Here is a 60,986-nt window from a genome sequence, read left to right as displayed (position 1 = left end):
ATAGTCATATCATTTCGAAAACATGTCACATTCCTATCGTTTCATAAACACACCCTTGTCATGTCCTTTCATAAACATATTATAGTCTTATCGTTTCATACACGTATCATAATCATACTATTCCATAAACATATCATAGTCATATCATTTCATAAATGTATCATAGTCCTATCATTACATTAACAAATCATAGGTATATCATTACATAAACATATATTAGTCATAACATTTCATAAGTGTATCATAGTCCTATCACTACATAAACACATCACAGTCATATCATTACATAAACACATCACAGTCATATCATTTTATTAACGTTTCACACATATCAGACATATAACACATGCAGATCCACAGGACATGTGTCATCATACAAACATCAACTTTTAATTGTACCGATAGTAAGACCTCTTACTTGGTTGGTTTTAGTCGGCGTTCTCCCTAAACTCAAGTACGTTTAAATTTCGTCTCTCAAAGTTGCTCCAAGTATCATCAGGGGTTGTTTCCTATTCGAAAGTCCATATAGTTTTCATTAATAACTCACATTTCTACCCTAAATCAACTTAAACTTGGAAATATGACACTATACTGACCTTAATTGCCTTGATTAAAGTCAAATTCAGCTTCGACAAGGTAAAAAAATGTAGGAATTGATATCAAAATGTCTATATCAAGCCGAATAACTCATTTTTGAGCCGTTAGAGCCGTCGAGACACCACTAGAGTCGATGACAGTCTTGAAACCTTAACCATGTTAATACCTTTTGAAACAACTTGACATTGGTAGAAAAAGTTCATCAATAATTTTCTACAAAAATTTGTTTATATTGAGCTTTTGCAATGTATTTGTGTAGGGGTATAGGGAAGATTACCACTCATGTGGAATCACTACAAAGAGAGTAAGATTTAGATTACCTTGTTGATCGAATATCTCAAAGCAAGAACACTTGTTGGAGATTCGAATCACTTCACAAGCAAGATCGATCATGTCTAGCTCGAATGATTCTACATACAACCTAAACTACATAGAATTGCAAAGAAACTTAGCCGTTGGCTAAAGAAAAGCACAAATGCTCATTTTACTACAATCTTGGAGTGTTACATCATCAATGGAATAATGTGTCAACATGATATTCCATAACATGAAATATCTTGTAATTACAACATATTTGACATGATATTCCATAACATGACATATCTTGTAATTACAACATATCATAACATATTAAGCAAACATTAAACAATCCCAAGATACGATATGTACAAGGGAAACAGGCACGTGTCTTTCATACTTCAAGCAATTTATTCGACCAAATAAGCAGTGATCATTTTGGACTATTGTAACCTTGGGTATACCTTATTCAAAGTGAACGTGTTGAAGAAGGCAACAAAGGTGTTGAAGCAATCAATGGGTCCTCGGCATACATTTTAGGGATCATGAACTTTCTAATGTGAGCAAATCTATCGAAAATTCGATCAAAGGGTGTAGCCCCTAGTGCTTCTAATCAATCTAGACTCAGCGAGTTAAAACTAATAAACTTGGATACATCAATCCATGTCAAGACCGCCAAACTACCCTAGAAACCTAAAAAACTACCCCAATAATCTTAGAAGACAAAGGTACCTCATAGGACAATGGCAGTTGATACCATCTACAAAGTTTCCACTTCCCTTTCTACTCCAATATAGTACCGTTTAGATATGCGTTCTAAAGCCTTTAAGGGAAGCTCGAAATAAAAGCCAAAAAGGACAATATCTACTAGCGGTGGGCTTGGGTTGTTACAAATGGTATTAGAGCCAGACACTAGACGATGTATCAGCCTTCTCTTTGTTCCCCGAAGGGAGTATAGACACAAGGCGGTGTGCTAGTAAGGACATTGGGCCCCAAATGGGGGTGGATTTAGTGGCGGTCCCACATCGACTGGTGAAAAGAACGAGAGCCAGCGAGGATGCTAGGCCCCGAAGGAGGGTGGATTGTGATGTTCCACATTGTTGGGGAGGAGAATAAAACACCATTTATAAAGATGTGGAAACTTTTTTCTAGTAGACCGCGTTTTAAGGTCCAAAAAAGACAATATCTGATCACGGTAGAATATATATATATATATATAAAAAGGCGATTAGAATATTAAACAAAAATAATAATATTCACAAACCATAGGAAGAATTAAAATAAAATCATTGTCACATGCAAACCAAATATTTGAAAATTTCAAGTTACATTTTTTAAATCAAATTTTCATTAAAAAATTTCATTAATGATTGGAAGGTCATGTGATAATACACCAATTTTAAAAATATCATGTCACTTCATTTGTGATTTTCACAAATGTAACTATCCAAACTCACCGCTAGCAGATATTATCTGCTTTTGTCCGTTACGTATTACCATCACCCTCACGGTTTTAAAACGGGTATGCTAGGGAAAGGTTTCTGCGCCCTTTTAAACAATGTCCATTCTCCTCCCCAACCGATGTGGAATCTCACAATCCAACCCTCCTTCGAAGCACAGCGTCCTCGTTAGCACTCGTTCTCTTCTCTAATCGACGTGGGACCCCCCAAATCTACTCTCCTTTGAGGCCATCGTCCTTAATGGCACACTGCCTCATGTCCACCCTTTTGGAGCTCATCCTCCTCACTAGCACATCGTCCAATGTCAAACTCTAATACCATTTGTAATGAATCCACTCTCTCCCCCAAGTTCAAAAAAGTATTAAAGCATTGCCCAGTTCATAAAAGAAAGTTGCCACATTTTCCCAATCTTAACAAGGTCATCGGTGTGGTGGGTCATTATGGGTAAAGTTGGCGTTCGTGTCCTCTTTCTTTTCCTCCCCTGTTCGTTAATATTGCAACAGTGTTCGTCAAGATTGACCAAGTGAGGACATATATTAATACAAGTTCTTGTAAGAACACACAAAACAGCTTAATGGCCAACAACCCCACTCTCTCCCCCAACACATCCCAATGCGCCCCTAGAATTAAACCCATCAACTTTGAATAATAATCTTCCTCACCCTCCCAATCCCTCATCAACTATAAACCTCTTTCCCTTCTCCCCTCCTCACCCTTCAAACTTCACCAAAAACGACTACAGATTTTCCAAATCTAGAACTCAAAACTTCAGAGGGTCAGCTCACATTCAAATCAAACTTTTCTCTTAATTCTCTTAGTTTTTCTTCCAAAACTCCTCTTGAATTCTTTGTTTTGTAATCATTAGTGTTCTTTTGGGTTATCTTATTTTCCTTCTTCCTGCTCACAGTCTCTTCGTGTGTAGTTTTTCACGAGACAGCTATTAGGATAACACCCATTTTCCAGCACTGAATCATCCAGAACTCAAAACTCAGAAGGTCAGCTCACATTCAAATCAAACTTTTCTCTTAATTCTCTTAGTTTTTCTTCCAAAGCCCCTCTTTGATTTCTTTGCTTTGTAATCATTTGTGTTCTTTTGGGTTACTTCCTAAGATTATTGATTCTCCTCTTCCTGCTCATAGTCTCTTCTCTAGGCATGGATTTGTGTATTTTTTTCACGAGCTAGCTATTAGGATAACACCCATTTTCCAGTACTGAAACATCCAGAACTACAAACTCAGAGGGTCAGCTCACATTCAAATCAAACTTTTCTCTTAATTCTCTTAGTTTTTCTGCCAAAACTTCTCTTGCATTCTTTGTTTTTGTAATCATTAGTGTTCTTTTGGGTCATTTTCTAAGATTGTTGATTTTCCTTCTTCCTACTCGTAGTCTCTTCTCTAGGCCTGGATTTGTATGTAGTTTATCACGAGCTAGCTATTAGGATAACACCCATTTTCCAGAACTAAATCATGTGATTGTTTGTTTTACTTTATCCTACGATTTTCTTTTGTTCAATGGGCAGAGACATGAATGGAGAGTGGTGGAATTATTGTAACTTATAATAAGATTTGAAAAGCCCAAACTATCCTTAGGGAGTCAACATTTTTGGCGTTTTAATAATTGGGTTGATGGCTCTAACTTTTTCTAACTTTTCTGTCTCTCAGGCATTACAACAAACACCTGGTGTGCGTGTTACAGTGCATACAAGAAACAGAGAGATCAGATTCAGATCCAACAATGGAGGGCGAAGAAAACAAACCTGTAGATTCATGGTCAGACACAGAGAGCACAGGGAGCTCCAAACGAGTTGCCTTCAGCGGTCCGTTACCAGGACCTTCAGTCGCCTACAAAAGAACCAACAGCTACAGCAGCAGCACAAGAAGCACTATGAGAATCAAAGACGACGATCAGTACGTCGAGATTACCTTAGACGTTCGCGACGACTCAGTCTCGGTTCAGAACATCAAAGGAGGAGATTCAGAGACGGCAATGCTAGCGAGCCGATTGGAGACAAAACGCCCTACGCTAGGCTCTCAATTGTCGTTCAAATTGAAGCAAGTATCACAGGAACTGAAACGGATGACATCCTCCAAAAGCTTCAACAGAATCGACAGAACAAAATCTGGCGCAAGTCGTGCCCTAAATGGCCTCCGATTCATGACCAAAAGCGTCAGAAGTGAAGCCTGGTCAGAGATTGAGAATCGATTCAATGAACTCGCCATTAACGGAGAGCTTCCGAAGTCGTTGTTCGCAAGATGCATAGGTATATATATAAAACAACTAGATCACAATTATTTTCTCAAATTTGAACAATGCTTGTGAAATCTGACCAACCGAAGTTGTTGATTCGATGATGGATCAGGCATGAACGAGTCGAGCGAGTTCGCCGGCGAGTTATTCGAGGCGTTGGCTCGAAGAAGAGGCATAACTTCGACCTCCATAATCAAGGGGGAACTTCGTGAATTTTGGGAGCAAATTAGCGATGAAAGCTTCGATTCAAGGCTTCAAATCTTCTTCGATATGTAAGAATCAGTTTCTCTCTCTCTCTCTCTCTCTCTCTCTCTCTCTCTCTTCTCTGAATCTTCTCTCTCTAGAATGGCCATGGATTTGGCGATTCTTTAAAGCAGAACCTTCTCTTACAAAATGGTACGATCGTGCAGGGTGGACAAGAATGCCGATGGCCGCATTACCGGAAAAGAAGTCAAAGAGGTAATTGGAGGGAAGATAATTCATAATAATAATAATAACTGTAGAAATATTTTTTTTTTTTTATATAAGTTCAAAATATTTTTATTAATTTAAATTTTTTAATATTTTATTTCATTTATAATAAATATGTTGGATTATAAGATTTTTTTTCTAAAAAAAAATATTTAAAAAAATTTTACTTTACCTACCTAAAATTTCTTAACTTTCAAATATCAAACATTCATGAGTCATGATACTAACACCCGTCACAAATATTAAATATTTTTAATATTTTTTTAATAATCTTTAGAGTTACGTTGAATTGAACTCTAATTTATAATTAGTCGAGTTGAAATTTTATATATATATATATATATATATATATTTAACCGAACCCAAACCTTATGTTTGGGTGATCTTAATGGTTGGATTCACGGATTATACGATGTAAAAAAAAAAAATTCTCCAAATTCTTAAATTATTATAAAAATTATAATATTATAAAAATTATATATATATATATATATATATATATATATTATTAAGCCCAAAACGAGCTTGGTTCTTATCCAATAAAAACTCAATAATTATAATTTAATTCATTTTCAATTTCTAAAATAGGTCAGATATGTCGATCAATTTTAATTTATTTTTAATTTAATTATCCATGTGAGGTATGTTTTAAAATCCTACATAAGTTAATTATAATCATTTATTTATTTATTTATGTATTCTTCAGATTATTGCATTAAGTGCTTCGGCTAACAAGTTATCAAAAATCCAAGACGACGCGGAAGAATATGCTACTCTGATTATGGAAGAGTTGGACCCCGACAACCTCGGATATATCGAGGTATGTAAATAGTGATTTCAATGAACACGTCAATGATATTAAATAATATTTTAAAAAATACCTTTAATATTTTAAAAACTTCAAAAATACCTTATTTATTTTTAAGAAAAAGTTAAATAAATATTTTTATTGAGATAAAACCGTTAGTATCATGTTTCAAAAATACTCATAAACTTTTAAAAGTAACATTAAATAATTTGGAAATAATCTATGAAATATATACCGACGTTTTCGTCTATATACTCTAAAAAAATTTAAAACCTTTTTTATAAAACTTAACAATGTTATTTTTAAAATTTTATAGGTATTTTTAAATTTAAGGATATTTTTAAGATATTTTAAATATATATATATATATATATATATTAATAAATAAAAAAAATTAATTTAAAAGTTATGTATTGAAACTTTTTAAAATTTAAGAATTTTTTTTAAATACATCAAAATTAATATATATATATATATATATATATATATATATATATATATATATATATATTAAATAAATTTAAAAGTCGAGTATTATTAAAACTTTTTAAATTTAAAGATATTTTTGAAATCTTAATGTTTTTTTTAATTAATATATATATATATATATATATATATATATATATATATATTAATATAAAAAATTTAAAAGTTATAGTATTATTAAAACCTTTTTATGTTTAATGTTTAAGGGTATTTTTTAAATATTTTTTAATTAAAATTAATATATATATATATATTAATATATTAATAAAAACATGCAAATAAATTAAAAAGCTGAGTATTATTAAAACTTTTTAAAATCTAAGAATATTTTTGAAACGTTTTTTAATTAAAATTAATAAATAATATATATATATATATATATATATATATTAATAAAAAAATTAAAATAAATGTAAAAGTAGAGTATTATTAAAACTTTTTAAAATTTAAACAAATTTTTGAAACACTAGTGTATTTTTTTAAAATTAAAATTAATATATATATTTATAAAATAAATTTAAAAATGGAGTATTATTAAAAAAAATTAAAATTTAGGGATGTTTTTTTTAATTAAACTTAATAAGGACATTTTTTGTTATTATTTTTTAAATAAGGGTATTATTAAAAAAAAAATTGAAAGTATATTTTTATTAATGTAGCATTTGGGAAAATTTTGATTCAGCTATACAATTTGGAAATGCTACTCCTGCAAGCGCCAAACCAAGCATTGGCAAGGAATCGCGTAACAGACAGCCGAGTGCTGAGCCAACTACTGAGCCAAAAGCTCGTGCCCACAAAGGAATACAACCCCATCAAGCGCACCTACCGCTCACTCCGCTACTTCGTTGAGGACAATCGGAAGCGCATCTGGGTCTTCTCTCTATGGCTCGCCATTTGCGCCGCTCTTTTCGCCTGGAAGTTCGTCCAGTACCGCCATCGGGCCGTCTTCCATGTCATGGGCTACTGCGTCACCACCGCCAAGGGCGCCGCTGAGACCCTCAAGTTCAATATGGCCATTGTTCTTCTCCCTGTTTGTAGGAATACCATTACTTGGCTCCGGAGTAAGACCAAGCTTGGCGCTGTTATCCCTTTTGATGACAATGTTAACTTCCACAAGGTACTGTTTATGTGTCCCACCAAGTGTTTGATGATTTGTCTCTGTGAAAAGTTGCTTGAGTTTTAGGTGGAGGATGATTGATTTAGATCTTGTTTTGATCACTGAGTTTTATTGGGTCTTAGTTCTTGAATTTGTAAGATCTAACCATTTTGATTCTTGGCTTCATTTTGCATATAACAAATTGATAACATAGCTTTGAATCTGAGTATGTGATGGTGTGTGTAACGGCCAAAGCCCACCGCTAATAGGTATTATTCTCTTTAGGTTTTTCTTTTTGAGCTTTCCCTCAAGGTTTTTAAAACGATTTTGTTAGGGAGATGTTTCCACACCCATGTAAAGAATGCTTTGTTTGGGCCGAGCGTTCTAGCTAGTACTCGTTCCCTTCTCCAATCGATGTGGGAACCCTCCAATCCATCCTCTTCAGGCCCAGCGTCCTTGCTGGCACACCCTTTGTTTCCACCTCCTTTGGGGCTCAGCCTCCTTGCTTCCACTTTGTCTAGTGTCTGGCTTTGATACCATTGGTAATGGTCCAAGTCCACCGTTAGCAAATATTGTCCTCTTTGAGCTTTCCCTTACGGGTTTCCCCTCAAGGTTTTTAAAACGTGTCTGCTAGGGAGAGGTTTCCGCACCTTATAAAGAATGTTTTGTTCTCCTCCTCCTCCGGTTGGGGATCTCACAATTCACTCCCTTTCGGACCTAGCTTAAAGAATGTTTTGTTCTCCTCCCCAACTGATGTGGGATCTCACAATCTACCCCCCTTCGGGCCCAGCATCCTCGTTGACACTTGTTCCCTTTTCCAATTGATGTGAAACCCCAATCCACCCCCTTCGGGGCCCAACGTCCTTGCTTGCACACCCCTTGTGTTCACCCCCCTTCAGAGCTCAACCTCCTCGCTCGCACATCGCCCAGTGTCTGACTCTGGTATCATTTGTAACGGCCCAAGCCCACCGCTTGCATATATTGTCCTCTTTGGTCCTTTTCTTTCGGGCTTCCCTTCAAGGTTTTTAAAACGCGTCTGCTAGAGAGAGGTTTTCACACCCTTATAAAAAATGTTGTCTCTTTTCCCACCGATATGGGATCTCCCAGACTCGGTGAGTAAGATTAACATCCGTGAATAATATCATATGGCAAAATAATAACAAGGGTGAATGTAGAAGATTTGATTATTAGTTGCTAAACTCAAAGCGGAAGTGGTTAGGTTGGGAAGAATTTAGTTCACTAGCTAACTTAAAAGCTTACTTGTATATGCATTTGCTTGGTTTAGGTAATTGCAGTTGGCATAGCCATTGGGGTTCTTTTACATGCTGGAGCACATCTTACCTGCGACTTTCCAAAGCTACTCCATGCGACCGACGCTCAATATAAACCAATGAAGCCGTTTTTCGGTGAAGTACGACCGAATAACTATTGGTGGTTCGTGAAGGGGACGGAAGGGTGGACAGGGGTGGTGATGGTGGTGCTGATGATCATAGCATTCACCTTGGCTCAGCCATGGTTCCGCCGCAACCGCCTGAACCTCCCCAAAATCATCAAGAGACTCACAGGCTTCAATGCCTTCTGGTACTCTCACCATCTCTTTATCTTTGTCTATGTCCTCTTCATCATCCATGGCTACTACCTCTATCTTTCCAAGAAATGGTACAAAAAAACGGTGAGCGTTCTCGTTCAAATCGAACTTTATAGGAAACAAAAACACGTAGTGAACAACATCCCAATGACATTTTGTTTCGTTGTCGACGACAGACATGGATGTATCTAGCTGTCCCGGTTTTGATATACGCATGTGAAAGATTGATTCGTGCGTTTCGGTCGGGCGACAAAACAGTGAGGATCTCAAAGGTCTACACCCTTACTCTTTGCTTTTTGTTTGAAGTGCCTTGAACTATATGCTGATAGCAAGAAAACTCTCAGGTTGCTGTGTATCCTGGAAATGTTTTGGCATTGCAAATGTCAAAGCCTCATGGTTTTAAATACACAAGTGGGCAGTACATATTTGTAAACTGTTCTGCTATTTCTCCCTTTCAATGGTAAATCCTACATTCATTGTCTGATCCGTGATCATCGTGATCGACCATGACGATTGGTTTGATCAGAATGAACGGACCTAATCAAGTTTTGTTGCAGGCATCCGTTTTCGATCACGTCTGCTCCAAGGGATGACTACTTGAGCATTCACATCCGCACCGTGGGAGATTGGACTTCACAGCTCAAGACCATTTTCTCTAAGGTGATTCTTTTTGTAGAATTATGTCGTTTTCGAAAGTAGATTATAAAACAAAGAAATTTGTCAGTAAACTAGCATGGTGAGATCTCATATCAGTTGGAGAAGGGAATGAGTGTCAGCGAGGATGCTAGGCCCTGAAGAGGAGCAGATTGTGAAATCCCACATCGGTTGGCGAGGGGAACGAGTGCCAACAAGGATGCTAGGCCCCGAAAGGGGGTGGATTGTGAGATTCCATATCGGTTGGAGAAGAGAATGAGTGTCAGCGAAGATGCTAAGCCTCGAAGGAGAGTGGATTGTGAGATCCCACATCGGTTGGAGAGGGGAATGAGTGTCAACGAGGATGTTGGGCCCCAAAAGGGGGTGGATTGTGAGATCCCACATCGGTTGGTGAGGGGAACGAGTGTCAGTGAGGATGTTGGTCCCCTAAAGGGAATGAATTGTGGGACCCCACATCGGTTGGAGAGGGGAACGAGTGTCAGTGAGAATGCTGGGCCTTGAAAGGGGTAGATTGTGAGATCCCACATCAGTTGGAGAGGGGAACGAGTGTCAATGAGGACGTTGGGCCTTGAAGGGGAATAGATTGTGAGATCCCACATTGGTTGGAGAGGGGAACGAGTGTCAATGAGGACGTTGGGCCTTGAAGGGGAATAGATTGTGAGATCCCACATCAGTTGGAGAGTGGAACAAATCATTCTTTATAAGAGTATGGAAATCTCTCTCTAGCAGACACGTTTTAAAAATCTTGAGGGGGAGCCAGAAAGGGAAAGCCCTTGCGGTGGGTTTGGGTTGTTACGAGCATGATTCATGAATATTTTGAAAAATAGGTTGCCTAATTCTTTCATCAGGTATGTCAGCCACCATCTGTTAATCAAAGTGGTCTTTTGAGGGATGATATTGGCCAAAGCAGCAACAAAATCAGGTACTTCAACAGCGTTTCTCAAACTTTCCCTTAAAACATCAATTTTTCTCACTTTAAAAATGGTACTCTAGGTTGCCAAGACTGTTGATAGACGGACCATACGGAGCTCCGGCGCAAGACTACAAACAATACGACGTTCTTCTTCTTGTGGGGCTGGGGATCGGCGCCACGCCACTGATCAGCATCGTCAAGGATGTACTCAACAACATCAAGGAACAAAAAGACATCGAAAATGGCATCACCGATAAGCACGCCAAGCCTTTCATGACAAAGCGAGCTTACTTCTACTGGGTGACAAGAGAGCAAGGCTCATTCGAATGGTTTAGAGGTGTCATGGATGAAGTCGCCGAGAACGATCGAGACAGAGTGATTGAGTTGCACAACTATTGCACTAGCGTTTACGAAGAGGGTGATGCTCGGTCCGCCCTCATTACCATGCTCCAAGATCTAAACCATGCCAAGAATGGCGTTGATATTGTGTCCGGGACAAGGGTGAAGACTCATTTTGCTAGACCGAACTGGCGTAATGTCCTAAAGCGTGTTGCTATAAATCACCCTGATCAAAGAGTTGGTAAGTCATTACGGGAGATATTTCAAATAACATCGATGAACTTTGGATTATATTTCTACTTTGTTTCGGTCATCAACAGTCACGTCACGTAAACTCGACTAGAATTTATCTAATATCGGGTCGTAACGTGAATGCAGGGGTGTTTTACTGTGGAGCACAAGGGCTGGTAGGAGAGCTAAGGAGATTGTCACAAGACTTCTCTAGGAAAACAACCACCAAATTTGATTTCCACAAGGAGAATTTTTAGAGATTTTTTTTTTAAAATATATATATATATATATATATATTATAGAAATTGTAATATAATGCAATTCTCTTATTATTGGACACAAAAAAAAAAGTATGTAACATAGGGAATAAAATAAAACCTGTGAATCGAACCGAAATTTTCAGTTTTAACCCGACTCAACGTTTATGGTTTGGGTTGGCTAGTCTAGGTTAGTCGGGTTCTCGAGTCGTATAAATACTCTTACTTTAAACGAAAATTTGTCGGGTTCGCAATTGTTTTGCTTTTGGTTTTTATAAAAGGTCTCGTGTCAGTGTCCTTACGTCCATGGTCATCATTCCTCTTCTGCAAGTATATCATTGAGCCACACTTGACGATTCATATTAGTCTCCTCTTAAATAGTCATCTATTTGTTTAGCACTATTTTAAACGACTCCTCTTCTTTGAAACATGTTACTAGTCCAATAGAGCTCTACCACGGACCTTTACTTGACTACGACTTAAATGCAACTATTCTATGCATGTGTTATGATCTTTACTTGCGATGTCGTTATTAGTTGTACAGGGTGCCTTGCTTTTAGGGTGCCTTGCTTTTACTTGAAACCAAGAAATAATACATGACTTGAGTATTTTAAGAAATAATCGGTAAATGACTCTATTATTGGGGTCAGGGAATGCAAACATATACAACTTATGATTAGGGAAACCATCGTAGATGAGGTCTCTAGTTAGGACAAATTGGATTTGTAGTACTTCCCTACACACAACCTACACGTGCGAGCGTGAACCCACTAGGTGGTTTGCACATACCATGGGCCCATCATAGTCGGGCTAGTTGGCTATAGTCGGATGACCGGAGGTACAACAAACCCTCGAATATCATGCAAGGCATGATAATGATGATCATCATCTTCATAGCATACGCGTTCGTACTCATCATCATCAAAGGAAAAGTAACTCGATGAAAATAAACATACAATATGCATGACGTCTCTATTTAACAATTTTACTCAAAATTATTTAATTCTAAGCACGAAAAAAAAATTATTATTTGAAAAAAAAATAGTTATTTATTTTAATGGACTTTTAGCATTATTATTTTATGATTTATATAAAAATAAACTAATAAATTATTGAAGTGTTATTTTAATAATTAAGAAATTAGAGAAATAAGTAAATTGTTTAGAACTCATTCATGGCAGACACCTCAGCATACACCTCAGCAGCAACGTGGAAGCACATAAAATCACATACTGTGTGGATGCTGACAAGAATCTACCATAATTTGACCAGTGTTTGGTCCCTAGCCACGTGTGCAATGTGTTTCTTACATCTAGTCTTCTTTATTATTAATAGCTTAAATAATTATTTTAATTTTGTAATTAATTCTTGAAATTTACTTAAATAGGAAATCTATATAAAATTTAATTAAAAATATTTTTTCTTGATTTCTTAATAATTTTTGTGCTAACTTAGCGTAATTATTTTTATGCGAAAATTAGCATTTAAACTTCTTCGTAAAATATAACTTTATCTTAAATGTTGTCATGTACTTACGTGTTCGAGAACATTTTTTAAATGACACATCATTGATTGGGGAGGAGAACAAAATACTGTTTATAAGGGTGTAAAACCCCCCCTATCAAACGTGTGTTAAAAACTTTGAGGGAAACTCGAAAGGAAAAACTCAAAAATGACAATGTCGGCTAGTAGTGAGTTTTGGCTGTTACAAATGGTATCAAAGTCAGACACCGGGCGATGTGCCAACGAGAAGGCTAAGCCCCAAAGGGAGGTTGACACGAGGCGGTATGCCAGTAAGGGTGTTGGGTCCCAAAGAGGGGTGGATTGTAAGACCCTACATCGATTGAGGAGGAGAACAAAACATTCTTTATAAGGGAGTGGAAACGCGTTTTAAAAATCTTGAGGGGAAATTCGAAAGGGAAAACCCAAAGAGGATAATGCCCACTTTGGGTTGTTACAAATACCGAGCGATGTACCAATGAGGAGGCTAAGCCTTGAAGGGAGGTGGACACGAGGCAGTGTGCTAGTAAGGACGCTGGGTCCAAAAGGGGGGTGGATTGTAAGATCCTACATTGGTTGAGGAGAACGAAACATTCTTTATAAGGGTGTGAAAACCTTTCCAAGATGTGTTTTAAAAATGACGGGAAGCACGAAATGGAAAGCCCAAAAATGATAATATATGTTATGGTATGAATTGAATTTTTGGAGTAGAACAAATATATAAAAATTTATAATTATTTATGACGTCATATTGATAGATGGACCTTATAAATCCCCACTCTCCTTCTTCCCTTCTTCCCCTCCATCATTCTTTCCCTTGGTTTTGGCTTTGGAAATGGTAAGCCCTCTTATAACTCTTCTCATTACTTGAACTTTTTGCGATTCGATCCGGTTCGGGTTTTGTTGTATTTTGTATAGGCGACTCGAGCTGAGGAGGGGGAGTTGAAGTATTTGGAGTTCGTTCTAAAAGCGGCATTTCGAGCAGCAATGTGTTCACTCAAGTTTTATAGCTATGCGAAAGACTGGTCCGGTCCGCTGAAGTTCGGCGTCGAAGCCATGGAAGGCACTGTGAAGTCCGTTGTTGGTCCTTTGTACATTAAGTTACACGACCCTTCAAAAGAGGTTCTTAAGTTCGTCGATCGCAAGGTTCGTTTTCTTTCTTCTTTCAATCCCGTAATCATTTGAATTTGTTGTGTTTTATGTGTGATCATCGAACAAATTGCTCTTGTTGGTTTAAATTCCATATGATGTATCGAGTCGGTGGTTGAGTTGGATTGGATTGAGAGAATTTTTTGAACCAACTTACGTGTTTATAATCCAACTCCCAGTTTTCAAGTTGGATTGTCGGTTGTTAAAAAAATTAATATTTTAAGAACTTTTATTTATCCACACTTCATAATCATTCAATACAATCTTAGATAAAATATATTAAAAGTCATGCGTAGTTATGCTCTCAGGGTTGAGGGAACTAACTTATCACAAAAATAACATAATAGGATAATAAATAAGATGGAACTTAAAATTATTCGTCCAGAAAAATGATGAATTAAAAGTAAAAATAATTCTAAAAAAATTCACAGTTGATTGGTCTGAGATTATCGATAAAAAAGATTTGTCTCAAATGTTCGTTGTTCAATATCTCGGCTGCTCAAGAAGTTGGACTAGTAGCTCCGTCGACCTGACTCGAGGTAGATTTTAGGAGAAGGGAAGGATGGGTAGAGACTTGCGCACTTCTGATACTTGTTCCACTTTTGGAAGGCCGTGCGGACTTTAAACTCGGAATAGTTTATTCCTATCATAAATAATGTATTTTAAAATAATTTAAACTAAAAATAATATAGTAGATAATAAATAAGTTTAATCTCGGACTATTACAAAAATTTATGAAAACTAATTTTATATCAATTATGTGAAATCTATCTTAAAACTTAAAATATTTTATAAGTTTTTGTTCGTTAAGGGTCAACCCGGAGTTCCCTCTAATGAATTCGAAACTGGGTACAGATAAATTAATCCAATCCAACTCGAAATACTAATCCATTCCAACCCAACCCATATAATTAGGATTGGGTTGGTTGAGTTATCAAATTGTCGGGTTTAATGTACACCTCTAGATTCAACTAGCATTAGAAACTTAATTTGTTTGATCATAAATGTGCAGGTGGACGAGTCAGTGACAACTATCGACCGCCTTCTTCCTCTAATGGTCAAGCAAGTCTCATCTCAAGCCATCTCTACTGCACTGCAGACGCCTGAAGTGGCTCGAAATTTAGCCTCTGAGATCCAACGTACTGGCCTTAAAGGCACCGTCTCTGGAATTGTGAAATCCGTGTATACCAAGTACGAACCCAAGGTCGAACAGTCCGCAGCATCAGCAATGCACACACTGAACCAGTTGCCTGTCTTCCCCACTGTTGCGCAGGCCATCGTGCCAACAGCAGCACTCTACACTGAGAAATACAACTAGACCATGCGAGCCTCTGCCGACATGGGTCACAAGGTCGCTTCATCCCTTCCCTTGGTCCCTATTCACAGGGTCGCCAAGGTGTTCACCAACAACAAAATTTAGATGCGTTAAGAGCCTTGGGTTTGTTCTTGGTTTCTGTATGTGGTCACAACATTCACGATGTAGTAAGGAGTAATAAAAAAATATTTCTTGTCTATACTGGTTTTTATGACAATGTTGAACTAGGTTAATATGTTATCATTTTCATTTGTGGTTTTTTTATTGAATTTTTTTTTTTTTGAATAAATAAATCTTTTAAAAAAAATTTGACAATCCAACCCTAACCCAACTTAGAGGGTTAGGTGGTTGGGTTGTGAAAAGTTTCGAGTTGGGTTGGTTACCAATCCAACCAACCTGAATTTTTGGGTTGGGTCAAAAAAATCTTTCAACCCAACCCAACCGAGACAATGTACACCCCTGCTCTTTACTTTATTGAGCGCTCTTCTCTTTTTTCTTCTCCCAACAATTTCTTCCGCAATTTTGCTTCGTCAAGATTTCCTCACCAGCCGAATCGCTCAGTCAAAGATAGCATACTATTTGTAACGACCTATGCCAAGGATTTGGATAAGGATTCGGTACCTGATGGCCCACATCCCCCTACGACATGGTCATGTTGGTCACTGACTTTCACCTTGGTTCGTCATTGAACTCCATCTTATTAAGAGAGATATCTCTGATACCATTTTGTAAGATTCATGCTGAGGATTTGGATAAGGATTCGACACCTGATGACCCTAACATTCCCTGTGATATGGCTATGTTGCTCACCAGCTTCTGCCTTGGGTCGTCACTAAACTCCATTTTACTAAAAACTGTACCGCTTTAATGCTATTTGTAACGACCTATGCCAAGGATTTGATTCAAGATCTAGAATCTAAATTCAATACCTAATGATTCTTACATTTTCGAGCATCTCTTGCATGGTCACATTACTTACTCATCTTCACAAAACTAATAGAGGAAAATTTTCAAGAGGTCACCCAACATAGAATTGCTTCAACCAAAGCACTCTCAATGAGTTTCTATGATTGAACCATCGAAAAAAAATGATGCACATTGTTAGTATAGGTAGTAACTTTCGATTCTTTTAAGGGTTTTTTAGTCATCCTATCTTTAAAATCGCTCTTAGATATAATCTCAATTCATTCATATACTTCTACAATTTAATTAATTAATTACCAAACATCAGTCCAAAACCTTCCCATCTAGCTAACTCAACAACTCGATGACTCGTTTGAAATTCAACTTTTACGTTGTGTTGACTGAGCAATTTGACGAAATTGTGTCGGGAAAACAGCCTATAGTTGAAAGAAGAAAAAATAGGCGGAAAAGACAGAAGAGAGAGGACCGACTTATTTGTTGAATACCTGATTTGTTTCTCATTGATTTGTGATATTTAAATAACAAATATAGAAGTGGCGGCTCAATTTAAGCATCTCACTCGAGTGGATATTCCACTCACTCTAATTATGTGACTTTAACAAGAAGATAGGGATAGCCTCTCACTCGAGTGGATATTCCACTCACTCTAATTTTGCAACTCTAACAAGAAGATAGGGATCACTTTCACTAGTCATATCGTATATATTGTTTGAACTCCAATCTTCGAGGAAGTTCTTCAAATTTCACCTAGAGATTTGGTGAAAATGTCTACAAGTTGTTCTTCTATTCAGATGAAATCAATCTTGATGAACCCCCCATCTGCACACTCCCGGATATAGTGGAATTTGATTTCTATGTGCTTGCTCTGGTCGTGCAAAACTGGATTTTTGATAAGGGAGATCGTAGCTTTGCTGTCCATGTAAAACATTGGTGGATCGTCTTCTTTTTCGATGAGTTCTTCCATTAGTCGTGCAAGCCAGGGCTCTTGTGTTACTGCTGCCGAAGCGGCATGTACTCTGCTTCACAAGAAAATAAAGCAACTACTTTTTGCTTTGTTGATTGCCAGTCGATCGCGCTGCTTGAGAGGAAGTAAATCATCCTACTGGTGCTCTTACGATTATCAACGTCACCGACCATGTCACTATCACTGTAGTCGACCAACTAAAGCTTCTCCCTTCCTCTCCCTGTACAGTGTCTCACACTCCAACCTCTGGTTCCAGCTACATAACACAGGATGCAACCACTATATGCTCCTCCCTAGGTGCTTCCATAAACCTACTCACATATCCAACATAATAAGCAACATCAAGGCGTGTTTACCAGATAGCGCAGGCTCAATGCTATGGTAATGGTGGAGTCGACGACACCGTTGTAGTGTTGGTCTTCCTCAGCTAGATTTGGATCTTCATTAGCGTCCTTGTAAGGTTACTGTCCGCTAGACCAACTGTGTCCAACAAATTCTTTGCGTATAGATGGTGATTTCACTCGACGTGGATAGGACTCTAATTATGTGGCTTTATCGAGAAAATAAGGGTCACTTCCACGAGTTGGGTTGGTCAGGTTCCACCCTTAAATTTAATTTTCATTAGAAAATTGGATAATAATCAAAATATTTGGCCAATAATTTGCGAGGATAGCATAGAGCGGAAGGTGAACAATTATTTGCATTGTTGCAGCAGGAGTCTTACAATCAATCATGGAGAATTTTTTAATCGGTAGATGAAGAACAGCGGATCTGATGCGAATCCTCATCGCCCTCCATCGTCATCTTCCTCTCGAGTTCTTCAACTCCATTACAATGCATTTCCATTTCCAGCACCTCCATTGAAACAGCTCAAATGGGTAACCCTTCAATCTCTCTCAGATTCACCATGTTTCTCTCCCTCTCTCTCTCAATCACTCCCTTCGCTCTCTCTCACAATTATACCAAACCATCGCCAATCCCCAAAGCCGCCCCCTCCGATTTGCTCAATCTTCTCGGTTCCAAATCTCAAGCTTCGACTGTGAACCCTAGCGTAGCGAAGGAGATAAGATCCTGTTTCAAATTCCTTGTTCCCTTCCATCCAACTCCATCCATCGTGAAATTCTCCAGTAGACGGAGCTTGAGATCAAGCAGATTCGATGATCGGAGTCGGAGAGAGGAAGATGAGCTCGTCTGGTGGCCGCCTCAATCGGTTCTCGAACTCGCTCGCCTTGCTGTTGATTCTGGTGGAGACCCTGGGGCTATCCATCGCACTCTTGATCCAGCTATAATCCCTGTGAGTTTCATTTCTTTACTTGAACTTGTTTATACAAAATTTATGAAAACTTCACTGGATATGGGCGAAGCGCTAAGATGATCATTTCTAAAAGATCCGTAACCATTTTGTATATTTCGACTAATGTGTATGTGAATGTTGGAATGTGTAATGGTAATCTATGAATGGACAAGTTCTAAGTTTAAATCATTGTACTAATCTATGTGGTTGCTGTACATTGTGAATTAAATTAATACTCAAGCTCAAGTTGACTTATCTTTGGAGTATATGGGTCACCAAATGGTTTAATTGTTATCTGAACCGCATAAACCTTTCGATGAAATCAAAATGGAACATGATATTCAAATCATAAGTCTTGGGCTTAAATCGTAATTAGTTTGTGTATTAGATCTCATGAATCAAATTGTACTTGAGTTCAACTTTGATGGTGAATAAATGTGTAACAGCCGACCCACCGCTAGTAGATATTGTCTTTTTTGGGCTTTTCCTTATGAGCTTTCCCTCAAGGTTTTTAAAACGCTTCTTCCAGGGAAAGGTTTCCACACCCTTATAAAGAATACTCTATTTTTCCACACGCTTATGAAGAATACTTTGTTCCCTTCTCCAACCGAAGTGGGGTCTCACAATCCACCCCCTTAGGGCCCAGCGTCCTCACTGGGACTCGTTCCTATCTCCAATTAATGTGAGATCTCACAATCCACCCCCTTCGGAGCTCAGCGTCCTCACTGGCACACCGCCTGGTGTCCACCCCTCTTCGGTTCTCAGTGGCCTCGTTGGCACATTGCCCGGTGTCTGGCTTTGGTACCATTTGTAACAGCCCAAGTCCACTGCTAGTGGATATGGTTTTCTTTGGGTTTTCCCTTCCAAGTTTCCCTTCAAGGTTTTAAAACGCTTTTGATGGGGAGAGATTTCTACACCCTTATCAAGAATAATTTATTCCCCTCTCCAATCGATGTGAGATCTCACAAAATGACTCTTTTTCTATAGTTTGAGCTCTTTAACTGAAGTATGAATTCTTTTTCTATAGTTTAAGCTCTTAACTGAAGTATGAATTAAAGGATGAGTTTCTATCATTGTTTTATATCAAGTGAACAATGATGTCCTGTATTATGTGGTGATGATAAGAAGACAATCACAAAATCTGAATAGTTCAATTAGAATTGAGAACCTACTTTATTAACTCCTACATGCTTTAGTAATGCAACAGATACCCAACGTTCATGGATCAAAAAAACACAAATGCGAACTCACAAGAACACCATATGGGAGACGCTTCATAAGCGAGGTCTGTTTTTACACTGAAAAACTACTGTTTATGATATCTGTGACATTTGATTTGGACATATAAATGGTGTATGATATTCAAATTGCAGGAACTAAATTCATATTTAAAGTTCCTGTTTGAGCTCATTGCTGCTCGATCCGCTGCTATGGGATTAAACGTTACATTGAACCGTTTCGATTTATTTCACGGTCATCTTTTTCTTTCCTTCGACAATAACAGGCTTGGTATTCTGTGAGTTCTTTCTTCTTTTTCTATTTCCCCCTCAAAACTGATACTTGATCTTTGGAGTTTTCTCTGGGGTGAGATGTGAAGGATTGCATTTGGCAGGTTTCATGCTAAGGAATTCCCAGCTTATGATGAGAAGGCTTTTCCATACAACATGGGCTATTGTCAAATTGGTATAACCAAGATAAACTGTATGGTGTGCATTATATGTTTTTTCACCTCAATTCCATGGAAGTGAAATGCTTTCGCATTAATGAAAATATAGAGTAGTACTAGACCATAATCCTTGAGCTAAAACCAAATTTCTTGTGCTAATTGTTCTAAGAAGCCCGAAAAAGTATGCTTCGTGTTGAATTTCGGTCTGACTCATCTTCTCGAGTATGTGCTTCTCACACAAATGCAACTCTGTTTTCATTCGGGCACATATAGAGAACGGTATGATTCCTCTTAGGACACCTTTGCCAAACCTTCCCTGTGGGTCGTTAATAGAATTTGCAGAAACCCTGACTTCTCGTCTTCTTACAACTCTTTATTTGTCATGCTAGCGAAAAAAGTGAATGTGCGACGGGCTTCTCCATGAGAAAAGGGATTCCTTAGTTAATAGGATATGTCCTTAACTTGGAAGATTGGAAAACCTTGAGCGTCCTTAGGACTTTAGTTAGCATCGAGCCGAGAGAAAAGGAAAGAAAAGAGTTTTCATATTGAAACACAACATTGGATAAGGGAAGTCTTCGTTCATTCAACGACATTACTGACTGGTTTAGGCTCTTTGGGAGCAGAGAATAGGGTAGGTTGCTGGTAGGAAAAGCTTAGTAAGTAAGATCGAAAGGTACGAAAGCCGGCAACTTGTTTATGTTGCATTTTTTTTTCTTTTCCTTTCCTTCCTGTTTTCTGCTGCAAGAAAGGAAAATAATGATGTTTCTAATGCTTTGATCTGCGTTTTCCCACTTCAAAATCATTGTTTGCTAATTCTAGAATTTTTTAATGTAGGATCTAATGTACCCTATGATGCTTCAATGAACATGAGAAATATCCTCTGGCTGGCACCAATTCCCAGCAATTCTACCAAGGACTGGGAGGCACCAGGTAATTTTTCTTAGATTGGTTTAGTGTTCAAGGAACTGACTACAAACCTATTATCGATGAAATTAGTTGAACTGCCCGTTAACTTACCAGGTATCTAGGAGATTTCTCACCACTTGTAGATATTGTCCACTTTGGTCCGTTACGTATCGCTGTCAACTTCACGATTTTAAAACGTGTGATAAGGCAACCCTGATCCTCAGTCCAACAATCCAAACTTTTGTTGAATCAAGAAATTAACACCTTCTTATACAGATAAGACTAGAATTAGATTAAGAGATCAAAGATCTAAAATCAAGATTGTTCTAAATTGAGTCATTCCATAATCGAACTTAATTAAGATTTGATTGAATGACTCAGATGCAATCTACCACAATAATTGCATGAAACTTAGTAATGGCAAAAATGATACTCAAATTTCGAAAGGTGAAAGTCTCAATTTGAGAGCCAATTTTCATTCAAAAATTGACTTTTATATAGTATTTTGTCGGTATTTATAGTCTACGAAGAAATATCCAATTCTTCGACCACTAATAAAGTGAGTGGCCATGATTGGTGAGTTACTCCCACCATCCTTTAAATCTCCACAAAACCTTTACAAGTAAATTCCCATCATTTTCCCCACTACAAGAAATTATGGAATTAAAATAATAAATACAGTTTTCTAACAAATTATCCATTAACGGTTAGTTATAGAAACCTCATCCGCTACTTCAACTATGCAAATATTCATTTTTGAAGCTCCAGATGGTTCTTCCTCAATCAAATCAACTTGTAACACATGAAATAATGATGTTACTTCAACTATGCAAATATTCATTTTCGAAGCTCCAAATGATCCTTCCCCAATCGAATCAGCTTGTAACACATGAAATAACGATTGAATTGAGTCTATCCAATTTTGTAGATAAAGAATGAGTGCTTGTTGAATCTTCTTGGTCTTGGATCATGTAATAGGTTCAGTTGGAATATTTGGAACACTGTTATTCTTATCAATGCGTCTACTAGGAAGAGGTTTTTACTCCCTTATAAGGAATACTTCGTTCTCCCTCCAACCGATGTGGGATCTCACAATTCACTCCCTTGGGGGCACACCATCTAGTGTCTGGCTCTAATACCATTTGTAACAGCCCAAGTCCACTGCTAGTAGATAGTGTTCACTTTAGTTCGATACGTATCGTCGTCAGCCTCATGGTTTCAAAATGCATCTACTAGGGGCAGGTTTCCACACCCTTATAAAAATGCTTCTTTCCCCTCTTCAACCGATATGAGATCTTACAACAAAGATTTTACATATCAAACTTAAATTTGTTTTAGTTCTCTCTTTCCCTAACTTTCCGAAATCTTAGTTATTTTTCATCACTCTTCTTTTTTAGTTTCCTAAGGCGAAGATTTGTTTCAATAGCCCTAATTTTTGCTGGTGGGAGCTCGTTCCTGGTTAAATGGGCTCCTCTTAGGCTGTTCTTTTCATATTCTCTTGCATTCTTTCATTTATTCTCAATGAAGACTTGACTTTTTACTTGAAAAAAGAAAATCATGAGTTGAAAATTTGTAGAATGTGGATGATGATAGGTGTTCTTGTGGTGCTGGATGCTCGTCCAGATGGAATCATATACAGAGATATCATACCCGACTATGTACATATAGCAAGAACTATCTATGAAGGTTCGTTTCTTGATCTTAGATTATTTAACCTTCAGCATTTTCAGCATGTTTCTTTTCTACTACATTTTTTTTTTATGTCTGAATAATATACTCTTAGAGCTTTTAAAAAAGTTTCAAAAATGCCTTTACCATTAGTTTTGAATTACCATTTTTGAATGAAAATTGTTAGTATTTTTCAAAAAATACCTTTAAACTTTCGATAGTATTTCAAAAATATCTTTAAACTTAAAAAGTTCATAAATTTAAAAAATACCCCTGAAATTTTGAACGTTACATTAACACCCTACTTTTATTAAAAAAAAAAAAGTTCAAAAAAGTTTTGACCATTAATATATGAAAGTAAATTGTTTATTTGCACTTATAAATTCTCTCCGAAGTTTTAATTTTTCTAAAGGTTTAAAGGTACTAACGTTATTTTTTGAAACTTCATGGGTATTTTATACCCTTCTAAAGAAACTCTTTTGAAAATTTAAAGTTATTTTTAATGAACTTTTATTTATTTTTTAGTTTAAGGGTATTTTTGTCAACGGTATTGTTAAAACTTTTAAAACTTTCAAGGGTAGTTTAGGGGTATTTTTTTATTAACTTGGCTAAAACTACAATCTGAAATTTACGGAGATGATCAAAACCCTTTAAAGTTTAGTGACTAAATAGACTCAATGCCGAAGGTTGATGCCATTAGATTATTATTTTGGTTTAAAGTAATATGTGGAAGCTAAACAATTGATCCTTTCCAGATGATCTTGGGGATGCTGTGGTTGATGTCAACTACTTGGACACAGGCAATGCTATGCCAAATTATCAAATATTCATATGCTAATATCAACCTTTCAGTATTTTCCTCAGGGAATGGCGTGAACAACTCTACCATTATAGAAGTGTCATTTTGAATTATGTCCCTTTTTTCTTCATTTTCCTTCAAACATAGCCTCCCCATTTTACGCACGTGCCACTACTGCACTGGCACGGTGACATGGGGTAGGGAAAGAAAGAAGAGAATCAGGTTTCTCTCACTTTTGACATAGAATTAGAGATATAGTCCACACGATCAGCTTAATAAACTAAGCGATCAAGTATGCCTTAGGTAATTGCATTGTTGTGCTCGATTAGTTAAGGTTAGAAATGTTAGCCATTCAGTTTAATTTTGGTTTGTTTGTCAAAATTGGTATAGAAACCAAGGTGTCTAAATCAAGTCGGATCAAATTCAAGCAGTTATTATTCACAGTTTGTCCACTAGTGATTTGAAATTTGATAATTTAAATTTGTAACATTTTCAATTATATTCTCCTTGTTGGCAATTGTTGAAATTGGAGGATAATAAACTTCTATGCAGACAAAAGTTTCAACCTTCTCTTTTGAAAAGCTCAATTCTTTATCTAATTTTTTTATAAACTCACTAAATAGATTTGACAAAAAAAATATAATTGAAAACAAATATAACAATAAGGACTAAACTGAATTAATGTAAACTAAAATCTTAAAAAAAAAAAAAAAAAAAAAAAATCATACATATATAAAGTCTCTTAGTTATTATTTATTTGACAAAAAAGCTGGCAGGAAAAAACACTACTCACAATCAAGCTCACTTGTGAACTGTGATCAAAGCAAAGTCCAATAATGCATCTCATCAGGTTGCCAATCCAAACTAAAGATGATAATATTGGGCAGTGATTGATGAAACCCAACAACAAATCAGGCAAAGGAGGACCCAAAATGAAGCAAATTGAACCGAGAAGAATAAAATTAAAGCAGCTTAATGCCTGCTTCCCTCACAGAATCAACGACAGCTTTGACCTTACCATGATATTTCTGTTCTCTTTTCAAGTGTACACAAACAGCTGGGATTCCCTTGAGCATAAGCCTCTCTCCCAACAATTTCCCAATCTTTGCAGCAGCAGCCACATCCCTTGTTGACTCCATGCTCGACCGCAGCACCTTCTCTTGGGAGCTTGCAGCTGAAGCAACTGTGGCTGTTTCGGAGTGGATCACTTGAGCACTAACATACTTGTTTGTGAAGTGCATCTTCAAGACATACGGCTTTAGATACTGGGTTAATCTTGGTGGCCTAACTGGAGGAGGAATCACCATCTCCCTTGACTAGTCCAATTCAACAATGCTCTAAACAAGAGAAACATGGATGAATCTCAGAATCTTCAATCATCTTTCACACTTTCAATCAACAACATGCTTTAATGTGTCACAGCATGCTTAATACAATCAATCAAACTATATATCAGGCATAATTGCATTAACAATCAGAAGTTATCAAAAACCAAACGACCTCATGCTAACAACCAATTAACATGCTTTACAAGCTTAATTTCCATTAGGTTATTAGGTGCATATCATATGTTGTGCCATTAGGTTATTATGTGGGATTGTTTAGAGGAATCTTCAACTACACTCTTTGCACAATATCGGGATCGGTAGGGGCACAGGGATCACTCTCCAATTTATAGTGACTATGTGGGGACTAGGGAGTAGCCAACTAATTTCTAGTACTAAGCTGCCCAGAAAAAATGAGCCATATAGGTCACATAGATGGAAGGTATTGTTAACAGAGAACACGCACCTCACCATTCTATGATATCAATTGAAAACAGAGAAATAGTAAAAGGCATAACTAGATTACCTAAACCCTAAAATACCCAAGAAACATTAGGACAAGCTCAAAGGAGCAAGGTTATCTGACACTAGTGGTTAAGGATAAACTCAAAGGAGTTAGATAGCATAAACCAACCATTGAGTAGGACCTGTGACACAATGATTTATATAAGCTCATAGGAGCTGGTTTATGAAAAACAAATAATCGAATTTGTGATGAAACATCAATGGTTGAAATATGAGCTCAGAGGAGCTAAACTATGTGATACCAATCGCTGGGATGGGTTATATGACTTCAATGATTAAGATAAGCTCAGATGAGCTAAAAGATGTAAATCCAACCATTAGGCTAGACCATTTGATATAGATGAAGCTCAGAGGATCTGAATATTATGAACTCAATCTTTGAGATAGATGAGATGGTATCAAGGAGTGAAAACCCTATTGTGAGCTCAAATGAGCTAAGTAATCTCAAACATAAGATTATTAGCATTGCATTAGCTCAAGGGAGTTGAATGAGTCTTATTCATAATATTTTTATCATGATTATGAGTCTTATTCATAATATTCAATATAGTCTTATTCATAAAAAAAAATAATATTCTTATGATGGATAACCTATGATTGAGAATCTAGGCTATTACTATTGAGAGACATATAAGTTAAGACACATGATATAATGATTATGTGTGAGATTGGTATCTAGTTACAAGCCTACAAGTGAGCTACTTATTGAGTATACTTTTATACTCCTCCATGTTGCTCTTCTTTTTTAGGTGGTACCTAAGCTTCCACATCTAGTGATGAGGACATAACAAAGCTAAGGGGTTATGAGGCCATGGAGCTTAGAACTCTAGAATGTATATTTTGAATGTACATGAAAGATCATACTGTAGATTCCACTATAAATTTATCGAGATACTAAGATTTATTGAAATAAATTGAGTTGACCTTGTTTTTTATTCCTTCATAGTGGCCCTTTGATAAGTGATGATACATGTGACTCATTACTGTTGGTAAGGGCAAATAAATAGGAGCCCACAAAACAAGGCAACATATTGAAATAACCTCCAATCAAGCAAAATGAGTCCTAACAAATAAATACAAAAAGTTTAGTCACAAATACCCAGAGAGAGATTTCTTTAGTAATTATCAATATTCCTAACATAGCTTTCAAAGTAATGGCAATGAGTAATAGTTTTGATATAATTGGAACCAACAGATATAAATGATAATTGTTCTTAAGCATTTAAAAATGGCAACAATTCATAAGGACAAAGGTATAAATTAGTTCTGTTTTGCAGATTCTTTTGGCTGAACCAATAACTTAAACAATATCATTTATTAATAAAAATGGACAACCATACCAATGAAGATGGATTGAGCAAACCCAATTTTCAAACTACACTTGTCTGTCGGTTTGGTTTTCTTGAGTTTCAACCACTTTGGGTTTATAACATGCCAATTTCTTATCTTCAGAATTTCAAAGTACCAAGATTCAAGCCAAATTGAGGAAAATTTATTCATTATGGCCACAGCAAAATGGTTGCCTACAGGTTCAAAATCTGATCGCCCCTATCCTAATAAGCATAGTTCCCTCAGATTGAGATTGATACTCAAAGAAAGAGAAAAATGAGACTCCCAATCATGGACACAATGCTTCTTTACAATCATATATTTTCTACAGTTCAGAATCAGACTGAACCAAATAAAAGGCTTACAAACAAACTTCATCAATAAGACATTAGATAGCTCAGATGCATCCAGAAATGACAATAGTCAAACCCTCTTTTTGGAACCGTATTTCAAATCAGAACGGATTTGAAATCATTTCATGGCCTAATTCATTATTGCCTAAAACTAATCTGTTTTCTCTCGATTTTCCGGTCTGCAAGAGAGCTGATGTTTGTTGAGGGAAAATAGTTTTTATGATTTACAATTACAAGATATAATTTTAGAATAGTTATTTTCTTTTTATTTCTTCTAACCATCAAGACAAGGAATTTCATCTATGGTGAGTAGAAATCCATTAGAGTGCAAAAAAGAAAACCCCCATCTTATTCCTTCCAACTTTTTTCCACCTTTATTCAAGATTAGCAAACATGTAGGCCTTGTCAAACCAAATATTATGAATTTAGGATTATGATATGATATAAAAACAAATTGAAGCAAAATTACCAAATAATTTTATCCACTGAAACAGATTACTAGAGGAGTAAACCCAATTAATCTATGCTTGTGTTTGAGTTTTTTAGGCATTGGTTCATATAAGTATTCGAATATCAAACCATCCTGTATGAGATAAAGGATTACAAAAAAACGTATGCTAATTCTCAGTATCCAATCGATTGTCAAAAAGCAAACAATTCAATTACGTAGAACTTCAGTAGTATAAATTAACAAAAACACATGAGCAATTGAATCCAACGAAGGTACAGACAGCAAACAAATTAAATAATAAAGCATCTTTTCATCACACAAGTTCTAATTTGTGTTTTCAAGTTAGAAGAAAGATAGAGATCGAGATTGGGAGAATACCACTATAACAAGGAAGTATAAAATCGGTACAAAACGACCAGGAGGAAAGCTGAGGCGAAACTAATGGAAGAAAGACGGCGACGGCGGCAGCAGTTTACGGGCGGGAGGCGGCGGTGACAATGAGATGCTAAAATGGAGGAGGAGCTGGCGTGAAGAAGAATAACAAGATTAGGGTTTCCGCCATTTCTTTTATTCATTTTTATTTTATTTTACAAACTGGAATCAGTTTTTTTTTAACCTTTTCTAAATTTCAATTATATATTTTAATTTATTTATTTGAGTTTAAAAAAATTAATAACCCATAAATCTAATTTATAAATTAATATTTTACTTTTATAAAAAATATTAATAAATAATCCACCCAAAAATTTACAAAATTTACGACCTATGTCTAAAAACATGTCTCAATTCAAAAAGTTAATTTCATGGTCATAAAAAGAGACCAAGAAAACTTACGGTCTTTCCATTTTGTTTTAGGGCGCAGATTCAGCCTTCCTTCTTTCTTCTCGGTCCGCTGTAGCAGAGTAAGCTTCAAAAGCCCTTTCGAGATTCTTAGTCAAGCCAGCCTCACCGCCCTGCACAATCTTTCTAAAGCGCTAACGCCTTTCTTGACTTTCGATTGGGAAATGAAAATGAAAGAGAAATCTCCTCTCCCTACTTACTCCGGAACCAGAACTGATATTACCTGACCGGATTGAACGTGAACCTGGAGGAGTTAGATAATTGATTGATTTATGATAGTGCATGTTCGGTGGCTCCCACATGTACCATATTAATTATGTGATGCTTATATGCTTTTTGTATTGTCATGCGATGTATGTCATGTATGCATATGATATCCATTACATTATATTACGAATAAAATGAAATGTTACGTCTTATCATGTAAAGTTATGTGATGGATTACGTGAATACATAATTCATATAGAGGAAAGGAAAAAAGAAAGTGAAATAAATATTATGTTATGAATGAAATCATTGAGACCTCATGCATGTATGTATGTCATATGTATCGGGATACTTCTTCGTTATATTATCCTAGTACGAATGTATACTCTCGATATTTATGTTCGCCATGATATTATGGGGGTCTTTCCTTTTTCGTGACGTCTGGTGACGTGTAATGTGTTATGTCATACCAAGTCAGGCCCATGGAGTACATACGAGTCCGTCTGGTGGGTCCATGTACGTAGGCTATTTGTAGAGAAGTATCATGCATCCAACCATGCCTGGAAAGGGTCTAAGGTCATGTCACGGTTTTAAATGATAGGTCTCAATCATGTTTTGTGTGTGATTGCATTACTAACCCAACAGTATGAAATTAAAGCATGCATAGGGTGACGTCACTAATTAGATTAAGAAAATTAGCTGTGATATAGTCAGTTGTAACGCCACTAATTTATGGCAAGAAAATAATAGATGTTACACGTGATATTAACTGTTTCGTCCATACACTAGCCATAAGAGTTTTTTTTATTATTTTTTTTTTAACTTTTTAAATAAGTTTGAAGGTATTTTTTAAAGTTTTTAAAAATGTTTGAAGGTACTAATAAAATTTTTTAAAACTCCTGATAATAATCGCGGTGTTCTAAATGGGACCGACATGCAAGAAAGATTAAAAAAATGTCAACAACACTGTTCAAACCTAAGCCGGCAAAGGGACCAGATTAAAAAAAATGTCATTATTATTTTTAATTTTATAAATTATGTAAGTGTCAACGGTCAATTTGACTTCGTCTTTTGTGGAGATTAAAGGAGATCAGGATTAAATCCCGACCACAAATGTCACTGTAAATACCTACAATATGTTATGTATACCCACAATATGTTATGTAAAAATCAGATTCGTTTGATGAATGTAATTCAGATCTCAAATTGAGACGTTTCCCTCAGAAATACGAGCATCAATTTTGCTACTTCTATGTTTCAAGCAATTCTTGTGTAGAATTGCATTCGATTCATTCAATCAAGCCTAGATCAAGTTTGATTATGGAGTAACTTAATTTAGAACCAAGTTTCCAAATCTTACTTGATAATCTAGAGTCTTATCTCTTCGTTATCTGAATTTTGTATAAGAAGGTGTTAATTATTTGATTTAATGGTTCTTTGTCGAACAAAAATTTGGATCGTTGAGCTGATCGATTAGGATTGTTTATCAACTCTAGAATAATTTTTGTAAAAGAATTTTTTTAAACCCCTTTTAATAGTTAAAAGATATTTTTGAAATAAAATATTAATAATTTTCATCGGATGACAATGTATTTTAAATTATTATTATTATTATTATTATTATTATTATTATTATTATTATATATTAAGTTTACGATTACTTTTTCAATTTTTTTTAAGGGAAAAGGTATTATTGAAAATTTTGAAAGTTTAAGAGTATTTTTTTTAGACTAACTACAAAGTTGAGACAGTATTTCTATTAGTTTAGCTTTTTTTTAGACACTAAAATTAAACAAAAAATTTCACGTGCATGGTATCGCAATCTCACTCTTCTGAGACTCACAGTGCTAGTTGGTACACTACCTCGTGTCTAGCTCTAATAAGAAATTCGTTCTCTTCTCCAATCAACGTGGGATCTTACAATTCACCCCAATGTCCTAGCTGACACACTACCTGTTGTCTAACTATAATACCATTTGTAACAATCTAAGTCCACCGCTAGTAGATATTGTCTGCTTTGACTCTTGGTTTTAAAACATGAGTTTCCACACCCTTAAGGAATTTGTTCTCCTCTCGAACCGATGTGGGGTCTCACGATATCTACCATTAATAGAGTAGTCTAAAATAGGTCCCTTGAGAATTTGATACAGTTGATTGTCTATACTTGTATCAACCCGATGAATATTAAAAAAATTCTTCACACTTGCAAAAGCAACGAAGCATACTGTTAGTGAGGTAATTGAACTTACTGATAGACATTACACGCTTGGTTTGATGTCTTGTTTGATGTATTTCGTGTTATATGATCCTCTAATATGAATTCTGACGACATGTTCACAATTATATGTGTTGAAACATGATGAGCCATGACGGAGAGTGGCAATATAACCCTCCACGTTCTATGACAATATGTTCACGATTACATGTGTTGAAAATTAACGACATGGTCGAGGTCAGAGTTGTGATATTTCCCCCATTTTGTTGTGGCGATAGTCACGTGTTTTGATATGGCCACATTAGCAATATGACCTATAAATAAAAGGTTAATAAAAGAGAGGTCCCGACATCTAACATATTTACATGTGTTTGCATTTTCTAGACTCCAACAATAGAGTCATGTAATGGGTATTTATAATACTCAGCCTTTTCAAAATATTCTTCGTCTTCACGTAAGAGAAAAGGCACCCTAGCACGATTGATAATGATCACCATATATGGCACGGGTATTCATGTTAGAGCCCGTGTCCACGTTATACTTCAAATGTTAAATTTTATAATTTTCAATCGATTTTTTTTTCTTAGCCAAGTAAACGCTTAATGTTCGTGAAATAAATTCATAACATATATACCGTAACGATGAAAACAATTAATATAAATAAAAAATGAAGTGTATTAAAACTTTTAAAAATTTAAGGGTATTTTTTAAACACTTTTCAAAGCTAAAACTATTTTCGAAAACTTTTTGAAAGTTTAAAGGTATTTTTTAAACAAAATATTAACGGTTTTCATCCAAAACTAACGATAAATGTATTTTTTAGACTTATTATTCAACAAAATTTAACTTTATGGGTATTTTTTAGGGGTGTACATTCAACCCGACAACTCGAACCAACCCAACCCGAACTTTAAGAGTTGGGTTGGGTTAGATTAGCATTTTAGATAGGGTCGGGTTCATTTTTTTTAACCCGAACTGAATCGAGAGGGTTGGGTTGTGAAAAGTTTTGAGTTAGGTTACCAATCCAACTAATCTAATCTAGAACTTTTGCGTAAAAAAAAATGACTTAACCCAATCCAATGCTGACCATGTACACGCCTAAGGTTGTCTGTGGAACACGCAAAGGACAACCTGTACTGTCGTCCCTCTTCATTTGACTCTGCCTACTGTCTCATAATTCCTATAACCTATCTCCTACCAACATTTTTAAACAAAATTAAATTAAATTCAATTTTAATTCCTTTTTTTTTATTTGATTATATAGTTCTAAAATAAATCTTAAAAATACGACTTAAAAAAAAAAAAGACGTGTTTATATGACTTGAAAATTATATTAATTGGAACGGAATGATAAAAGTTGAAAAAAAATTGAGTCGAGTCAAGTCAATCTGACCAACCCCAAAATAAAGTTAGATCCAACAATTTCTTATCTATTTTTATGATTTATTACGAAAATTCAAAATGTTTAATATTTGAGTTTTATGAAATTTAAATTATTGTCACAATCACATTTTAATGGCAGTAGACTTGCGATAATGTGACACTCACTTCCCAACAACGAGTAAGTTAAGCCTATTCGTTCTTGCAATTGCCAAGCAATGTATGCTCGAGCCTCTAGCCCCGATTCAAAAAGAAAGTTTTAGAAAACGAGAGCAGCAAGATTTGAGAAATTGAAATTAGTGTTATATGGGAATGTAAGTAAAATGCAACAATTACACCTTATTGCATATAACTATCAGGTACGGAGAAGTTGACAACTAGTCATATCCCGCTCTAGTATATTTTGGGGCATTTTTGTCCAGACGGGTGTAGACATGATTCTGGTGAACGGTCATACACTCCCGTACTGACCCGATATGAAATTGCAAAAGTCTATCTAAGATGAAAACATGAAAAAGGGGTTTGGAACTAGCATGCATGTTAAGGATATTTAGTAATAAATTATAGTTTACCATATATATTATATTTGATATTTTATTATAAGGCAAATATCTAATATTTGCCTTATTATCATAGGCATCTTTCCATTTATTACTATTTCCATATCCTTGTAATTTATTTGATTATAAATAAGACAACTTTCACACCATTTAGGTGTGGTGGATTAATCAAACATTCACATGGTATCAGAGCCCTTTCGGTTTAACAACCGTGATCCTTTCTTTTCAATGACTTTTGAATCCTCTAATCTTCTTCTCCACCACCCCTGCTGGTTTTGACGCCGCAGGAGCAGTCTTCATGGCTGCCGTAGTCGGAGCCGATTGATTACTCTTCGGCTCCACCCTATTGACCTCCAAATCACCTTTCATCATACTCTGTACATACAACCTCACCTTTTCCAACCAAATCGATTTTCCCTTTGGCCAATATATTCTCTCTCATTTTCTTCCCAATCAACCTTCATCCTTCACATAAACCCTAACCTAAACCTATCAACCTTTTGCAGAGATTTACCTTCGGAATCTGGGTGCTGCACTGGCCTATTCGCCAACCAAGTTGCTGCCGCCCTTCCTGCCAAAATTGGCTTCTTCGCCCGATGAGGCGACTCTTCCGACTGCCCTTCTCGCCAAAATTGGCTCCTTCGCCCAATGTGGTGACTCTTCCGGCTTCAACATTGTCTTTGTCCCTTGCTCTAGGTTTCCCCTTCTACTTCTTGGGGTTAGAAATATTCTCACCAGAGCCAAGGCAGCATCGTCGCTAAGCGACAATCCCTCTTCATAGGTTAGACATATTCTCGCCGAAGCCAAGGCAGCATCGCCGCTGAGCGGCGATCCCTCTGCAATTTTTGATGGCCAAGAACCGGGTTGTTAGCATCTTCATGAAAAGTGTTTCTCAACCTCTTTGAATTTTTCAGATTCAAGCTTCACGTTCGTTTAAATCTGACGCTTAGCTTGCGGTGGGGTGTTAAGGATATTTAGTAATAAATTATAGTTTACCATATATATTATATTTGATATTTTATTATAAGGCAAATATCTAATATTTGCCTTATTATCATAGGTATCTTTCCATTTATTGTTATTTCCATTTATTACTATTTCCATATCCTTGTAATTTATTTGATTATAAATAAGACAACTTTCACACCATTTAGGTGTGGTGGATTAATCAAACATTCACATGGTATCAGAGCCCTTTCGGTTTAACAACCGTGATCCTTTCTTTTCAATGACTTTTGAATCCTCTAATCTTCTTCTCCACCACCCCTGCTGGTTTTGACGCCGCAGGAGCAGTCTTCATGGCTGCCGTAGTCGGAGCCGATTGATTACTCTTCGGCTCCACCCTATTGACCTCCAAATCACCTTTCATCATACTCTGTACATACAACCTCACCTTTTCCAACCAAATCGATTTTCCCTTTGGCCAATATATTCTCTCTCATTTTCTTCCCAATCAACCTTCATCCTTCACATAAACCCTAACCTAAACCTATCAACCTTTTGCAGAGATTTACCTTCGGAATCTGGGTGCCGCACTGGCCTATTCGCCAACCAAGTTGCCGCCGCCCTTCCTGCCAAAATTGGCTTCTTCGCCCGATGAGGCGACTCTTCCGACTGCCCTTCTCGCCAAAATTGGCTCCTTCGCCCAATGTGGTGACTCTTCCGGCTTCAACATTGTCTTTGTCCCTTGCTCTAGGTTTCCCCTTCTACTTCTTGGGGTTAGAAATATTCTCACCAGAGCCAAGGCAGCATCGTCGCTAAGCGACAATCCCTCTTCATGGGTTAGACATATTCTCGCCGAAGCCAAGGCAGCATCGCCGCTGAGCGGCGATCCCTCTGCAATTTTTGATGGCCAAGAACCGGGTTGTTAGCATCTTCATGAAAAGTGTTTCTCAACCTCTTTGAATTTTTCAGATTCAAGCTTCACGTTCGTTTAAATCCGACGCTTAGCTTGCGGTGGAGTGTTAAGGATATTTAGTAATAAATTATAGTTTACCATATATATTATATTTGATATTTTATTATAAGGCAAATATCTAATATTTGCTTTATTATCATAGGTATCTTTCCATTTATTGTTATTTCCATTTATTACTATTTCCATATCCTTGTAATTCATTTGATTATAAATAAGATAACTTTCACACCATTTAGGTGTGGTGGATTAATCAAACATTCACATGGTATCAGAGCCCTCTCGGTTTAACAACCGTGATCCTTTCTTTTCAATGACTTTTGAATCCTCTAATCTTCTTCTCCACCACCCCTGCTGGTTTTGACGCCGCAGGGGCAGTCTTCATGGCTGCCGTAGTCGGAGCCGATTGATTACTCTTCGGCTCCACCCTATTGACCTCCAAATCACCTTTCGTCATACTCTGTACATACAACCTCACCTTTTCCAACCAAATCGATTTTCCCTTTGGCCAATATATTCTCTCTCATTTTCTTCCCAATCAACCTTCATCCTTCACATAAACCCTAACCTAAACCTATCAACCTTTTGCAGAGATTTACCTTCGGAATCTGGGTGCTGCACTGGCCTATTCGCCAACCAAGTTGCTGCCGCCCTTCCTGCCAAAATTGGCTTCTTCGCCCGATGAGGCGACTCTTCCGACTGCCCTTCTCGCCAAAATTGGCTCCTTCGCCCAATGTGGTGACTCTTCCGGCTTCAACATTGTCTTTGTCCCTTGCTCTAGGTTTCCCCTTCTACTTCTTGGGGTTAGAAATATTCTCACCAGAGCCAAGGCAGCATCGTCGCTAAGCGACAATCCCTCTTCATAGGTTAGACATATTCTCGCCGAAGCCAAGGCAGCATCGCCGCTGAGCGGCGATCCCTCTGCAATTTTTGATGGCCAAGAACCGGGTTGTTAGCATCTTCATGAAAAGTGTTTCTCAACCTCTTTGAATTTTTCAGATTCAAGCTTCACGTTCGTTTAAATCTGACGCTTAGCTTGCGGTGGGGTGTTAAGGATATTTAGTAATAAATTATAGTTTACCATATATATTATATTTGATATTTTATTATAAGGCAAATATCTAATAATATTTGTCTTATTATTATAGGTATCTTTTCATTTATTGTTATTTTCTTTTATTACTATTTCCATATCCTTATAATTTATTTGATTATAAATAAGACAACTTTCACACCATTTAGGTGTGGTGGATTAATCAAACATTCACAATGCAACTTTACAAAAAAAAAATAATAATAATAAAATTTTCACCAAGCTCAGCCTATAATTTCTAACTTAATTTTAAATAAATTATTCAAATTTTTTTTCCTATACAAATTTAAAATATTGATGAATTTTTATATATAAATAATATTTTAATAATTTAATTAAAAAATAATTAATCTCAAATTATTTGAATCATTAAATTGCATTAAAAAAAATTAATATCTTTGACCAAAATAATTTATAAAATTTTAAATATATTATATATTTTTTTTTCTGGAGTTTGGATTTACTTACAAAGGATTAAAATAGGTTGGTAACTTAGGTAAAAAAAGGGTAAAAATTATTTAGGATTATATTTAATAATTAAAAAAAAATGCTTACATCATCATGTGATGTAAAAATACTTTATTTTTTAAAAATAGGTTATATTATTGTTATGATTATTATTATTTCCACAAAATAGGACTATTTTTTCAATTATGTTAGGGAAATATTAATATTGTATTTTAATAATGCTAAAAAAAAATCTTTTTTAGATTCGATAAATAATTTAAATATTTATTGATATTTATTAATATTTAAGACGGTAATAAATGTTTTATGAATATGACGTCATAAGTTTAATTTAAAAATGAGTAATTACCAATTCAAAAATATTTTTACCATTTGATTTTTAAATTTTTTTTAACATCCTTAAAAAAATTTTACAAACTTAAAAAATGCTTTTATTTAAAAAATAAAATAAATAAATAAATAACTTCAAAATCTTTCGTGCCCACGGTAAATGTTGGGTAGCCAAATGCGGAGCGGATAACTGTTGAAAGAATCTAAGTAGATGAGTGCTCTCCTATTCCGACTTTTCCAGAGCCTCTAGTAGCATAGCCGAGATAACGATGGCTTCTCTGCCCCTGCCCCTGCGGAGATGGAGCGACAAAAAGGTCTGAGAATTTAAGAGAAAGTCACGGCGAGATGAGCCGTTTATTATTATGATAGGTGTAAGTGGAAGTGGAGTGATGTCGTTTTCAAAATTATTTATGAACTCTTATAAAAAAAATCAATATATTCTTAAATTTGTAGGAAAAGAAATTAAAAATTTGGAGATGATTTATAAGGTGTGGAAATGGTAAGATCTTTGGCACAAGAAAAAGGGATTGATTCGTATCATCTTAATTCGGTTCTGGCTTCTCTATTTTTTTAATAATATAATACCCAGTTGGGTTCTTTTCCTACGTGTATCGAATAGAACATGTTGAACCAAATCTTCTTCATGTAAAACCTGGTTTATTTAGATCAGAAAAATCGTACGGTTTTATGAAATCGTGTGCTATGGCTCGAATCCATAGTCAATCCCGAGCAATTAACAATTGAATCTAATTTTCATTTTCATATTCGTAATAGTGCGAAAAGGAGGTAAATACATTTTTTTAATATTTTTTAAATAAAGGTTAAAGAGGGTAAATATTACTTTTAAAATTTTTATATAAAATCTTTATATTTTTTTAAAAAATAATTAAAAATTTAATATAAATTATTAATATAATTTTTTTTTTAATTTTGAAAATTAAAAAATATTTTTATTATTTTGTAGATAAGTAAAAAAAAATGGCGTTAAAATTATTTAATTAATTTATTATTATTTTGTCGTAAATTCCATTTTTGCCCCTATCTCTTTCTGAAATTCCTATTTAAATGATTCATACAAATCTCCGTCTTCTTCATCTCCGACAAAAATTTCAGGGTAACAAAAAAGCTTTGATTTCTTCAACAATGGCGGGCGGCTGGGCGAGAGAATCCTGCTGGAGAAGCAGGGCACGTGCAAGGCAAGTGCCTTTATTATCCCATTCGCACCCTCCTCTGCACGTGCTCTCTTTCTCCAACATGCCTCTCTCGCTCTTACAAACAAGAGAGAGAAATTACCCAAACTCTTCAATCTTTTCTCAATGCATTTTTTTTTCCTTTTCAATTTGTATGAGAATTCAATTTTTTTAATTTTTAATGTTTTAATTATCAAGTAAAGATAAATTTCTAGGGCTGCTCGTGGGTTTAATTGGGTCAGTCATATCCCCTACTCGGTAGTTATATGTTGTAAGTCGTTGTTGTTGTCTTTTTGCTTACATCACATGTAACACCGATTTCAATCTCTCGAATCTTGCTTTCAAAACTCTCTTTCGAAATCTCTCTATCCAGTTTTCTAAAACTTTCTTCTTGAATTGGGGTCAGAGGCTCGAACTTACATCTCTTGGCCCCAAGCAACCCAAGAACGAATTAGTTAAACTCACTTATTGCTAGAAAGTGAGTGTCGCACAATTGCGAGTCTGTTTTAACTTATAATTTTTTTTTTTTTTTAAATCTCACCCACTTTTTTTTCTTCAAGATTTTGTGATTTTGTGAGGTCTAAGTCGGAACGGTCCAAGTCCACCACATCTGTTTTCTAAAGGGAGTAGACACGAGGGCAATGTGCTAGTAAGGATGTTGGGCTCCAAAGGGAGATGGATTTGGTGGTAGTCCCACATCGATTGGAGAAAGGAAGGAGTGTCAGCAAGGACGCTCCAAAGGGAAAGCCCGCATTTGATTGGGGAAGAGAACGAAATACCTTTTATAAGGGTGTGGAAACTTTTCTCCAGCACGTTTTAAAGCCTTGAGGGAAAGCCCATAGACAGAAGCTGTGCGGTGTGGGTGTCTCACAATCACTTCTACAACTTAGCCAGCAATAGTGCCTAAATCGAACCGATGACCAATCTAGTGGGTGATAAGTTCCTAAACTCAATTAAATAAAAAAGATATATTTAACATATTTATTATGTATAATTATAATGTTATTAATTTTGAAGAAATTATACAAAATTATCCCGGAGAGATAGGATACAAATGTTAGCTTAGTATCTTAGTAGTTAGCCAAGACATGGAACTGCTTGCTGGCTAGGAGCTATATGAGCAGTAACGTCCATATACGGCTCTTTGAGAAGGGTCGTAGATAGAAATGACCATGTTGTATCTCACTCTCGTCTTCAATGGGGTCTGCTTTTTTTCTTTTTTCTTTTTCTTTTTTTTGGGAGAGTACGTCAATATGATCTTAATGAGGTGTGGAGCTTTGCATATGAGATTCGTTGGGCTTCCCTCTTCGAGGGCCTGCATCCCAGCGTTTTTGTACGTTAGTTAACCTAATATGTAATGCCATTAAATCATTAGTCGGGATTGCTAGGGGGTATCAGACTAGCCTCTAGCAATGAATCGATCTCAATTGATAAAGGTATGCATAATATCTTGGTAGTTGGCATGCACAAGGTTATTACCTCCCAGTTACGATGATTATACTATGTGAAAAATATTAGAGAACCGTCAACTAATCTTTAATAGTGAACTGTTTTGGTTATCGAAGATCGTATATATAGTATAAGTTGTAAAGAGATCAGCTAGACCGTCCAAAATCTCTTGTAAACCGATGGATAAGATAAGCTTAAATGAGCTAGATTATACAAACTCAAATGATAGGTAATGATAAGGATCGTGATGTTCCAAATGTTCCAACTGGACCAATACACGATCCAAGGTCGAGAAGATTTAACAAGTATTCATTCTTAATCTACAAATTGGATAGATTCGGTTCGAACTCCATTTCATGTGCTACAAGCTGGCTCGAGTGAGGAAAGACATTTAAAGCTTTGGAAGTTAGCATTTGCAAGTCGAGTGGAGCACGGGATTGCCATAAATAGTACTTAATTGATAATTTCTTCGAAACTCTATTTGTTATTTTAATTTTATAACTTCGGGTATTTGAAGAGTAGCGGGGAGTTACTTGTCAATCATAACCATGACTTCTTACCGTGGGCAATAGTGGGAAGTGTGTTAATCATGACCATAACTTCTTTTAGTGGACATTCGAACTGTTAAGATGTTTCTTTTGTCGAGAGGTTATAAATACCCACATAATTGGCATGTAAACATCGTATTTTAGATGAATGAAATAGAGCTCTGAAGTTAAAGACTCTCTTTGTTAGAAATTTGAGCCTGCAATTTCAAATATTTCAAGCAATTCTTGTGGTAGATTGCAATTGAGCCATTCGATCAAGTCTGATAAAGTTTGATGGTAGAGTGACTCAATTTAGAACAAGGTTCAAAATCTTGATTCTAGATTTTTTATCAATCTGATTCTAACCTTATCTCTTGGTTAATTCGAATTTTGTATAAGGAAGTGTTAATTTCTTTGATTCCAAGGTTCTTGCATCAACAAAAGCTCGGATCATTGGGTTGAGAATTATGATTGCCTTATCATGTAAGCTCGAAGAACTAGATTATCTGAAATTGAAATAACACCTTTATGTCCCGATGAGCCAATTGAACTCGACTAGAAGTAAGACTTTAATGACATGGATGACCTTAGACAAGTTGTTCGAGTCTTTACCATTATTGGGGTAATGGTCGATGACCTACGAGAATGTAAGATGTTAAGAATATATATTATTTAGATTAAGTATATGATTTATGGATAATAAAGAACTTATAAATGTTACTTAATAGGTTTATACTCATTCCTGTTACTTTTTCTCTTCCGATGGTACTTGAGTTTATGACATGTAATGAGCCCATACATCGGTTGAGTACTCCAATTATGTATAGGTGATGATGTAATTTTTTTTTTTTTTTTATAAGTTTTTGGATAATAATACGTGAAATCTCACATCGGTTAGAGAATAGAACGAATTATTCTTTAATGGAATCGCATTTTAAAAACTTTGAGAGGAGACCCAAAAGGGAAATGGGTATCTTTCTATCCATCTCAGGAACTATTATATGCCCAAGTACCAATATTGGAATAATTTCAAAGGTTTTCCTGTTAGCGGGCAGGAGAGAAGGAAGCTTACCTAGACTTGTTGTTCGGGGATCCGGGCCTTTTTTTGGGGATAAAGGGCATAACATCAGGTCCTCCTTTTTTATAATCGATTATGATTATTTAAGCCTATTAAAGCATGAATATGAACTCGTATGCAGTAGTTAGGGCTTATAGGTGTTTTTGCTAACAGGATGGCACAAGTTAAGTACTCTATATGATGCTCTAGGTAGAATATAACTGTGGGGTATGTGCTCGCCTTTAGTTAGGGCACATTGTAGTAGAATTTGCCAAAATTCCTTCGGTCCACTTTATTGTCAAGATAGTACTCGAGTAACTCGAGATTAGTAATCTCTAGTTCTTTCATCATTTGTTGCTTCAACTCTTTGATACCTTCCACACTTGTAACAGTAAGATCAAGCCCTTAACATACACACCAACTATGAGTGTCTCAACTCCATTATATAGGTATAAAAACTACAAGCACTTCAGAAAGTTTAAACTCTGTACTCTTGTTCAGGCAGAACATGCCTAAATGCTTACCGTGCCTAAGTGCTTACGTAAGTAAACCGTAGAGAACTTTTGACAATTTGTGCTCCTCAATTTTGATGACAAATTGTACACTTCCTCTTAGAGATCACAATTTAAAAAAAAATAATAAAAAAAGAACCCCAAATGAAATTTCTAACAACGCCAATACAAAATTTTGGTAAAATACAAATACTTTGATCCACCTACAATTAATTAGAAGAGTGAAATATTGTTGGTCTTACTCAAATATGACACAAAAAAATAACAGCAATCTAAGTCTGTCAAACAAAACAAAATTGCTAAACTGCTTTAGTTCAAATATAAAGATGGAGAGAGCATCACACAAGCAACACTAGTAACTAAACCAGTGATAGATTCCAAGCCACACTTGTTCCTTGAATGCATAAATTTAATCCTCTTCCTCTCCCTCGTTCTCGGCAATGTTGAAGTACCTGAGTTCGTAAACGTTCCTATCTTTGTTGGCAGCAATCACTCGTAGCCAATCCCGAACGTTGTGTTTCTTCAGGTACTTCTTCGTCAAGTACTTCAGATACCTAACCAGACCAAACACAAGATAATATCAGTCATGGATGCTAAATGCCAGAAGAACAAATGAGAAACTAATATAATTCAGATATTAAATTTCTACAGCTGCCCAAGCCATTGCTTAGCAAACGTCACGGATGATTACATAGGTTACGTGTGATTAGTGAACTAGTATTCTCCTATCATGAAGACATTCCTCTATTATTCCGTGTTTGAATGAAGATATCATTGAAATCAGAAACATAGATATAAAAATATCGGTCAATCCACATCAATCAACTCCATAAACTGTTTACAACAATGTGCACAAATTAATGAATTAACACATTGGTAATCCCGAATGACAACAATGTGCACGAATTAACACATTGGCCAAAATGAGCATACTGAGCTGAATAATTGATTCTGAAGAACAAATCACTAGCACAGCATTCTATTTCTATTTGTTCCTCGTATTCAAACAAACCTAAGGGAATGAGCACAATAAATAAGCATAACAAGCTCACGAGGTCCAGCAAGTAGTGTAAATAATTTAGCATACAAAAAACAAAGGGCATGAAAGAATGCAGAGGGCATTATAAAAAACAAAGCATACAAAAGGGAGCAACCTTAGTAAAAGGGACCCACCCAATCAAGTAAAATAAGACCTAGCAAACAATTACTGAAGTAAATCATCACCGACGTCCAAAGAGAAACACTTAAATCTCATATAGGTTCAAAGATTAGAAAACTCCCACTCAGTCCATCTATTGATTTTATAATCTCACCCTCAATAAACCTCACTACATGAAGCGCACACTCCAACTTCCATACAAAACTTCCCTTCTATAAAATCGATAGATGGAAGAGGAAATCCTCAATTGTTTCACTAAAATCCCTATAACAGGTCAGCTGAAAGACAAACACATCAAGAAAAAGTTTTAGACCGACCAAGCATAATCACAATTCCAGATCAAATGATACAGGTCTTCACAGAAAGGCCCAACAAAGAAGGAAACTTCCTTAAGAGCCTATCCAAGGTATTGATTCTTCCGTGGATGACATGCGAAACAAAGAACTCAAACTTTTCTTGGGATTTTCACCTTACCAAAGACTCAAAAAAAGAACTCCCTAGCAGGAGAAAGGTCCAATAAATAATGGAAGAAAGAATAATCAAAGCCCTAATAAGGGTTAGAGCTCCAAAAAACGAACATCCCTCAACCCTATATAAGATCAAAATCACCGATTAAAGAAAGAAGCGAAATAAACTCCATTGTTACAAAGCCCAAACAAAAGAGAGAACGAGCACCCTATGTAAACTACTGATACGAGAGTAAAGGGGAACAACCAAGAAATTTTCCTATATGAGCAAACAGCCTATTGTATCCCAAATTTAAAAATAAAAAGAACAGAAAACTACCAAAATATTACATTTAGAGCTCTCACAATGATGAATAACAATTCCTCATGTCGACCCTCAGAATTCTAAAGATGGAATTAGTACATTTGATCATTTTCATTGCACAAAACAAAGATAGAACATAACAAGCCTAGTTCTAGAATCAATTTATTCAGCCGTCATGTCAATTCTCAGAGTTCTAGAAGTACAAGTGAGATATAGTCCATACAATCATTTTCATTACGAAGAACAAATATCAAACATACCAACCCTAACTTTCCCCTTAATAATAACAAATCCAAAATACACCAGGGAAGAATCCAGATGCATCATACCGATTATCCTTAAAATAACTCATACTTGAAACATTCAAAACACTAACAGGTAACAAATCTCCAACCTTTTCATATTTCTAACTCGCAGCCATAAACACAGTACAAACTTTATACATAACCTAGTTCAAAATACAACTTCTGAGAGGAGATTGGCCGCAACATTGATGTAGAACAAATCAGTTATTCAAATGGAGGAAAATATTTTACCTCTTGGAGAAGTTGCTATCAGAAGTGACAGTAATTTTACTCTTCTCGCGAGTAACAGAGACGGCATCGCCAAGAGCACCAGCCTTGCCTCCGACTTTAATCCTCTCCAGAAGAAACTTCTCCAACGAAGCAATGTCCATAATCTTATCTTCCACCGGCTTCGTACAGTCGATTGTGAAGGTTACTCCCTTCTTCTTCCCCTTGGGGCCAGCTGCACCTCCTCGACTCATTTTCGATAACAAAAACTGTGCAATCAGCAAGAAAAAACCATGAATTGATGCCTAAAGCGACCATATTCGGATCAAGATATCAATATATGAGAAAGAGAAAGTGAGAATACCAGTTGCTGAGGATTCCGATATGACGGGCACCGGTGATGAGCAGCTAGGGTTTTAAATATATAGGAACAACTTGGGCCGCCAATTGATTCCATGGATTGGGCTTTCCATATAGAAAAATTTTAGGTGGGCCGTTAGTTTACCCATTTAAAAAATAAATTAAAAATAAGATGATAATTCATTTAAAAAATTTAGCATTCACACAAACAAATAAATAAATAAATATTTATTATACATATATATATATATATATGTATATGTATATGTATATATGTAGTATATATATGTATATTTATACACATACACCATATACATATTATGTATACATCATATATATATATAGATATACACATATATAATATACAAAAAAAATATATATATATAATTTAGTACTCGTTTCATAAATATTTGATTTTTTAAAATTGTGTTTATTTTTTTACAATAATTTTTACCTATTAAAATAAAATATTTAAATTTTTAACTAAATTCAAAATGAAAAAAATAAATATTTTATTTTTTTTATTTTTTAAAACTTGATTTAGATAAACAAATAAAAATGTACGTGAATTTAATTTTTTTAAACTAAACATAAAAAATCAAATAATTATTAAATATAATTTGCATCCGCGAACTATTAAATAACTGTTAACTGAATCCCGATACTGGGGATATAGTTTCTATATGTGAGCTGCCTCATACGAAACTAAGCCCCCGTCTTTTTAAATAGAAAAAATATATATATATTTATCGAAGCTTTCGCCTCCACTAGAAAATTAATGTTGGGACAACAAATGTCGATGGATATGACAAAAATGAGATTATCCAAAATTAAAGGGTTAAAATGTTGAATTCAAATATTAGAGCGGAAAAAAATACTTTTATACACACACACATATATATATATATATATATATATATATATATATATATATATATATATATATAGTCCCGACATCATATATTATATTTTATAATTCATGGATGTAAAATTAAGGGACTAAAATGTCAAATTTAAATATTAGAGCGAAAAAAGAATACCTATATGTATATATGTGTATATATATATATATAGATATAGTCTCGACATCATATATTATATTTTATAATTCATGAGTGTAAAATTAAGGGACTAAAATATCAAATTTAAATATTAGAGCGGAAAAAGAATACCTATATGTATATATGTGTATATATATATATATATAGATATAGTCTCGACATCATATATTATATTTTATAATTCATGGGTGTAAAATTAAGGAACTAAAATATCAAATTTAAATATTAGAGCGGAAAAAGAATACTTATATGTATATATATATATATATAGTCTCGACATCATATATTATATTTTATAATTCATGAGTGTAAAATTAGAGAGCTGAATTTAAATATTAAAACGAAAAAAATATCTATATATATATTAGTCTCGACATCATATATTATATTTTATAAAGTATGGGTATATTTTTTTTTTTTTTTTTGTAATTTAATAAATAATACATAAATTATTATTTGAAGGTAAAAATATCTGTAGAAAAAAAAGGAAAAAAAAGAAAAGAAAAAAGAGATAGAAAAGAAGTGCTTTGAATTTCTAAGATCCGAAATTGTATTGCAGACAATCGAGTAGAAAGCTCCGATTCCGACAACAACTCCAGCTTCAAGGTACTTGTTCTATCTCGATTCCTCTTCCTCCTCTCCCTTCTTCGCCCGATCTTGGATCCTAGTTTCACTCCCTCTTTTACTCCTGATTTTCATCAACAATCTTTGAGTTTCAGTGCTAAGATTGCTCTCAATTATTACCCTAAACCCCATTGTTCAATTTCTGAGCTGTAGATTTCCGATCTCACGGATTTCAGTTTCGTTTCTTCGTTCATTTCAGTTCTTGATTGGAGATTTTACTCCATTTGGGATAACTTTCCCCGCCCCTGATCCCGCTTAATTTGATTGGGATTTTCAGTTCAAACTGTTCATTTGTTATTCAAATATTTTTCGTGTTTTGATAATCGGGATTAGTAGTATAATTGTTATATAATCTTTTTCGTAGCTACATCTCGTAAATGGCTGGTAAAGCTCAAATTCCTACCAAGAACTCGGCGCTTATTTCTATGATTGCCGATGAGGTACGCCCAGTGTATATCCATGTTGCAACAGCTTTTCTAGGTACCTTAAACTATTAAATTGAATGGAGGTTCAATAGGAGTTCTTATTACGTACGTATTTGATCTCATTGTTATGTGATTTTGGTGTTTGGTTTTCTTTTTACAGATAAATGATCCACTTATATGATCTTATTGTTTTGTCATATTGATTGAATTACCTTGTAAACCTAGTGAGATCCCATATCGGTTGGAGAGGAGAACGAAATAGTGTTTAGAAGGGTGTGGAAACCTCTCCCTAGCAAACACATTTTAAAATCCGTGAGGGGAAGTCCGAAAGTGAAAGCTCAGAGAGGATAATATATGCTAGCTGTGGGTTTAGGCTGTTACAAATGGTATTAGAGCCAGACACCGGGCGATGTGCCGGTGAGGAGGTTGAGCCCTGAATGGGGGTGGACATGAGTTAGTGTGCCAGTAAGGACGCTGGCCCCAAATGGGGTGGATTGGAGTCCCACATCGATTGGAGAAGGGAATGAGTGCCAGCGAGGACGCCCCGAAGGGGGGTGGATTGTGAGATCTCACATCAGTTGGGGAGGAGAACGAAACAACCTTTATAAGAGTGTGGAAACCTCTCCCTATCAGACTCGTTTTAAAACCCTTGAAGGGAAGTTCAAAAGGGAAAGTCCAAAGAGGACAATATCTGTTAGCGGTGGGCTTGGGTTGTTACAAATGGTATCAGAACCAAACACCTGGCGAAGTGCCAGCGAGGAGGCTGAGCCCCGAATGGGGGTGGACACGAGGCGGTGTGCCAGCAAGGACGCTGGCCCCAAATGGGGTGGATTGGGAGTCCCACATCGATTGGAGGAGGGAATGAGTGCCAACGAGGACGTTAGGTCCCGAAGGGGGTGGATTGTGAGATCCCACATCAGTTGGAGAGGAGAACGAAACAACCTTTATAAGGGTGTGGAAACCTCTCACTAGCATACACATTTTAAAAACCTTGAGGGGAAGCCCGAAAGGGAAACCCAAAGAGGACAATATCTGCTAACGGTGGGCTTGGGACAAGTACATTTTGTTGCGTTTGTGCATCATGAACTATGCAGGGTGTTGGTTGTATGTTTAAACTAAATTTTCTTCATAATAGGATACGGTGGTTGGATTTCTTCTTGCTGGAGTTGGTAATGTTGACCTACGAAGAAAAACTAATTACCTTATAGTCGACTCAAGTAAGTATCCCTCTGATCCAAATTGCTTGTAACTCTGATTTTCTTTTTCACGTGTAACTCCGGCGTCCTATTTCATTAGGCTCACATTACAACTGCGTGTCAAATCCTGTGAAACGCCCAATTGCTGAAATCCTTGTTATTTAGATAGTCTATTTTGAAGTTTAGTTTTTCATTAAAAAACTTTCCAGTGGTTTATATGATATTCTGTATCAGCTTTCCAAAATTTTGTGTAGTATTCCACTTTGGAACTTAATTTTCACACAAAAGAGGAATTATTTGAACCCAAGATGAAAATTATTTGCCTCCTCCAGTTTTATGTTTTATGCTTTATCTTGGATTATTTGTTTATTTTCCGGTTTTTATCTTATATACTGCAAAGTATGGTTTAATATGCATCAAATATATGTTATTATTGTTATTTTATTGGAAATATAAGCAATCAATATGTAAGGCAGGGATGATGACTTTGTAAGGAAATATGGAGATTGTTTTAGCATTCTTATTCATTAACGCTTGGTACCGTGTGTAGTTTAAGGGACTACCTGTTAAAGATTATCAGTATATAGTTTAAGGGACTTCAGCCAGAGTAGTGATATACATTTTCTCTCTGAGAATCTCTGTTGCTTTTTTCATATTCTGTTAGCCTAAGTAGCTCAGTGCTGTTTATAGCCCAATTTTCCTCCCTTTGATTATCGTCTAGGATTTCAGGTTGATAATAATCTTCCTCCCGACTTGACGCACTTGAGGTTGACCGTGGTTTGCACCACCCAATCTTCTTCTTCTTCTTCGCCCTCTTTTTTTTCCTTCTTTTTTTTTTTTCAAACTTTAATTAACTAATTTATTTTTTGTGAGTTGTTTTCTAAACGTCTTCCATTGTGGATCGAATGGGCTTGGTTGTACCTGTGGACTTTTCTGCAAAGGATACTAGTATTTTCTTTGGGCTCACTAGTTCCGAGAAACATAGAGGTTTCTTTTAGGGCTCTTTTGTTGGGCATTTAGCCCTAGCAAAGCTTTTCTCTGCCTGTTCGCTGCCATTTCTTTCCAGTCTCTTTGTGGTGTATCCGAAGGAAATAAGACAGTTTTATTACCATTTCCTAATTCTTCCGGAATAATCCCCAAGTAACTGGCTTCAACTTCAATTACCACTTGCATAACATAAACCAAGGTCAAACGTCTGTTCGAGTATTTAATGAAGCCTCCACACACTTCACCTAACTTATTCTAAGTATCCACTTGCAATAAATGTTCTAAATTTCAACCAACCACTGTAGCATGGAACCCCATGTTGTTTTTCGATAATCGGCTAGGGAAATTCTTTTCTTTTCGGTGAGAGGAAATCGTCGATGGTAAGTTGTTGGAAGAAAATAAAACGAGTAAAATAACAAAGAGAGAGAATTGCTGCTTAAAATCAGGTGTATTAATCTTCTGAACAGATTTACCTTTTTAAATATAACTTATTCTAAAAATGGTTGGAGAGTGCCAACTAAATTTGTGCCACTTCCTACAAAATTGCTATCTAAAACTTTGGTATTCCATTCGATGTGTTTGTCAAATGGTCAAACAGAGGTATTCAATCAACTAATGAAATAGTGTGAATCTAAATAAGGAAAAACTCAGGTTTTATCTAACACCACATTCACCTTCTAAGTAGAAAAGGGTCCCAGATTTCAAATTTATTCGTATAAGGGCCTGTATTAGTTCATGTTGAGAAGTCTTGCAAAATGTGAGCCAGAGCATTTGAAAAGGGCCTAATCGTGGTAAATGGGTCTATTATGAAATGGTTTGGCAGGAACGTTTTAAGAGATTCTTGGATCCTCAGTTTTGTTTCAATTAATTTTTCTGACTTCTTGGTTGATTGGAATTTGTGGCAAGTTCTCTGCCATTTTCTATTTGTGGTAGTTGAATTTTTTCTATTGGTCTTTGTTGGGTTGTGGCTCTTTGAAGTCTGTCTTTGATTCCATAAGATTCTTCTTCAGGGCCTCCGCAAATGTCTCTTCTTTTTCCTCTGATAGGTGAGACTTTTTTGTTTTGCCATAGCATTCTGAAAAGAAACAGTTTATTATCAGTCTGACAAACCTTTTCCATCCTTCTCCACTCTCACCTTAAGGGACTCTGAAGTTCAAGTTTTCCCCGTATTCAAGACATTAGAAATCTCAATAAACTTTCTCTCTTGTTTGTATTTGCTGCACCCATTGGAACCCATTCTCACAGTCAGCTCTTCTGAAACATTCAAGGGACAAGGGAGTGAAGGTGTGATCGTCTATGTTATCAGCCAGCCATTGACTCAAATATTGGTTCGAGGGAAACACTGTACTTTTCTTCTCTGTAATCTTGTTTTTCCTTCCTTTTTGCTCCTTGTTGAAGTCCGTAGTGAAGTTCTTTCGTTCTATATTGCATTTTATGTCTTGGAGGTCATCGTGAAGTCACAAGATGATAGTTGGATAAAGATGGTCGGGGGCAGTGGTCGGAGGGATAAGAGTGGCGATCATTCAGGTAGGTAGGATGGGTGTTGCTTTGGGGGTTGGGTTGGTAGAGTAGAGAGAATGGAGAGAATTTCATACTCTTTGGATTTTTTTAATCTTTTGGTGACCACAATGTTGTTCTACCGCGTTAATTAGAAAGCATCACAACAAGCAAAATATTTTGAGCAATTAATTCTAGCATTTTGAATTATACAAGTGTTGGATGAACCAATGCTTAAGGGATCATGTGGGTTAAGGGATCATGTGGGTGCTGTTCTCGACCAGTTTTCTCTTCAAGGACAAAAATTCAGTGAGAAATAGATGTCATCCTTGCTTATTTTTAGAAAGGATGCACCGCGCTGGGGGACTTCGGGTAATTTTTCAATCGAACCAGATCACCCTTCCCTTCCCTTCCCCTCTTAAACTAAAGGGAAACATATCAAGAGAGAATTGGATTTGGTTAGTGGTTGGTAAACAAGGATCGGTTTTTTTAGCAAGGTACGGAATGTCTTGTCAAACATTCAATATGATTCCACAAGATCTAGTTTCGTTCAAGTAACAGATTCTAGCCAATTGAAAGGATCTTCTGATCAATCTAGAGATCATTTCGGTTCCATTAGTAATGAGGATTCAGAATATCACACATTGATCAATCAAATAGAGATTTAACAACTAAAAGAAAGATCGATTCTATGGGATCCTTCCTTTCTTCAAACGGAACGAACCGAGATAGAATCAGACCGATTCTCGACCAGTTTTCTTTATTTTTGTTGTTGGGATAGCTGTTTTGAATATTAATAATCTCGCTAATGAAGTGTATTTAAAATGCTTTCGTGGGTTATAGCTCAAGAGTAGTGACTGATGATGCTATGATTGAACCAAATCAGTTTTTCCTATGCTTGTTAGGGAACTGTTAGTCTTACTCCATAGGTTTACAGAGCCACTTTGTATGATTACACCTCTTTTCATTCATTCAAATAGGCTTTTGGACTCATATTTCTGTCCCCTTTTTATGCCTCAAAAGTTCGAATTGTAATGTCTCAGAGACGACCGTCAAACAAATCGAAGATGCTTTCAAAGAGTTCACTACAAGGGAGGATATTGCAATAGTGATGATCAGTCAATATGTAAGTTGTTTTCTGATTACACCTTGCTATGCCTCTCCTGCCATTAGAGATATTGTTTATGGGTTCTGTTTTCTCTGTGTCATCAAACTGTGATACCATTTTTTCTTTTGAGTTTTAGGTTGCAAACATGATTAGGTTTCTGGTAGATAGCTATAACAAGCCAATTCCTGCAATATTGGAGATTCCATCCAAGGATCATCCATATGACCCTGCTCATGATTCAATTCTTTCGCGTGTAAAGAACCTGTTTTCTACCGAATCGGTGGCGTCTGGGAGGCGTTAAAAAGATATTGTAACTTATGTCCCAACTCTTTTCGAAGTCATCCACCGTTATGCTGCTCTTGGTGTTCCCTTCTTTCTGCCCTGAATTTTAATTTGTAATGATTCTATTCATATCGATCACTCGAATAAAACTCGAAAAATACATGGCAACAGAGGAGCTTGTGGATGTCTAAGCACCTTAGAATGCCATTGTTTTCTTGTACCTGAATTACATTTGATACTGTAACTCGAGGCATTACATCTGCATGCATCTGAATGCGTTCTTGGTGCATGTTTGGCAAAAACCAATTGCCTCCATGATTTTCTGGTGTTTAAATCCAGTCCACTTCGCAATATAAAGTGTGCTGTTTTATGTTGAATTTGTGGATCTCCTAGCAGGACATAGTTTATCAGAGTTGTGCTATGATTTGATGATCCTTAGTACTGCTACTTTCATTTGTTTCTTGTCATAGAAGAAATATTTAAGAATTTTGTACGTAGTCGTGGAATAAAATAATATATCATTTAGTGATACATCGAATGTTGGATAGAATGATTATGTATTGTCGTGGCACTATCACTAACCACTCACCTAGGATTTAATATTTTGTGTTACTTTAACAACTAAATGTAGTTGGGTCGATCAGTTGTTTTGTGACAATAGTTGAGATGTGGGTATGTAAGCATGAGCACTCGAGCTACAACATATGTAAGCTTTAGAACATGTATTCATCATTAGCTCACTAAACATAATTTGGAGGCAACAACTCTATAAAGCCTAGGAAAGGCTTCGAATAAGGACGCATCCTAATACTGTACCAACCTTTCGAGGTTTGAATCCAAGGTGATATGAATCAAGACATCAATCATGCAATATAAACTTTGAAAAAGACGCGAAAAACATTATTCAAATTATCCCCAAATGTTGCAATTCATGTCACATAAGAATAAAGACAAATTTTTGACGAATGATAATTTAGAGTTATAATGTTGTATGATATTTCTTTAATGTACTTTAAAACATTTAAATAGCGGCTCATTATGATCATAAAATATAAAAGTTATAACTTGAGGCTATATAAAGTCATGTATGTCATCTTTGTAAGGCAGAAAATGTAATAAAAAGTATTTGTGCTTTCCTTTAAGAAACATGACCAAAATTGTAAAAATCTATATCGTGGAAAGAGAAACGAAACATTCTTCATAAAGGGTGAAAACCTCTCCCTATTAAACACATTTTAAAAACCTTGAAGAGAAGCTCGAAAGGGAAAGCTCACAGAAGACAATATTAGCTAGTGATAGGTTCGGGTCGTTACAAAGACCATGGAGTATAAGATTCAACTCCATGATACCAAGAAAGGAAGCACACCAATGAAAGCTTAATTAGATCAAATGCTTTCCAAAGCAAAAGTAAAAGAGGCAAAACAAAGTTAGATGCAACAATGACCATGATGTTTGTGTAGCATAGTGTCTATTGCATCTTCAAAATCTACTCTTTTCTTGACCTTTCCTTGCATTACTTGAATAATCCATTCACTCAAATCTGGTCTGCAACCACAAAACTATCAACGGATTGGCGGGAAGATGCGAGAATATGGAGATACAACGGATTCCTTCACATACTTTTTCGAGTTACTCGTGTCGGGAACCCAATGGATCTCGCTCATATTAGGCGTCTCTACAAACACCATGTTAAACTCTCCCACCTTCTCTATCTTCCCTCTCTTCCCTGCCCTCAGTACCAGATTATTGTTTCGGCTGTAGGAAAATATCCCATTCATCAAGCGTAGGATGTCGCTCGGCTCGACGACATCGCACTCTTCTCCCCATAGCTGGAAGTGAACCGCTGCTGTTTCGTCCGCCACCAGTGATTGACATGTCTTGTTTTGTCCATCCATTGTTGTCATGCCTTTCTCTAATACTATGAATTGTGTGTTCACATTGTTCTGGGCTGCTGGCACCAAGTCCTTGAGAGATATCATCATTTATCTGCTTTTTAAAACTGAACTCAGTGATGCAATTAAGTTAATGATTATGTAAAATACAGTCTAAAACTAAAGCAAACATACATCAAATGTTCATAACTTCACTCAGGCATTTTCACAAACAGGTGGCGGGCGCAGCCATTTTTCCAGACAAAATGGGCAACAACAATCAAGTTCCTTGCAATTTTAATCCAAATATTCAACCATATCAACATCCTTCTCGATTAAATGGAGATTTCAGTCTGTTCTCAGAGAAATTGAACATTTCGAATCACTACTTTTCATGAAAGGTTTGCGCAATCTCTATAAAAACATCATAACAAACAAACAGAACTCATTTTTTCATTACAATTTTTACGTACCATTAAAGAAATTCAAAGAATCAAGTCACTTACCTTACGAACAATCTTGCTGGAGTTAAAGTTCTTGGATCGTTCTTAAATTTTCTCGATCCATCTGAAACGAGTGAGAATAATTTCAAAGGTTAGGGCCGAAAAGGAATCGTGATTAAAGAGAGGAGAAGGTTTGGGATCTTGTAATTTTGTGTTTGAAAAGGGTTAGAATTTGCAGAGATCTGAGTTCAGTGTGGGTCACAGCCCAAATCGTCAATCTGCTAAGAAACGAGATGGCGCAGATGCCGCGTTGAAATCCAATTATCAAAAGTCAATTGTGTTCTTCAAGTCCAAAACAATATTATCCAACATTATTTCCGTTGACTTTTTTTGCTTTTTTCTTTCTTGAAGTGTATAATAATTTCATTTAAAAAAGTTGTCGTTCTTGTCACGCGAATACATTGGACATCGTCACGTTTGACTTTTTAAAACACGAGCTCATGTTATGGATATATTTTTTTAAACTTGTAAGTTAAAAACCTCATTTTGTTTATTATATTTTAAATTTCATCTCGTTCTAGTCGATGTATTTTCCTTTGCTCAATTTGATCCATATATTTTCTATAAATCTTAAAATTAGTCGACAAAAGTCCACACGGAATAAGAAAGACAATGTCTCACTCAACTTCCCCACCACTAAGATATTGTCTTATTTAGTGTTTCATTTTCGAGATTCCTCAAAGTTTTTTAAAACGTGTATGTTAGAGAGAAGTTTTCACACCCTTATAAAAAATGTTTCCTTCTCCTCCCCAATCGATGTGAGATGTTACAATCCACCCCCTATGGGTTCAAACTAGTGCTCGTTTCCTTCTCCAATCGATGTGGGACCTCCCAATCCACCATTTTTGGATCCCAGCGTCATTGTTGGCACACCACCTCGTGTCCACTCCCCTTCAAGACTCTCCACCCCTTTTGGGGCCAGCGTCATTGGGGCTCTCGTGTTCTCGTTTCCCTTTTGAGCTTCCTCAACACGTATGCTAGAGATAAGTTCCACACCCTTATAAAAGAATGATTCATTCTCCTCCCCAATCGATATGAGATCTCACAATCCACCTCCTTTGAGGCCCAGTGTTCTCGCTTGCGCTCATTTCCTTCTCCAATCGATGTGGAACCTCCCAATCCACCCCTTTTGGACCCTGCATCATTGTTGGCATACCGCCTCGTGTCCACTCCCCTCCAAGACTCTTCCTCCTTACTAGGTGTCTGGCTCTGATACCATTTATAACAGTTCAATCTCACCCCTAGCAGATATTGTCTTTTTGGACTTTTCCTTTTGAACTTTCCTTCAAGATTTTTAAAACGTGTCTAATAGGGAGAAGTTTCCACACCCTTATAAAATATGTTTCGTTCTCCTTTCCAATCGATGTGAGGTCTTACAGCGGAATAAAAGATATTCTCGGAAGAAAAGTGAGACAAAATGGAACAAGGCTCCTCAGGAACCAACCAATATTTCATTCATAATACAAAAACATTCACTTCCATGTTTACAAACAAATTGCTTACATGAATTGAGCAGAACAACGCCCCCCTATAATGATATTAAAAAAGAATGGAGAAGTAAGAATTCTAAGCCTCAGAATGAAACTACTTTATTACCCTCCAGTATAGAAAGAGCAAAACAACAAAAACTCAGTCCTTGTGTGAGTAGTTATCAATGGGAAGGAACTTGGCATATCGCTCGGCCTTCTCTCCAGATTTGTGTTCATAATATTCGACGACCGCAGCGCCAGCAAGAGCAGCTAAGGTCAAAGCCTGTGCGTGTAACCTGCGAGTGATTTTGAAGAACTTAACACATCAGGATTGAAACTCATGCAGAAAAAACATGAAAAAGAAAGCCAATGTAAGCCATTTAAAATGTTCTGTCATAGAAAAACTTCTATGCATCTGCCCCTAAACAAAGAGCTCCGATTTAACCAACTTTACGAATGAGCCCGAGAAAAAACATAGAATGAAAAATATAAAACAAATAACTTAGATGGATTTTAGGACCCATCTCTGGCAATGAATCAACAATCCGAAGTGCTTTTCTTGCATATTCTTGATAAACTAGCGTTTATATACAGATGTAGGAGGATCTATTTGGGAAGTAAGCAGCCCCTTTGACATCTCTTCGTCTACAAAGAATTCTTGATACGAAACACAGAGACAAAAGGCTGATCTTATACAGGATCCCAAATGAATTTGGCTAATGTCAAGTTTTTCATTTTGATCCCTAATATTCGATCCTTCATGAACTTTTATCGACTTTCAATTTTGTCGAGTCTATGTTCGAAATCTCAATGGTAATTGTCAAACTTCCACTAAATTCCATGTTTAATCCTGATCATAAAGGAGGAAATATGGATGTAATAGACATCGATATGAAATAACGAGAAGAGCTATATAGTCGTGTCACATTTTCAATAATTAGACACGATATTTTAAAGTTCAATGAAAATGTTCAAGGGTGTTCTCAATAATTTTTTTATGAGAACCAAGCCACAGGTTTCATCCAAAAAGGCACCGAACGAGCCCGAACAGCACAAGGGTCAAAGGGACAAGGCATCCTTGAGTGGCTACAATGAAGGCCCTCTAATATAAGCTGATGGTATGAGAAGTTACAATTTACAAAAAAAGCTTGTGTTGGGCACTCCAATTAGAGGTCATGAACAGTACAAGGCCACAAAATCACCTAAGGCAGAAGCTAAGCGTGTTTGGAGTTCATCAGTAAAACAAAGAACACAATCATAGGACAAGGAATAAGGAGGGAAAAAAGGATTGAGAGCTTCCAGAAAGTAGTTTCCAATTATAATTTTCAGAATTCTAGAACAAAAATTTAAGAACAAACACGATCAATCAACTGTTTGTTAAAGAGAAACCAAAATTGTTCTACTTCAAACAAAATTAAGGAGACAACAATCTTTGTTTTCTCTGAATAGCTACAGAACATCCTCAATATTTCAAGACTCGTCAAGATCCCAAAAGAGGGATGATTTTTACAGACTTTCAGCCAAAAAGGATCGTTCACTAATTCATTCCAGAATCAAAACTCCATAAATAATCAGCACTAGGAGAACTCCAAGTCCAGGATTAACGAAAAACATAAAAAAAAATTAGAAAGTCACCTAGCATGGATGATCTTCACGCTAGTCTTCATATTAGGTTGAGACCAATTATACGCAATAGAACCCGCGATCCCGCTAAGCCACAGAGATCCTTCACCCCAAACAGCAACAACAATTCAATTACAACCAAAACCATACCCCACGAAACGAAATTTCAAGTACTGAGAAGATTAAACATAATCAATCAATCGGAAATCAGAAAATGGAATAGAGGAGAGGATTGATGAGTTGAACTACCAACGGTGCGAAGCTTGTGTTCCGAAACCCACTCCTTGAGAGATTCGAGTTTGCCCTTGGATTCAGCCATGGGGATCGTGAACACAGATCGATCGGCGAAGGAAAAGGGAGAGAAGAGAGAAAGAACGGAGGTTTCGGTAATGGGGGAATGGCTAATTGTTTATAAGAGAAGGAAAGTCGAATTTGGCAAACGCCTGAAAATCGGTGGGCGGCGGACGGAGGCGAAGAAAGCCACGTAACTCTAAGAATAAACATACGAAATTATTTAATTTTTTAAACTAATTAAATGATTTATTTTTAAATTAAAAAAAAAAAGAAAAAGAAAAAAATCGATCCTCGTCAGCATAAACCCGTTGAATAATTTTTAATTATTTTATAATTTATTTTGACCCATCTTGAAAATAAATAAATGTTAATTAAAAATTTAAAAATAAATAGATAGATATTTTACGAATTAACCTTTTACTTTTATTAAAAATAAAAATTTAAATACTCAGTACCAACTCAACTCAAAAATTGTGCAGAGTTACTTAGGTTAAAAAGGGTTGGATTAAGGAATTGTAACAGCTCAAGCTCACTGTTAGCAAATATTCGCTTTGGTCCGTTACATAGTCGTTAGCTCTCACGACTCTAACACACGTTTACTAGGGAGAAGTTTCTACACCTTTGTAAAAAATGATTAGTTCTCCTCTTCAACTGATGTGAGATCTCATAATCCACCCTTTCGGGGCCAGTGTCCTCGTTGGTACTCGTTCCCCTCTCCAATCAATGTAGAATCTCACCGAAATGTTTCAACCCGAGCAATTCGATTGGATATTGAGATGCCTTACCTTCAAATATTAAAATTAATCTCTATGGTTAGTTTGTGTTTAAATTTAATCTTAAGTAAAGTCTATTAATGCCTCATTAAAGAAAAATCAACCTTTATTTATACGGGATTTCATTTATTGTCATATGGTTACAAATTCTTGAGTGATTGATTAAAATATAATGTTTTAGATTTATGGTGTTTTATGTGATGTCTCACATTGGTTGGGGAGGAGAACAGAACACCCTTTTATAAAGGTGTGGAAACCTTCCCCAGACGTTTTAAAGCCTTGAGAGAAAGGCCGAAAGTGACAGCCCAAAGAGGACAATAGCCGCTAGCAGTGGACTTGGGAAGTTACAAATGGTATTAGAGTCAGACATCGAACTATGTGCCAGAAAGGAGGTTGTTACCCGAAAGGGGTAGACACGAGACGGTGTGTCAGTAAAGTAGGCTCCAAGGGGGGTAAATTTGGCGGGTGTCCCACATCGATGGGAGAAAAGAAAGGGTGCCAGCAAGGACGCTGGGCCCCAGTTCACTAGATTCAGAGTCTAGAGTGCTAACCACTACACTATAGAACCAGTCATTCATTTGAATATTTGTATGTTCGTCACAGTTTATGTCAATTGATAGATCAATGTAAGGACGAGATAAGAAGAGAGGTCCTATCAGAGCCAGACCCAGGTCATTGAATTCAAAGTCTAAAGTGCTAACCACTAAACCGTAAAACCATTTGTTCGTTTGAATTTTTTTATGTTAGTCATGTTTTATGTCAATTGAAACAAACTCAACAAATGAATATGAACTTTTCATCAAAAAGTAGTTTGAACGGAATATCCTTACTTAGCTTTAGATGGAAACCGTTAATGTGTGAGTGGTGTATAGGGTTGTGGCACAAATATGATTTAAAGATGAAAACTACGGAAACTTCATGCATTTTGTGTGTACATAAACATCAAGTACTTCCCCATTTATGATGATGAATAGGAATGTTATGCTATGACGATGATCATCATGCTTCACATGACACTCGTGTTGGCTTATTGGCCCTTGATCTCACATTAATTAATTTCAATGAATTAATTATTGATGTTTTGATGATAACAAACCTACTTTTAATTATTAACTATTTTCAGTTTTTTGAACTGTCCACAGTATAAGGTCGGGAATAACGATTACAACAACTTTTCAATTACTCAAATCAGAGCTAAAACGAAGAAATTAGAGTCGAGACAACATACCCGACGTGATGATGTGGCAACAAAATCAAAATGATGGACAAATCAAAATATATCAAAGTATGACATTTATAATATTGGAAGAGTAACACATGGTGGAGTTTTTCTTATTATTACATTTCTAAATAAAATTATTTTTACAAATATAAATTTGAATATAACCGTTACTCACATCGAATTTTATTATTACTATATTATATTATTATATTATTATATTTTAAAATTTTGGTAGTTACTCACATCATTTTTATTATTATTATATTATTATATTTATAATAAATTTTGAATTACATTTTACCGTTACTCACATAACTTTTTATTATTATTATATTATATTACTATTATATTAAAATTTTGAAATAAATGAATTTAGAAAATTTTCTTACTTAATTACTTTTAATCTCCACCTTCCATTATTCCTAACACAATCCAATGGTCAATATTCAATCCTACATTTTGCCACTTTTCTCCTCTATATAAACTCATCTTCCCCACATTTTTAAAATATACAACTTACATACATTCTTCAATCCTCATTTGTTCAAAGTCTCCATTGTTTATTGCTCTCTCCAAGCTTACAAGTTTATTTCTTTTCATCTTATTCTTGAGAGGGATTATTATTATATTGTGAGGAAATAGTTGTCAGTATCCCAAATTGTAAATCTACTCTTTGAGAGAGTTGTGGTGTGTTATTATCAAACTCAAATACTTGTATCGGTTTGATCCTGCGTCGTTGAAAGGATTGAGTTTGCTCTTGAACTCGTAAAAAGAGCGGTGTACCGGTTTGGCTCTGATCCGTGGAAAGAGTCGGAAAAGTTCTTTATTCAAATTCCCAAGAGGCGCTTGGGGAGTGGAGTAGGTCGAGTTTGACCGAACCACTATAAAACTACGGTGTCATTTTCTCTAACTCTTTCCTATTTAATTTCAAGATTATTATTATGTTTATTGCATGTTCTACTTGATTATTGTTTTGACTTGAATTATTTTGTTTTAGTAATTATCATCTTCTACTTATTTGTAAAAAGTTTTATCATTAGAAAAATTAATCAAGTTTAAACACTTTTATCGTTAAAACCCTATTCACCCCCCCTCTAGGGTTGCCATACCGATCCAACAATTGGTATCAGAGCAGGTTGCTCCTATAGATTTTTTATCTAAACTTTATTGTTCGAGCTTATGGCAAACCTACGTGTTAAAAATGGTTTTAGTGAAGGACAATTAACTTCTAGGCCACCTTATTTTGATGGAACAAATTATACATGTTGGAAAGCTAGGATGAAAATTTATTTGCAATCCGTTGATTATCAATTGTGGTTAAATGTTAGTAATGGTCCTTACATTCCAATAAAAATTGTTAATAATATTGAGGTGCCTAAATTAGAAAATGAATTTGATGAGCATGATATGAAAAAATGTTCTTTGAATGCTAGTGCTATCAATTGTCTGTATTGTGCCTTAAGTAATGATGAATTTAATAGAGTATGTATGTGTTCTTCGGCATATGAAATTTGGAAAACTCTTGAAGTAACTCATGAGGGAACCAATCAAGTTAAAGAAACAAAAATTAGCATGTTAGTTCATAATTATGAACTATTTAAAATGGAGGAAAATGAACCTATTGGTGATATGTTTACTAGATTTACTAATATTTTAAATGCTTTGAAAAATCTTGGAAAAGTATATTCTACCTCCGAAAATGTAAGAAAAATTCTTAGGTCTCTGCCTAAAAGTTGGGAGGCAAAAGTGACGGCGATTCAAGAAGCAAAGGATCTCACAAAGCTTCCTTTGGATGAACTCATTGGTTCTCTCATGACACATGAGATTACCATGAACGGGCACATGGAAGAAGAATCCAAAAAGAAGAAAAGTATAGCCCTAAAATCCATCAAAG

At 35.8% G+C, this 60,986-nt stretch overlaps 8 protein-coding genes across 12 annotated transcripts; 4 read left to right on the top strand and 4 right to left on the bottom strand.

Moving 5' to 3' along the window:
* Positions 1-2,974: 2,974 nt before the first annotated feature.
* On the top strand, positions 2,975-11,501 carry LOC111467851 (respiratory burst oxidase homolog protein B-like). Its single transcript, XM_023112914.1, has 12 exons — positions 2,975-4,614; positions 4,714-4,873; positions 5,012-5,060; positions 5,779-5,892; positions 7,049-7,483; positions 8,748-9,134; positions 9,227-9,322; positions 9,395-9,510; positions 9,608-9,710; positions 10,553-10,626; positions 10,698-11,197; positions 11,335-11,501. The coding sequence occupies exons 1-12, from the start codon at positions 4,089-4,091 to the stop codon at positions 11,442-11,444; spliced, it is 2,670 nt and encodes an 889-aa protein (XP_022968682.1). The 5' UTR covers positions 2,975-4,088; the 3' UTR covers positions 11,445-11,501.
* Positions 11,502-13,744: 2,243 nt separating this feature from the next.
* LOC111467931 (REF/SRPP-like protein At3g05500) lies at positions 13,745-15,649 on the top strand. The gene is made up of 3 exons (XM_023113034.1): positions 13,745-13,782; positions 13,863-14,090; positions 15,106-15,649. Exons 1-3 carry the CDS (start codon positions 13,780-13,782, stop codon positions 15,409-15,411), a joined length of 537 nt encoding a protein of 178 aa, XP_022968802.1. The 5' UTR covers positions 13,745-13,779; the 3' UTR covers positions 15,412-15,649.
* A 2,322-nt stretch (positions 15,650-17,971) lies between these two features.
* LOC111467901 lies at positions 17,972-23,746 on the top strand. Its single transcript, XM_023112991.1, has 7 exons — positions 17,972-18,590; positions 19,798-19,875; positions 19,964-20,106; positions 20,203-20,273; positions 21,091-21,186; positions 22,756-22,848; positions 23,586-23,746. The coding sequence occupies exons 1-7, from the start codon at positions 18,171-18,173 to the stop codon at positions 23,666-23,668; spliced, it is 984 nt and encodes a 327-aa protein (XP_022968759.1). The 5' UTR covers positions 17,972-18,170; the 3' UTR covers positions 23,669-23,746.
* A 612-nt stretch (positions 23,747-24,358) lies between these two features.
* On the bottom strand, positions 24,359-28,166 carry LOC111467940 (50S ribosomal protein L18-like). Of its 3 annotated transcripts, none has more exons than XM_023113052.1 (3): positions 27,991-28,166; positions 26,404-26,542; positions 24,359-24,966 (listed from the first exon to the last, which is right to left on the bottom strand). In XM_023113052.1, exon 3 carries the CDS (start codon positions 24,934-24,936, stop codon positions 24,592-24,594), a length of 345 nt encoding a protein of 114 aa, XP_022968820.1. In that variant the 5' UTR covers positions 24,937-24,966; positions 26,404-26,542; positions 27,991-28,166; the 3' UTR covers positions 24,359-24,591. The 3 variants fall into 3 exon arrangements, with proteins under 3 accessions (XP_022968820.1, XP_022968819.1, XP_022968817.1); XM_023113051.1 differs by lacking the exon at positions 26,404-26,542 and having other exon boundaries at positions 27,991-28,027; positions 28,065-28,166; XM_023113049.1 differs by lacking the exon at positions 26,404-26,542.
* A 13,367-nt stretch (positions 28,167-41,533) lies between these two features.
* On the bottom strand, positions 41,534-44,229 carry LOC111467939 (60S ribosomal protein L22-2-like). Its single transcript, XM_023113048.1, has 3 exons — positions 44,162-44,229; positions 43,822-44,066; positions 41,534-41,909 (listed from the first exon to the last, which is right to left on the bottom strand). The coding sequence occupies exons 2-3, from the start codon at positions 44,049-44,051 to the stop codon at positions 41,765-41,767; spliced, it is 375 nt and encodes a 124-aa protein (XP_022968816.1). The 5' UTR covers positions 44,052-44,066; positions 44,162-44,229; the 3' UTR covers positions 41,534-41,764.
* A 1,473-nt stretch (positions 44,230-45,702) lies between these two features.
* Positions 45,703-51,654, top strand: LOC111467938 (V-type proton ATPase subunit F). The gene is made up of 5 exons (XM_023113047.1): positions 45,703-45,824; positions 46,207-46,282; positions 47,403-47,484; positions 50,991-51,073; positions 51,192-51,654. The coding sequence occupies exons 2-5, from the start codon at positions 46,220-46,222 to the stop codon at positions 51,354-51,356; spliced, it is 393 nt and encodes a 130-aa protein (XP_022968815.1). The 5' UTR covers positions 45,703-45,824; positions 46,207-46,219; the 3' UTR covers positions 51,357-51,654.
* Positions 51,655-52,596: 942 nt separating this feature from the next.
* On the bottom strand, positions 52,597-54,007 carry LOC111467936 (SOSS complex subunit B homolog). Of its 3 annotated transcripts, XM_023113044.1 has the most exons (3): positions 53,715-54,006; positions 53,404-53,496; positions 52,597-53,323 (listed from the first exon to the last, which is right to left on the bottom strand). In XM_023113044.1, exon 3 carries the CDS (start codon positions 53,317-53,319, stop codon positions 52,900-52,902), a length of 420 nt encoding a protein of 139 aa, XP_022968812.1. In that variant the 5' UTR covers positions 53,320-53,323; positions 53,404-53,496; positions 53,715-54,006; the 3' UTR covers positions 52,597-52,899. The 3 variants fall into 3 exon arrangements, with proteins under 3 accessions (XP_022968812.1, XP_022968813.1, XP_022968811.1); XM_023113045.1 differs by lacking the exon at positions 53,404-53,496 and having other exon boundaries at positions 52,597-53,336; positions 53,715-54,007; XM_023113043.1 differs by lacking the exon at positions 53,404-53,496 and having other exon boundaries at positions 53,715-54,003.
* Positions 54,008-55,129: 1,122 nt separating this feature from the next.
* LOC111467946 lies at positions 55,130-57,266 on the bottom strand. Its single transcript, XM_023113059.1, has 3 exons — positions 57,053-57,266; positions 56,816-56,906; positions 55,130-55,476 (listed from the first exon to the last, which is right to left on the bottom strand). Exons 1-3 carry the CDS (start codon positions 57,120-57,122, stop codon positions 55,341-55,343), a joined length of 297 nt encoding a protein of 98 aa, XP_022968827.1. The 5' UTR covers positions 57,123-57,266; the 3' UTR covers positions 55,130-55,340.
* Between the last annotated feature and the right edge of the window lie 3,720 nt (positions 57,267-60,986).

This window comes from Cucurbita maxima, unplaced genomic scaffold, assembly GCF_002738345.1.
Source record: "Cucurbita maxima cultivar Rimu unplaced genomic scaffold, Cmax_1.0 Cma_Scf00035, whole genome shotgun sequence".
NCBI lineage: Eukaryota > Viridiplantae > Streptophyta > Magnoliopsida > Cucurbitales > Cucurbitaceae > Cucurbita > Cucurbita maxima.
This window is presented reverse-complemented; position numbering and strand designations above follow the sequence as displayed.

Bases quoted from the DNA above. Each gene is read 5' to 3' on its own strand.
- LOC111467851 (XM_023112914.1), top strand. From the start codon at position 4,089: ATGGAGGGCGAAGAAAACAAACCTGTAGATTCATGGTCAGACACAGAG. The intron at 4,615-4,713 runs GTATATATATAA...ATGATGGATCAG, and splicing joins GTTGTTCGCAAGATGCATAG to GCATGAACGAGTCGAGCGAG. The intron at 9,323-9,394 runs GTCTACACCCTT...GAAAACTCTCAG, and splicing joins AAACAGTGAGGATCTCAAAG to GTTGCTGTGTATCCTGGAAA.
- LOC111467931 (XM_023113034.1), top strand. The intron at 14,091-15,105 runs GTTCGTTTTCTT...ATAAATGTGCAG, and splicing joins TTAAGTTCGTCGATCGCAAG to GTGGACGAGTCAGTGACAAC.
- LOC111467901 (XM_023112991.1), top strand. From the start codon at position 18,171: ATGGGTAACCCTTCAATCTCTCTCAGATTCACCATGTTTCTCTCCCTC. The intron at 20,274-21,090 runs GTATAACCAAGA...TTTTTAATGTAG, and splicing joins CATGGGCTATTGTCAAATTG to GATCTAATGTACCCTATGAT. The intron at 21,187-22,755 runs GTAATTTTTCTT...GGATGATGATAG, and splicing joins CAAGGACTGGGAGGCACCAG to GTGTTCTTGTGGTGCTGGAT.
- LOC111467940 (XM_023113052.1), bottom strand. From the start codon at position 24,936: ATGGTGATTCCTCCTCCAGTTAGGCCACCAAGATTAACCCAGTATCTA.
- LOC111467939 (XM_023113048.1), bottom strand. From the start codon at position 44,051: ATGAGTCGAGGAGGTGCAGCTGGCCCCAAGGGGAAGAAGAAGGGAGTA. The intron at 41,910-43,821 runs GTAAAATATTTT...TGGTCTGGTTAG, and splicing joins GATAGCAACTTCTCCAAGAG to GTATCTGAAGTACTTGACGA.
- LOC111467938 (XM_023113047.1), top strand. From the start codon at position 46,220: ATGGCTGGTAAAGCTCAAATTCCTACCAAGAACTCGGCGCTTATTTCT. The intron at 47,485-50,990 runs GTAAGTATCCCT...GTAATGTCTCAG, and splicing joins TTACCTTATAGTCGACTCAA to AGACGACCGTCAAACAAATC. The intron at 51,074-51,191 runs GTAAGTTGTTTT...TTTGAGTTTTAG, and splicing joins TAGTGATGATCAGTCAATAT to GTTGCAAACATGATTAGGTT.
- LOC111467936 (XM_023113045.1), bottom strand. From the start codon at position 53,319: ATGATGATATCTCTCAAGGACTTGGTGCCAGCAGCCCAGAACAATGTG.
- LOC111467946 (XM_023113059.1), bottom strand. From the start codon at position 57,122: ATGGCTGAATCCAAGGGCAAACTCGAATCTCTCAAGGAGTGGGTTTCG. The intron at 56,907-57,052 runs GTAGTTCAACTC...TTTGGGGTGAAG, and splicing joins ACACAAGCTTCGCACCGTTG to GATCTCTGTGGCTTAGCGGG. The intron at 55,477-56,815 runs GTGACTTTCTAA...AATCACTCGCAG, and splicing joins GTGAAGATCATCCATGCTAG to GTTACACGCACAGGCTTTGA.